The sequence below is a fragment of the Anabas testudineus genome, chromosome 9 (assembly GCF_900324465.2).
Source record: "Anabas testudineus chromosome 9, fAnaTes1.2, whole genome shotgun sequence".
NCBI classification, from domain to species: Eukaryota; Metazoa; Chordata; class Actinopteri; order Anabantiformes; family Anabantidae; genus Anabas; species Anabas testudineus.
The window spans coordinates 5,849,401-5,910,348 of record NC_046618.1 but is presented as its reverse complement, the minus strand read 5'-3'; the positions used below and the strand labels follow the sequence as shown (position 1 = coordinate 5,910,348).

At 40.0% G+C, this 60,948-nt stretch overlaps 2 protein-coding genes across 2 annotated transcripts; one reads left to right on the top strand and one right to left on the bottom strand.

Annotated features, from left to right (window-relative positions):
* Window positions 1-568: 568 nt before the first annotated feature.
* Window positions 569-2,790, bottom strand: lrrtm4l2 (leucine rich repeat transmembrane neuronal 4 like 2). Its single transcript, XM_033326142.1, has 2 exons — window positions 2,787-2,790; window positions 569-2,372 (listed from the first exon to the last, which is right to left on the bottom strand). Exons 1-2 carry the CDS (start codon window positions 2,788-2,790, stop codon window positions 751-753), a joined length of 1,626 nt encoding a protein of 541 aa, XP_033182033.1. The 3' UTR covers window positions 569-750.
* Window positions 2,791-12,245: 9,455 nt separating this feature from the next.
* LOC113150883 (leucine-rich repeat transmembrane neuronal protein 4) lies at window positions 12,246-47,895 on the top strand. The gene is made up of 3 exons (XM_026343628.1): window positions 12,246-12,297; window positions 12,756-14,296; window positions 46,975-47,895. The coding sequence occupies exons 1-3, from the start codon at window positions 12,246-12,248 to the stop codon at window positions 47,191-47,193; spliced, it is 1,812 nt and encodes a 603-aa protein (XP_026199413.1). The 3' UTR covers window positions 47,194-47,895.
* Window positions 47,896-60,948: the final 13,053 nt, after the last annotated feature.

Below are 60,948 nucleotides of genomic sequence, written 5' to 3'. Positions count from 1 at the left end.
AGATTATACTGGTAAATTTTAAATATAGTTCATTTGTGTGGCGCATACATTTATATGTAGGGGAGAGAAGCAACTTAGGTGAGGAACATTAATTCATGCAAAATATCTCAGGACAAGATGCTCTCTACACCATTGTTCCCCCATTTCTGTGGTAACTGCTAATACTGTAGCTGCACCACAGTGGTTCTCCAAAATGCAAATCAATTTAACTGGACCAATATCATCTGTGAGAACAAGGTGCAACACCGCAACTCTTACACTTAGAAACTCATCCCCGTCACATACAGTACTCAAGCACACACATCCGCTCAAAGATGCACACATACAGTACATAATAACGTTTTACAAGCTACAGAATAAAAAACAAAACTGGCAAGTAAAAAGTGGCTTTGTTGGTTCATATTTTATGGCGATATAGTTTTGACTAAGAATAAGGTCAGTCTCTCTACTGAGCTGGCTAACACTGTAGCAGAGATCCTATTGTTACGTGACATCGTACACAGCTAACCTGGCTGACCCTGCAACTGTTCACGTGTCAGTCAGAGTGATAATTAGCTCTCTCCAAATATATCTCCATCCCAGTCTTCTTTTATGTGCACATAATTATATTGTACTATGCCCCCAAGTATTTCCCTCAGTGTCGCAGAATCTATCAGCTCACATTAGAGATAAAACTGCTTAATCTTGCGGAAAAAACATTAACTCTGCTCTGCAATTGCACTTTTAGTCTCTTAAGGTTGTGCGGCCCTCTCAGACCTCACACTCTATGGATCCTGATATGGTGCACGTGCACGGCCTTGTCTCATTCACCAAAGAGTCCATCGTGTCTGAGTTTGAATGATAGCTCAGATAGTACTCTTGCAACTGAGTGTTAAGGTCCTGCTCTTGCTTGCGGCCCTTTTTCCTGCGCTTATGGTTGACTGAGTGCTGCTGCAGCTGCCTCATCGTGTTGGGGTAGCGCCTCCATGAGACATAAATAACCAGAAGGATCAATGACACTGACAGGAACAGTGCTACGCTGCCTGCAATGATTTTGTGGAAAGCCATATGTTCAAACTGTAGTTCTGGGATAAATGATGTTGAAGGTCCAGGGGAGAGCGGGGATGTGGAGCTTGAGGTTGTGCTCTCTGTAGTCGTTCTGTCTGTCCAGCTGGGACGAACAGTTGAAGGGGTTAATCTCTGTGCAGGTGACCCAGTACGAGCCAGGTCTGTTACACCAAACGTAGAAGGGCGAGTTGTGATGTTCACAACCTGGGTTGAAGTCAGGATGATGGCAGGCGTGGTTGTGAACACACTGGGCATGTCCACACATGTCGAGTGGTTTCTCACTACATCCACCACTTTTTCACCCTGCACGGACTTGGGACTACTGCATATCATGCTAATGTCTTTGGAGTCTCTGAACGTTTTGAGCCATCCCATAAGAGGGCAGATGCTGGGGCTGCAGTCCCAGGAGTTACCGGCCAGGCTGATGGTGGTCAGGGAGGTCCACGCTGCCACGGCTTCCACAGGCACACTGCTCAGCTTGTTCGATTCAAGGTTGAGTATTTGCAAGTTTGGCATACACTGGAAAATAGCTGGGTCCAACATTTGGATGTCATTCCCCGACAGGTCTAATTTCTGTAGTTTGTGCCAGGTCCAAGGCACACCTTGATTGATGGATCGTATGCGGTTCCATTGCAAATAAAGAGCCTGGAGGTTGGTAAGGCGTGGGAAAATGAAAAAATTAATCCTGGAAAATTGATTGTGCTCTAAATGAAGCTCTTTCAACTTATACAGGCCTAGGAATGTTGTACGGGTGAGACTCCGCAAGCGATTATAACCCATGTCCAGAAACTCCAGGCTGCGACATTCCAGAAATGTGCGAATGGTAATCTGTTTCAGTCCATTCGATCGGAGGTGGAGATTCTGTAGCTTGCGCAGGCCGTAGAAATGACCTGGCTGCAGAGACTGCAGCTGATTATAAGATAAGTCCAGATTTCGCAGGTTTGGTATGGCACTAAAAGTGTTATTGTGCAGGTGACTTATTTTGTTGGAGCTTAGAATCAGTTCTTTGAGCCTGCGCACACCATGGAAAGCTAAAGCATCTATAGCGTTGATGGAGTTGTGGTCCAGGTACAGCCAGATAAGCTGATTGAGATGAGCAAACTGGTACGGCAACAGGACCAGCAGGTTGTTATAACGCAGAGACAGACCCTGGCATCCCGAGGTGATGTTTTCCGGGATGTCTTGGAAGATGCCAGACTCGCAATAAACAATCTTTCCATCACAGCGACAACTGGCAGGGCACATCCTCTCCCCCTTGCTGAGCAGCAGCAAGACAGCCGCCTGCAGAAGAAGACATGATAATCTCCAGTCCAACATCGCTGAACCTGTTGGGGGTAGAGTGGGGCACACACAATCAAAGGGGTGACTTGGTTTTGGCAAATCTGTGCTCACAGCTGTTGAAATAAGTCAAGGTGAGAGATTCAGTCTGGAAACAGGAGATCATACAGTGAGGAGCAGCTGGAGGTCTGATGTCTGACACATCTGAAGGGAGCTACTTTTAATGTATAGATGTGAATTTATTCAGACACAGAAGCAAGTCGGGAATAAAAATGCAGTTTGATTTAAATCTATCCTTAAATAAACCGCCCACATCCTCATCCTTAAAATCCTTAAATTCAGTTTAGGAACTAATAAACCCGTCAGGAAAAAAAAAACTGCTCATATGTGTCGTCTTGGCTACCAAGAGCCTCGGGAGGAAGAAACTGTGTCACTAAATTGTGAAGAACATAATCACTCACCCATCGTTACTGAGGGAAGGAGTAATCCTGTGAAAGAAACGGCTAAAGAGCGCATTAAACTGCTCTCAGATGGAAACCATCGCAGCTCATGCAGCCTCAGAGTCCGCTCCGCATACTGTGCATCACTTATGTCTTCAATTAGAGGATGAAATGAAAGAAAGGCAAGTTTTCCGCAGCGGTCCGAGCCTCCCCGGGTCTCTGTGTGACGCTCAGGAATTGAACGCCTTCACACTTGGGTTGTAGTTGGAGTCGCCGCTATAGTTCAGCCCGCTGTGTGCGCAATAACCCGTTTGAGCGCCAATAGACTGATGCACAGTGTCCTCCACTTCATGCAGCCTCTCTCTCTCTCTCTCTCTCTCTCTCTCTCTCTCTCTCTCTCTCTCCTTACGTGTCTCATATCTCTCTCTGCTGTTTTCTCCCTTCTCACAGGCGTAGGCGTCTTTAAGCACACACACACACACACACACACACACACACACACACACACACACACACACACACACACACACACACACACATATATATAAGATTACAAATGTGCTATATTTACCAAGCATGTAAATTTCAATGCAGTGTTTCATGGCAGTTCAGTGTGTATGACTGCACTAAACTGTAAGTTAGGTCATATATACATTGTTCAGTAGGGGGCTCTGGGAAGTCCTGACAAATACTGTTATCAACTTTGCTTTATATAATCATAGTGTTTTATTATATTTTTATTTGTCTTCCAAAGCATGTGGAAATACGGGCTGACTGGACCGGCACTAAGATGGCATCATGCATAATTGAATAATACATACTGCTTATCATAATGATGATAATGATCACAGAGCAAGTAAAATAATATTTCCTTAATACAAATATTATGGTAGTATGATCTACACCCACCATCCATTCATTAGTACTTTCAATAATTCATAAAAAATCAAACAGTAAGTTTCATACTCTGAATTTTGGTCCTTATCTCAGTATCTTTTTCACATGGTAATTATGGTGACAGCTTAAGTGTGATGTTGACACGCAGCATCCATCCACACTCTCGGAGGCAGCGGAGGGAGCTGATGTAGATAAACAGTTAACACCTCTCGGTGCCTAGAGATGCTGCTGAAGAGGTGGCAACAGTAGGATTATGGGTGTTTAAATTAATAGCTCTTATGAAGTGGACATCCACCAGACAGCAGTGAAAAGGGGAGGGGGGGGGGGGGATCACATGCTCACGAGGAGATGGGGAAACCTGTAATTGTGCAGCTATTTCATACTCATTTTTCATACTTTCATTCATTCTGCCTTGAACAGGCATTCATCACAGCGGACAGGATGGTGTGGAAAGCACTGTTCTTGACTGCACGGCCTCAGAGAGTCTGTGTTTGCAGTGCGTGGTAACAGCAACCCCTTGTGCACGCAATGAGAAATGTCCAGGTTAAAGAGCTGCTGAGAGTGAAACTGACTTCAGCAAAGGCAAGAGACAAACCTGCATCCAGGCCAGTTTAAAAGAACCGAGCTAATGTATTCATGTAAATATTTGACTGGGAGTGCTCTGATATTCTTAATCAAATATTTCCTCTGATGTCTGTGGATTGTATTAAGAAGAAATGTTGTTTTTTTTTCATGAAATCAGCTTCATGAACACAGCAGGGGTGAATGTGAGAGGTGTGAAAATGAGCCTGTTAAAATAATACCTCCTGGACTTGTAGTAGCACATTCTGCAATTGAATGTCAAACAAAATCTGCTCTTCAAAGGGTAGGCTGCCTCCCGCGTCTCTCGGGAGATCACATGCCATTCAAGAAATGTGCGTCTAAAGAGTGGGTAATGTGTGCTGCCCGACCGTGACGCTGCGAGGAGGAGGGACTGGTTGCAACACTTACGCCAAAGAACACAGTGGTTTTTGGGGAGAAAATGAAACTCAGTGAGGGAGAGGGTGGGGGGTGCTGCACTGAATGTCAGTGATCATGTGCCATCTTTATCAGCTGTGTCTTCCCTGTATCATAAATGAAATGAGCATCTGCGCACACAAGCCACTGTTTGATATTTGACAACACAATCATCCTCAGATAACTGATAGCAAGCGCCAGTGACAGAAGAGGTGAATAATATACAACAATTTGATATGTCATGATTAACACGTTTCATAGCCATTCAGATGTATAATAAAACAGAGTCCTGTTTGCTAAATTATAGTGGTGGCTGACGAAGGTTGACTTTTGAATGCACGTACTGACTTATTGAAGACCCGCCATGCTGAACATATGCATGATGCACTGCGCTGTATCTGCAGTTTCTTTTTATTACTATCAATTATATATTGCACACACACAGATGGGTTGACAGATGGATATGTAGATTTATTCATCCACTCAGTCATCTTTCACTGACCTCTTAATCTTCGCACTGAGTCCTTGCTTTATAAAAAAAAAAAAGTCTGCTAGACCAAAAAGCTGCAGCTTGTCACCCACTGTTGTATGAATATTATCAACCATGCTTATACTTTGGAAATGGCCTTTTTATGATATTTGAAAAGTCTAAGCTGGAAGGTAATCTCTCTGTAAAAGTCAGTGACCTTTGTGTAAAGATGGGTGAATAGCGTTTCTCCATCTTATGACAGACATCAGTACACCATGTGAGCTTGATCCACTTCATGACGTCTGTGGTACACGTTTAAATCCACAGTGAGCCCTCAGCAGGAAAACAGATCAACTTTGCCATGAATGCTGACATATTTCCAATGTATAATCCTTCTTTCTTGGCAGAGGTTTGTTTGCGATGTGTAAGCGACGGCTGTTTGTAATCTTTTAAATGTTTAATATTTTAAATTCATGCTACTGTAAAACACTGAAGTGAACTAAGTGCTTGTAAGTACCCACTAAAACCTCGGAGCATTCCATCACTCGTGCAAATACATGACTCTTGAAACTCAGACGCTTCATCAAAATTTTATTGGCGCCTAAAGAAAAACAACGCACCAACAACCATACAGAAGTCTGACAACATTCAGTAAATTAATAACACTGAATGAAATAACACAACCACAGATGTATTAAATTCAGTTATCTAGAGGACGAATCACATAAAAAAGAAAGGCAGGTGTTGAGCTTTCAAATATTATTCTAAAGTTGTTCAGTTAGAGGTTAAAGCCACCTCTTCATGTTCTTCTCTAACTTATGAATATGATGTCAGCAACAGGCTTACATTTGATAACCCAACCAATAAATAAAGAAATGTTAACTGTTGCAACCTTAACTTTTCTTTACATCTTACACAAGGATGAACACATTTCCTGATGCCCAGTGGCTACATGTGCACTGTGCTTTTCTACAATGCATCATGCATAAGGAAATGTAGAAGAGTCGCAAAGGACAAAAGCTTTCTGATGCAGGAGATGTTGTCTCTTTCCGAATGACGTGATCAAGTATCATGGTTGTGTGACTCAGGATTTAAGTGCAGAAACCCATGGTCATGATCTTCATAATGCATTACCAAGTGATCCTTGCAATCTTCCTTGCAGAAGTGTGTTTTCATTTGTAGGAGATCAATATTTGAAAAGGTAGACTACAATATAACTCCTTAATATCATCATCTTCTGGGAGATGTTGCTATAGAAAAGACTGAAGAATATCTGTTTAATACAATGATGTTTATTAATGGTGGTTTCAGCAACCTTTCTCTCATTAACTTTATAAAAGCTGTAGCACTTCTGCTGTTTCAGAATGTGGCTTGAAGGAGATGCTTATTACACCTTAATTTAGGCAGAATATGAATAATTTCCACCATCAGATTGATGGAAATTTGTCCGTGCTCAGACTTTAGTCCTGATTTTCTAAGCAGAGTCACAACAATAACAGCTTAAATGCTTAAATATGCACACCACATAGACATGATGACAGTGAAGTGTGGGAGGACAAAGATCAATTTTAATAAGGAAATATCCATGTAATCAGGTCAAAACCAATATGCATTCTTAAGTATAGGTAAAGTCAAAAGCAAATGTTTTTTATCTTTCATCTGTTCATCATTTAAGCCACAGAACCAGTGGGAGGTAAAATGCCAGATGCTTTGGGACCAGCCCTCTGTCTCAGAAATATTTACCTGGCTTTTGAATGCAGACTTTGTGGGGCAAGTAAAGTTCCACATTTAGACGCCAGGGTCAGAGTAAACAAGCCCTGTCCTAATTACTTGACTATTTATGCGTTTCTACACTGTGTTTCAGTGAGATTCATTATGCTGTGAAAAAAGCAGGTCCTTCACATGCTCTATTATTCAGGACTCCGTCAGTCACAGACAGTCATTAAAGTTTCATAGGAGGCAATTTGGTGGCTGACTTATTTGCAAAGTGAGGTGAGTGCATATGGTGGTACTATACCTTTGTTGTTTGTAGCGTATTTATTCATGATTTTCATGGTCAAGAGCGTGCCTTTGTGTTCTCTCATGGAGCTCATTTATACTTGATGACGCCTGATGGAACAATATCAAGAGTTTCAGGTGGTGCTAAATCGTTGAGTTTTAAATGTGAAACAGACATTTTATTTGAAGAATCTCTTGACAGGCAGTCCGATTTCAGCTGTAAGATAGAAAAACTGAACATTCAGGCTAGTAGAATTAAAAGACATCGAGGTAGTGCACTGATTCCAGTGTTGACTATAAATGTACCTTGAAATTTAATTATTAATGAATAGTATTTTTGTATTGCTTGCCAATGCTAGTTTTGAAAAAAAAAAAAAAAAAAACACACACCCAAAAAGATGAATGAAACGTGAAAGTGGGTCATGTCAGATTGGTTCGACAAGATAAATAAGAATTGATGCACAGACCACAGGAACTTAGCATGGGATGATTGCACAACAGGGACGTGCTGTGATTGTTAAGAGTGGGTTTACAACGAGAGAGAGAGAGACATTTTTTCTCTGACTATTACTTTCCCTATATATATATCACTTAGACATTTGACAATTTAAAAAAGAAAATGACCAGAGTGCCTGTAGATAAGGAGAAAAGATGCACAGACTTGACATCTGCAGTATATTATTAGAAATTACAACAGGGTTTTTGATCAGAAAGCTACGGTAGGTATGTGGGTATATAAAGATAATGTGAGGATATGTAACTTCTTGGTTAAACTTTATATATATAAAACACCTTTTCAAGACACAAGTAATTAAGTAAATAAATCTTAAGAAGGAATTACATCTGATAATATTGACATTTAATATATAATAATGATTTAAATAAACGTAGAATGGTTGTTCAGAGAGAATAGTGCAGAGGAAAACAATATAGTCTCATAAACCATACACCGCCTTATGCACCTTAGAGTTAATTAAAGCTGCTACTCTTCTTTTAAAAGATTTAATATCCTCGAACAAGCAAATTGAAGGAGAATAACATAAATGAGTGGAGAAACATAATGAACTTGGGTGTTTTTACACACGTGAACTGCAGGGTACAACTGAGCAATTAACATCCAATCATACTTCATGGCATTGATAAAAATAATGAACAGGTCCGGTTGACTCTGATTTTGGATCAAGATGGCAAGAGGGAGATGAGGAAGATGTCAGTGTTAACAAATGTTTTCGACAGTGCACATTTGATACGTGAGGAAAAACAGGAGGAGAAGCTCTTTCTTGAGTGTTGAGAATGTCAATGCGGGATGTGATCAGACTCTGTCAACAAGAACAACCCATCAACAATCACAGAGACACATAATATAGTGGGTTCCAGTTTATAACCGCTCATTACAATGATGACCAGACATTTGAGAGTTAAGTGGTGCTAAAACCACAAGCATTGATCTACAGTGATGTAGGTAAAGGAATCTGGGCAGATGAGTCATCCTTCACCATATCCTCACACAATGACGGGATCTGGTGGCTCTCTTCAGCGCCTGGCAGGCACTGTGCTGACATGGTTTGGGTTCACTCGTTTCCTTAGAGGTCGCTACAAAGTTGTTATGGGTGATCACCTTTGTCCTATGATGCAACATTTCCTAATATCATATCATATCCTATGTGCTCTCTTCTCAGATGGGAATTTCACCATCCATTAGGCACAAGTGGTCACTGAATGGTTTGATGAGTATGGAAATGATGTGAAGCATATGCTATGGGCTTCGCAGTCACCGCATCTCCTACCATGGACATCTGGGGAATCTTTTGGGCTCCAGCAGAGTTTACCTTAAGACAGCTGAATGCCTTTAATTTGTCACCTGTCTGTATACTGAATGCTACTCTTTCAAAAACGGTAAAAGGATCACATTTAATTTAATCAAATGAGGGGTGACTTGGAAATATTCTTGTTTTTGAAAGAAAAATCCTGTTTGTGTCAATTACAATAGCATTGTTTAGGAACGGCTGTACAGAAATCGAAGCACACTGTTTGCTAATACGAAAAATGAACTTTCTTCTGAAGAACTGAAGCTCTCTCACGATGTTGGGTAGTAATCCATTCACAGAGCAGCACAAACTGACTCTAACTAGAAGAGAAAGAACGGTGATAGGCTCTGGTGCAGAACTGGGCATAAGGACAAATACATTAGAGTGTCTAGTTCAAGAAACAGATGCCTCGCAGGTCTGCAGTTGTCAGCTTTATCACATACAGCAAAAGGTCAGTGTCAACATTAAAGAGGTCAGCTGTTATGCATGTTGGAAGCGATGTAATGATTTGGGATCGTGTTGGTGGAGGTAAAAGAAAGGAGGCTATCACTCCATTCTGCAGCAACACGCCATACCCTGTGGACAGTGCATGATTGGATCGCATTGCGTGAATTTTGTCCTACAACAGCACATCTCCAAACAACGCAAAGATTATTTTTGGGAGGAGCAGTCACCTGGTATTCTGTCTGTAATAAGGTGTCCACCACAGTCAGTGGATCTGAGCCCGATTCAGTTGTTGTAGGAGCAGGAAAAAAAGAATTTTCAGTTTGTCACCACGACTTTGCATAATTACATTACACTAGTTACTAATCTATATCTATCTATCTCTATTATTAGTGTAACACATTTGTGGTATAAAGATATCCAACCACTCAAATCCTAATCCTACCATAGCTTAGAAACACCAAGGAAAATGTCCATTTCTTGTCCATTTTGAACATCTGCTGCACTAAACATCCTCTGTGAGGATTTTTTTATTTTTAAGTGTGTCTCTTTTTCCCCTTGTATATGTGGAGTCAGAAAAGAGTGTTCATTCATTCATCCACCTTTTGCTAATCCTGAGTTTATCAAAAGGTGGATGAATGAATGAAACTGAATGAAATGCTTTGGAAGCATCATCGCACCTCTTGATGGCATATGAGTGTGAGGTACACCAAAGAATATCTTACATTAAAAGCTGTGTACAGTGTATTCAGGGTATTAGGCCCCGTATTTGCCATTCTTCCTCTCGTGTTTGTGTGTGTGTGTGTGTTTGTGTGTATGCTCCTGCCCTGTCCTTCAACTTCAGTTAGCTGATTGATCTAACAATGGAAATTAAATCAGTGCCTGCTGCTGAGGTGCTAGATGGATCAGTTTTATTTTTGTTTCTACTGATTTCTTTGTCACCAACTATCTGCAATTTGAGCTCAAATGTTCATTAGTGTCCATTACTGGTAATTATGCTACTCATTAGGAACAGGGGCAGAGGGACCCATTAGAAGTGATGATTTTGACCCCGACTAGAAGTCCCATTTTGAGGCTTTGAAAGCACTTTGTTTACCATGATGCAGCAGCAGCAAAAAATAAAACTTCAAGCTTTTGTGCAGGTTTTCCCTCAGCATAAGATGAAATATAACACTTAAATTAAAATAAATGAGCTAAAAATATAGCTCATCATTGCAACCCATCTGTTGTTTTCCTATGTATGCTGAACTTATACTGAGTGTCAAAGGTTTTTGAATAGCATTTTATTACTTACATTTCAAATAATGTGCTTATTCTAAACACCTCAAGTCTGAAAATATAAGAAAACAACATGTAGATGAAGAAATGCTTTCCTGTTTTATTAGAAATTACTGACACCTGGCTCCTATAGATGCCTGCAGGAGACAATGTAACTGTTTTTCTTGCTTGTTACTGTTAAAGATGACCTTTCTATTACAGATATACCTGTCTATAAAGCACTAATTAAGAATAATTTCATCCAAGATTTCCCACTAGCTCACCATATACAGATCCAGAGTAAAACCAGTGGGGGGCCTTTGCAGTTAGAGGGGGGTAGTGGTAGTTACAATTCAGACAATGACAATTAAAAACAGCCGTGGCTATACTGCAGATACAATGTCTGACACAAATACAGTATGTGTTAAACTATGTTTTACATTTTTTAGGTATTTGTACTTTGAGTACTTCCATTTTATGGTAATATTTCACTTGCACAGCATGTTGTGGAAAAGAACGGTACATTTAAGACAGTAATGTGTTTGACGGCAGTTTCTATCACATAAAAATGGCAAATATCAAATATAAATGTCATGACATGAGATTCTTGTAGATATAATTATAATATAGACCTAAAATAAAGTGAGATCAACTTGACACAAGCAGCTGCAGAATTAAAACTGTGTATAGGTACTTTTAGATTTTAACACTAAAGCAGTCGTATGTGTCTTAGTTAAAGTTACCCAGTTAGATTCTCAGCTCTATTTTTTTAATGGATGTGAGCTTCTAATGAGCACTTTGCTTCAGATGTATCAAATAATGCTTCTATTCACACTGGCAGTAGCCTACATGTTAACAAATATAGAATTTGGGAGCAAACAGTCTTCCCATTACTCGGCATTAATTGATATGCAGCCTCTGCTCCTGAGGACAAAGAAGTCTACTTTAGTGTGGGCTGCAGAGAGTCACTGGGTGACCAGAAGAGGGCATCTCAAGTCCTGAAACGAGCGCTGGTGAGCTCAGTAAAATCCTCCACCAACATCCTTCCTGTTGCTACACTACTGATTTCTTCTTGATGCCACGGTCAGCGTGTCTATCCACAGCACACTGCGCCTTTTTCTCAACTGTGCACATCCGAGTCAGGATACATCCAACTTATCGGGTTTGGACCACAGTTTATTCCTCTCAAATTTCTTCACTTGCTCGGTTTCCGGTCTCTTTCCCCCCCCCCCCCCCCACACTTAATCTATATTCAACAATTGGCGAGTCGGTGATTAAAATGGATCTGATAACGTCCCCAAACGCGCGCTGAACACTGTCTTTCTCATGAGGCTCTGAGCTTGAGCGCGTCCAGCCGAGGGCTCTCTGAGGTGCCAGTCAGGAATATGCGTGATCCAGCGGATGTTGTTCGGTAACGTAGGAAACTACAGACAGAGGCTGATGCACACCTTCTGGAGCTACTCACATCTCCGACAGGTGTGCGGCTGTGCGCAAAGCGGATCTGGGTGCAGCGCAACCTGCGTATATTTTCCGTGCGGACGCTGGCTCAGGATGCCTGTCCAACTATTTGGACAAAACGCCGAGTGTGTCTAACATGTTGACCTGGGACACATGCAACAGAGAGCCCTGAACATGAGGAGGAGTCGACTCCGCGCCAATATGGGTATGTAACCTGTTTCACAAGGTACTTAATGCTTCATGTGTGGGTCTCAAGTCTTTTGCCTAATTGCAGTTCACTTAAAGCTAATACTGCTGATGTCTTCGCTTCCCCTGCGGCTTTTGAATGATGACTGCAGACTGTGGGGTCTGAAGGAGGTTTTTCTATCAACAACTATTTAATAGATTATGCCCTTCCCCTGTCCATGTCTCAAGAACATGGCTGTGATAATGGATGCAGGAGTGAGTGTAGATTTGCAGGGATGCAAATGAACAGCGCTGCTAATAACCCACTCTGTGATCAGATGCCTCGGAATGCAGCATGTTTGTAGTGTTTATTTCTTCATTCATTTGACTTTCTCTTCTTATTCTTTACACATTTCTGTATTCTAGTTTGTGCATTTTAGTTGAATGTGTGTTGAATGTTGTTTGATGCTGTTGAATCTTTCACTTGTGTGTCTGCAGGACTTCCTGTGCTTTTCAGATGGCTTGTATTCACAGTGGTGCTGCCTGCCTGGCTGCTTGCTGTTCCAAGTGGCATCCGTGAGCGTCCCTGCCCCCAGAGCTGTAGATGTGATGGGAAAATAATATACTGCGAATCCAATGCCTTCCGTGACGTGCCAAGCAATGTGTCTGTAAGCACCCAGGGCCTGTCTCTGCGTTACAACAGCTTGGTGAACCTCAGAACCCACCAGTTTGCAGGTCTGAGTCAACTCGTTTGGCTCTACCTCGACCACAATTACATCAATGCTGTGGATGGCCAGGCTTTCCACGGGATACGGAGGCTCAAAGAACTGATTCTCAGCTCAAATAAGATCACACTGCTGAAAAACAACACTTTCCATGATGTTCCTAATTTACGTAATCTTGACCTCTCCTACAACAAGCTGCAGGTCCTCCAGCCTAATCAGTTTGTGGGTCTACGAAAACTTCTGAGTTTACACTTGAGGTCAAATTCATTAAAAACTGTCCCAATGCGAGTTTTCCTTGACTGTCGCAACCTGGAGTTTCTTGATATTGGCTACAACCGACTACGGAGCCTCACGCGTAATGCCTTTGCAGGACTCCTAAAGCTCATCGAGCTTCATCTGGAGCACAACCAGTTTTCAAAGATAAACTTTGCTCATTTTCCCCGTTTGACTAACCTGAGGGCACTCTATTTGCAGTGGAACCGCATTAAAATGCTAACCCAAGGCCTGCCATGGATGTGGACTTCATTGCAAAAGCTGGACCTCTCAGGAAATGAGCTCCAAGCATTGGACCCGAGTACATTTCAGTGTCTCCCTAATCTGCAGACTCTTAATCTGGACTCCAACAAACTTAGCAATGTGTCCCAACAGACAGTGGATGCTTGGATCTCCCTTACCACCATCAGTCTGGCTGGCAATTTGTGGTACTGTAACCCCAACATATGTCCCCTGGTGGCATGGCTCAAGGCCTTTAAGGGTAACAAGGAGTCCACTATGATTTGTGCAAGCCCTAAGGAGGCACAAGGAGAGAAAGTGACCGATGTGGTGGAGACTTATAACATCTGTACAGCAACCCCGACCCCCGTGTCCTCAACAACATCACCCCCCACTTCTGCCTTTCAGCCCAAGCTGCTGCCCCTTCCTACGCAGTCTGTGGTGGAAAAGAAGCTGATCTGGAACAGGACAGCTTCCCCGACTCCCTCTGAGGCCTCCCCTACCATCCCATTGCCAGACACAGAGTACGTGTCCTTCCACAAGATCATAGCTGGTAGCATGGCCCTTCTGCTATCTGTGGCTATAATTCTACTGGTTATCTATGTCTCATGGAAGCGCTATCCCAGCAGTATCAAACAGCTGCAGCAGCGCTCGTCAGTTAAAAAGCGCCAGAAAAAGACACGGGAGACTGAGCGCTCCCTCAGTTCACCACTGCAAGAGTACTATGTGGACTACAAGCCTTCACACTCAGAGACTATGGATGTGCTGGTTAATGGAACAGGACCGTACACATACACCATCTCAGGCTCCAGGGAATGTGAGGTATGACCGTTGCCCTTCATTTCCACTGCGAGGCATGAGAGGTAAATTTTCTAACAATCTGCAGAGAAAAACACTTTTTTCCTTCTCTGTTCTTGTTTGTTTTGGGGATAAGGAAGTAAGGGTCAGTGCATGGTGACTTGTTGTGCAATATGCTGGGTTTGCTCAGTTCCATATGATTACCCAGCTGTTGTTCTGAATCATACAGTTTTATTGATAAAATATTATTCCCTTTAGCTGAAACTGCAATGGCAGCTCCTCTCCCTGTAGTACTTACACACAGTAAGATTTCTTATATGCAAAGCAGGTTCATCTCTCATTCCTTACAATAGATATCTCCTTGATGAATCTGTGTATTACCAACCAGTCTCTTATTTATTCACAAATGGCTTGCTGTCCAAAATGGATGATACAAATTTATTAAATCAAGTCACCATACAGGTGGTCCCCTTCTATCCTGTGTGTTTGCTACCGAGTCTGTAGTGGCAAATACACAACACCGTGTGTGAGTCTTGATATTTGTTTTCTGCCGTATTAAATAAGTAAATATTTACAGTCACTCCAGCTCATAATATATCCCATTCTCTTGTTCTGCCTCTAGCAATCACATAATTAAGATTTTACTCATTAGTTTAATGTACAAGGTTCAAACAGTCACCACAGTCTGAGGAACACTATGAAGGCCTGCAGCCAAATTAAAGATAAATAATGCATTCAGGCTTGATTTCTGTCTGGCAGTCGTGTGCTTCTGCAGTAACTACATTATAATACCTTTATTTTATCTCCAAATTATTGGGCTACACAAGTGAAACTTTAGTCTGGGGTTCAGATTGAAATTCTCATGCTGAATTCGGACTCCTCCACATGAATGCCTCTGAACCACTGTACGGCACAGAGGGATTGAGACAGGAAGACTAATCAATTTGCTCATGCTTAATTAGACACTTTTTGCCTGTGTACTCTTCTTTTCCCCTAATGTCGTGCATCTGTCTTCCTTTGTCCGGCAGCTTTTATTTTTTTATTTTTATTTTTTTTAATTTGGCAGTATGGGTGTGTGTGATTAACAGTACATGTTGTGCTGAGAAAGATGTGTCACTGGAATCTTAGCTGCACCTTTTGTCGGACTAACCAGATATGCTGTGGAGTACAGGAAACATCTTTCTTCTCCATTGTATCTGTCAGTGCAGCTCGGAGAGTTTTATCTCACACTGCCACACAGCTCATTTCCCATATTCCACACGGACTCTATAAATCGTCTTATAATATGTTTTAAGTCAGCTCACTTGTACTTTGGCGCCTGTTAAATTCGTGTTGTGTCCTTTCCTGAAGTCGTTGGAGAGGTTAACACAGATTCCTTTTGTTGTTTTCACTAATGCCACATGCTACAAAGTGCACAGGTTGCCAAATCAGCTCTTTGTCAGATTATCTGTGGCAGGGCATTTCTCAAACACGAGGGAAGCTGGAGGTGAGATGGTCGGCTTATCAATCTTGTAGCTTTCATGTGAGAATGTGGCGTGGGAGCATTAAATGGCAGACCTAATGGGGCTTCTGCTAGCTAGAATAACTAATAGCCCATCAGAGGTAAGGAGCCGAGACTTCCCTCAGCTTTGTTATTCCTTGCCCTCTACAGCTCAAGGGAGCAGCCTGAGTTGTTAAAAATGTAAGCTTTTTTTATTCCTTCTGTGCATGTGCGTGTTACATTTCGTTCCAAACGCTGCAATGCAAAGTCAGAACACGGTGCAGCAGGAGACCGTCAAAATCACTATCCTGCATGTTCAAGTTGTGCATCTATATTTTTAAAGAGTCTCACCGTTTGATCCGGCACAGTGCCGTGTTTACTAACCGTGTAACTTGCAGTAGAATTCAGTAGAGGTTGCAATACAAGAAGTCCATAACGTAGCTGTTTGCATCATAATACAGGGAATGCAGCCCAGTGTCTTCTGATATATGAGAAGAGTTTTCTGTTTTATTGAATGGCACACAGTGGAGAGTGTCAGGAAAGATGAAAGTGAAAGAGCTGGTGTCTCTGAAAAAGGCTGTGCTGGCAAGCATATTGTAAACGCCCCAACCCAGCGAGCCCTCTGCACGTTATTTTAGCTATCTCAGATAGCAAGCACTTAAGCTATTAGCTGCATTTTCAATTAGGAGAAAGAGCTTTGTAATTGAAGCCTGTTATCTTCTGCACATGCCCAGACCAACAGACTTGGAGTTAATTTGCTTCTATAGATTTCCTCCAGCACAGCTCAGCAGGTCGGCTTCGACACTGCGAACTGAACTTGCCGAGTGTGAATTTTGATGAACACTTTAAACTGTGCGGTTCCACGGCCTTCCTGTGACACATTATTTAAAAAAAAAAAAAAAAAAGCAAAGCAAAGCCCTCTCTCTGGCATGTATGTCATCCACTTCTGTGTTCGCGAAGCAGCTGCAGTGGCTGCCGTCCACCCACAGATCATCCCCTGCAAAGTTAGCACAGAAAATATTATGGTGAAAATCCCACCATCTCTGCCAAAGGCAACTCTTGTACTTGGGCAAAATTTGCAAGAATTAACAAGGTGAGGATATCCTGCTTACAGATAATTAAAGGGAGATGAAGTGAGGACAAAAGAAGGTACTGTATGTCACAGCTGGTACATTGAACTGACAAATAAAAACGCTGTTCAGAAGATTACAGTAAAAATAATTACAAACAACTTATGTTCCCAGCTGAGAGGGTTAGAGAGACGGTAATATTAATACTGATGAGCAGCCTCGTTTTTAAAGTAACAGTTTGGGCAGCACATGCCTTAATCATACATTAAGTCGATTTCATTTTTCTTTGCATTGGCACTTAGACATGTGGCAGCCCCCATGTCCCCCCCCCCCCCCCGGTTATATTAAAAACTAATAGCTCTTCTGGATCTAATGTGTGTTTGCCGAGGACAAATCCTGCAGCTGTTGGGTGCATTTTATTCGACAAACATTTGTTTATTTTGTAGGCACTAGAAAGTGAGCCCTGGCTTTAAAATGTCAGGAATAAGAAACAAAGATGATGAGCGATCAAAATACACTGCCTCTACTTGCCAAGATGGCAGCTTGCACTTCATCTGTGCGTAAATGCACAGAAGGCAGGCTTCCATCCTGTGAAGGGAGTTTGACAGCTTTCAGTATTTGTTGTTCACTTGCCAAATAAAGGTTAGCCACATGAGTAGAATAGCCTCGAAAAAAGGATGTGTCATTCTTCAGCGCATGGGTTTATATGTATGATGTGGGACATCACAACACAATGTAATGAAAGGTTACACGCGATACAGGATGACAAACGGCAGTCCTTTGTTTTATTTAGTTTTACCATAAAAAAGTCATATCTTTAGCCATTAATCCTCATTTTATTTAGTCATTTTCTTATTTGGAGGAATTGAAAATGAATTTCAAGCCTGAATGGCAAAGACCCATTGAGCTGCAGAAGATACAGATCCTTTTTAACCATATACACTATATAATTCTGACGAGTTCGTAAAAGTGCTTTGGTCAACTCAGTTCAAACATAACTGCAGCAAAATGTAATGGGAACTAAATTGGTTGTAATGGCTCTTACGCAACATCGTTTTTTAGTGTCAAGTATCAGTTGTCTTTTTGTAAGTGCTAATACAAAAAAAAAAAACCCTGTATTACTGTAAATTTGAGTATATGATTAAGCACACCGTACTTGTTTAAAGTGCTCTGTTTCACAGGGGAAATCTATGTAATTGTGGTAACTGAACTTTTTTTAGTTCCAAATTAATAATTTTATTCTGGCTTTTTTGGAGAGAAATGACTTAATGTTATGCAGTTCATATTTTAATTTATTTAAAGGAGTGGTTTTGTGAGCTGCATGTTTTTATAGAGTTTGATAAAAACTCTGATACCACATTCTACATCTGTCTGTAGATATATGTGTAGCTGCAGCAAGCAGGTTGCTAGAGTCGTTTAGCACAAAGACACAGCCTGGTGCTGTCCATAGGTTAGAAAGTCCACCTGCCAGATCACACATTACAGCGATTTTATTTGTGCAACATTTGATCCTCCGATGCAAGAGTGTAATGCAACATGGGCACAGTAAACCTGATTCGAAGTCAGATCTTTCTATGCAGGATTTTTTTGCCCTGGGTCTTGCCCTTCAGGCTATATTCAGGTTTCCCTACTTTTTTGCTGGCAGTTGTTGATGTCGTGTGCAGCTCGGGGTTAGAGAAAGTAAGACTGCGACATTTTCATACATATTCTCCTGAAAATAGACATCACAGTTGAACATCAGACAAAAATAAGATAAGAAAACACAGACGTCTAATGACAGCTGTAAAGGTAACTAAAAAGCTAAAAGAGATTTTAAGTAGGGCTGCAACAAAGCTGTTAATTCATAGTTCTCTTACTGTCATTAAAATGTATAACACAATATTGAATTTCAGCATCATTTCTTCTCTGTTTTTGTTTTTGCTTTATGTTTTTTATTTCATTGTACACCCACATCTGCCCTCAGGCTGCGGTTTCTCGGCATCTTTATAGCCACAACAAGACTCCAGGGAGGTCACTTTTCCCTGCTTCTAGTCGTCATGCTAAGCTAATACTGCATCAGGGTGTTATCAATCTTCTTGTTAAACTCTCAACAAGGAAGCAGAAGAGCATGTTTCCACAAATGTCAACCCGTTCCTAAACAGAGCAATTGATACACTGAGCTCTAAGTCATTCAGCATTTACCTCCGCAGTGGAGACTCTAGAGACTATATTCCAGCCTCTAAATATGCCAGAGACTTTAAGACGTAAGAATAAAAATGTATCTGAAACACACAGAGCTGAATTTAAACAGCGCTCGACTCAAGGCTGCGATTTCAAGCCGAGTTAAAACATTGCAGTGGGATTCATTAGCACAAATGCACATAATCAGACCTCAGACCTATCTCTGGTGTTAAGCACCTCTCAGGCTGCTGCATGCGTGGGGTGAGATCTCCCCCAAATAAACATACTCTGCGCAATGTATGATTCAGACTTTTGACAGATGTTCCTCACGGAGGTGTGATGTCTGCTCTGGTGAGGAGGTGGAATACATTTAACAAACTTAGCAGCAGCAGGGAGAGGCAGCAGCAATTCTGTGCAATAATATGAAGCCTGTAATCTAAAATGGCCTGTGAAAATGAAGATGGGGATTCAGTTGTTTCATAGTAATTAATCTTAGCATCTCTTCTCTCATCCAGTTGATGCTTTACGATTATATTATTCTCATTATGATGTACTAATAGCACATGTGCAGCCTGCTAATAGCTTAATCTGGCACAGGCGGAAAATATGATGTTCTTCCTCCACGCTTCAACACAGACAATATTGAATTTGCGTTCGATGTACTTATTTACAGAACATATACAGGACGCTGAACTGCAGTTTACGTCCCTGGCTGATCATTATGGACTCTTTCAGAAGCCCCATGGCGGATGAGTGATAGTCAAAGGTAGATCAGTGAGAAAACATTTTGCTGCAGAGGAAAAAGAAATGAAAGTCGTGGCTTTGTTGACCTCCACACCCCTGTTTTAAATTGAGGTCAGTGTTGATTGACAACATCATTAACTCTGATACACACTTGATTTTTTACGATAACCTAGTCCTTCACAAGACCAAGCTCGAATTCAATGTTTCAAACTATTCAAGAGCGTCAGCACACGTTAGGGCTGCGTGTTATAATGTAGAACTTCAGGAATTATGATTTACAATCAGAAGACTAATTTTTCCCAAACTAATTTGGATAAGAATAAGAAAAAGAGCACTGAGATAAATCAAACTAATGCATCTGTTCCTATCCTCCCAGTTCAGTCACCATGGTGAATATTGTAATAACATTTAAGTATTAATAATGATAATGATTCAACTTATTTTCTCTTGTGTCCAAGACTAATTTGATCAGTAAATTTAAAACCAACCAAAACCACTTTATAAATTATTACGTTACAAACTCAGTTTGTAGTTGTGAGCCAAACAATTAGACTTAAATTTTAATCTAATGGTGGGACTGGATTAAAAGTGAAGAGATCATCAGAGTTCATCCCCGGCGCTTTATTCCTACACCCAGTCTCACGGCAGTTGATCCGACAGAGAAATGAGGGCATCGCTACATTGATCAGGATTCATCGTCTGGGAGCTGTGGATGTCTGTACCAACTTTTGGTTTTAGATGTTTGGATATTTTATGGAATAAGTTTAAATCAAATCAAATCAAATGTCACTGTGCATAATGTCTAACTTGCAATAAACCTCTTTTTGATCTGATGCCCCTGTTGGCAGGATAGCATACATTTGTGAGTGACTTTCCAAACCATTAGAAATTATCTTACTCAGCTGTGGTTAAGGTTGGAATAGACTTAGGGTTAGTCACAGTCACGATGTGGTTGAGAAACATTGTGATTTGGGTTAAATTACTCTGCTTGTCGTGTGGTCATTTGTTGGAAACACCTATCATGGTTAAAGTCTATGTTTTTACAGACATAACTTCAAGCTTCTCCCTGACTTTGTGGTGCTGTAACAACATCACACTATTTCCACCAGGGCTCCCAAAGGACAGTCGTAATTCCTCCAGCCGTTAACAAGCTTTGTCACTTCAGGGCATTTGCAGAAACAACTGATGCTGTTTTTCTGGGGAGGACAATCTAAAAAAAAAAAAAACCAAAACAACATAAATTTGAAGCCTCTATCAATTTCCTGTCTTATCTGAACAATTAATACAAGTGCCTCAAAGGAACAACTTCATAAAGCTGCCTTAGTGTTTTGCTTTTCTCTCTTCTTTTTCTGGACTGATTTTGCTGTTTGCAGCTGTTAGGTCTCATAAACTGCAACGTTTCCAGCCGGCTGTAACATCAGGCGTGAACATGTAGTTTTCGTGTCTTACACTGGGATCCCCAAGATCGGCCGACAACGTTCAACAATCCATCATAAAAGAGAAACGCATTGTAGAAAAGGCAAAGAAATCAATTTCTCCACTGACAGGAGCCTGAGCAGACCACAATGCAATGCAAGCCTCATGATACACTTTGGTTTGAGTAAAGGCTGTGTTTTTTTCCCATACTACCTTTCACTCTCACTATAAGCTATCAGTGTTGCTATACTCTATCTGCCAGCACATAAAGCTGAACGTAACAAGCTCAAACTCTCTCTCCGTCTCCGGTGATTGTCGAAAGATATTTAGAGAAATGCAGGAAATCACTAACTGAAGTTGAAGCAGATGTGGCAAGTTGAGGGAAGCTGGGTACCCAAAAAATAATTTATGTCACCTCATTGCTAAATGACTCCTGGCATGCACTGAGCATCACAGATTGATGATACATAAAAGTGTAAGTGTATCCAAGGATAGGTTTTTTTTTTTCCATTAACTCCTCAGTCTGAGTTAAAGCCAAGGACCAAAGGATTTCAATTGTGAGGGAGTCCAGACGGATTTTTCCCTTAGAAAAAAAGTATAAATCTGTAAATTTCTAATAACTTTTCAGAAAATCTGAATCCCAGATCCAGTGTCCTATTATTGTGGCGTATCTATTAGTCAGTAATCACATGCTGTGGATTCCCTCAGTTTAAGCTTCTGTTCACTCAATCAGTGACACTGCTGCTTTAATGGGATTTGACAGCTTATCTAGCACTTTATGAAAAGTCGGGCTCTGCAGACAGAATGAATAATATAACATGAAAATATTAGACACAACATTTGATGCTGTTTTATGGTCACAGCAGCCACTTTAGCAGTCACTGCCTATTTAGCCCTTCGTTCCATTATGATTCATTTAATTAGGGTTATTACGTTAATTTGACTGAGATGCTGTTGTTCTGCCCACTGTGTCACTTTCATTCACTGCAAAAAGAAAAAAGAATACAAAAATTGAAGTTGTACTTTAAAGAGAATGAATGTTGGCACATTACTACATGTTCCAGTTGTCTCCACTCTCCTCTGTGTAAAGACAGCACAGTGTCTTGTTTCTTTTTTTCCGGTGGGATGGATTTTGATGTCACCTTGAAGTCCTCCAGAAGAGTATTTTGGTTTTCCCACAAACTAAACCCCCTTCATCATGTAGCTACAGCGTTTCAGTCTGTCTGATGGGACAAAATGGCGAGTCAGTCAGCACAAACTGGGAATGATGCAGCACCTCTGCCAACATCTCCTCAGGTTATTGTAAAATTCCTGTCAGACAGACAGTGTGTGTGTGTGGGGGGGAGTACAAGTAATCATTACCTGAGACTTTTCTGTTACAGTGACAGTGTTCGTCTTTCTTCGAGAGCTATGTAAGTACTTCGGAAATGGAAACAAATATTTGCTACAAGACAGATTTAAATGAGCCTAAGAGTGTAGAGCCGTGCCAGCAGTTCTACGAGGCTGTGTTCATACAGAGATTTGCCGTTAAAACAACACAAAGGGACTGTGCTGGTGCCAGTGTGCCCTTTTTGACAATAATACAAAGTAGGAAATCCAGTCGGAGTGACAAAATGCCTGTCACACCAACAACACAGTGATTTGTAATAGTAATTTGCCAAAAAGCTGAACCAAACGTGATCCCCTCACAACAGTGGTGTCAGTCAGTCGCCTCTGTGTAAACACACTTCACCATTCAAAGGTAAGCTACAGTATGCAACCCAAGGTTCGGCACAGCAGTTATAAACATGTTCAAGTATTGAGTTTGTTACACCACTGGAAAATGTGTTATTGAATATCAGACAAATCTCAATCAGCATGTCCTTTAGCAGCTGACACTGGAAACAGAAATGTCGGAGTAGAGTGACAGTGCTCCTAATAGAAATGATCAGAAGTGTGTGAAATAATGCAATTGTGCATATAACACTTATGTTATACAACTTTGGATGACACATTTGCTACTTAAGTGTACATCAAACCCTCTGTGTACTTGGAAGCATTCACGTCTGCATACCTGGCATACAGCATGATAGAGCGCATATTAACTAGCAAACAAAAAAAACTATGTCCTTTTGCAGGTATTCAGTCATTGTCTGTTTTTCAGATCTTTTGAATTTATCCTAAGACATTCCAGGTCAAATAAACAAAGATCATCATCATTAATATCTGCATTCCAGTCAGTACTGACTGTATAAGATGGGAAACTTTTCTTTTCCATATTACTGTAAATGTCTAATAAATCCCCATCCTTCCAGCAATCTGAGCTAAGTGACTCAAGGAATGAAATGTTGCCAGCATTACATTTCAGTTCTGTGGGAAAATGACAATTGAGCGCTGTGGAGATGTTGGAATATTTCCTGCCGTATAATTTGTTATGACATGTATTGTGCACAGGTGGAGGGAGAGGAGGGATTCGTCTTTCTGTTTTCACTCCTGGTGCCAATCCATCCTTTTCATATCAAACAAATGGGTCAGCCCTTTGTTCTGGCAGAATATTTTTACTTGCCCTATCTGAAAGGCATGTAATACACTCTGATCAGCGCGGCGTTCCAACACTCCAAAAATAAAACGCTTTCTGGATTTCAGTTAGCAGACATCAGGCAAATATTAAGCTAAAAATTTCACTGGATGCTTATAGTAAAATTGGTCATTCACAGAAAAGAAAAATACCACTATCTGCACAATACAGTATGTGGGGCAGATCATCCTGTTAGGCTTAGATGTGCTCTGAGTAGAATTTAAATAGAGCTCAGCTGATTTCAGGCTTTCTCTCCTCTCAGTTTTCCATTCCCCAGGTGCCTTACTCCATGTTTCAGTGCCATGTTTCTTCTCCAGCATCCTCCTCCAACCATGTCCCCTTAGTCAGTGAAAAAATAAACAGGACAACAAACCCGCAGCAGGTAGACAGACCGAGGAGATTTCAAATTTTCCTCAAGAGTACTTTATAGTGCTTTATAGGTCTTGCCCTGGTCAGAAAGAAGAAATCTATAAGTGCAGGACATTTTATAGGAAATCATAACAAATGACTCTTGAAATAAACACACAGAGTAGCAGAATGAGACAATTTGCTGTGAGATGAGCTCATTTTTCTCCTGCCATTAAACTCTGCAATCAAATTAACTTGAGAATGACATATTGAGATACAAGTCCTATTTCTCTTTTAATGGCAGTAGACAGGCAAGATTATGTTGAGAACATTGAGAGCCAGCGCATAGGGAACTTGGATCTGAGGTGTACTCATCATTCATGCGCGGCATCTGCATTTTTCCAACGAAATGATGTAACAGGAAACAACCACCAAGTCGGTTTTGTCAAATGAGCCTCAGTCTAAACACAGAAGCTGAGAAATGTGAGGACGTACAGTTCAGGAAGTGATTGTGAGCAATCTCTATCAGCATCACTTCAAACCAGAGGCCATATTTATGCTAATCATCCGGTAGCCATGGTAACCATACTGTATGCATGCACATTAGCACGTGGTCAATAGTCAAACCGTAACCTGAACTGAGCGAGGCTGTTTATTAAAACACAGACGTGGTTACTTCTAATAGTTATAAAGCAAATATCAAGATGTGTCTGCGAAGACCACTTGAAATATTTTACAAGTCTCCCTACACCGGTGGATCACTGCTTAAAGCTGGAAGCCACTCCAAACACCCAGGTGTGTGTTTATAAACACACATTGTTTTTGTTTTGAATCTTCCTCCAGCAACAGTTTCTACTCGACATGGCTTTCATCCAGCGTTGTAAATGTCCTCCAGTGAGAATAAGTGCATGGCTGAAGGATTAAGGTCATTGTCATGGTTAAAATGAGAAACTGGTGTATTTAAAGAAATGTGAAGGTCCTTGTCAGGGAAGCAACAACCTTAAGCCGTTTATTTTAACAAATGATTGATTTCCTGAGATGACATTCTCCAACATCCACTGTGTTTGTATTGAGTATTTAATCTATGTAATTCTGATCTACCACATATTTAAACACAAGAGAGCAAAGATACTGCAGGTTCTGTAGAGCCTCAGCACCACAGACAACTTAGCGGCTGAGCCAGGAGGAGAGGCATTTCATCAATTGGAGATCATGACTTTGTATTGATCCTGCAGCCCATGAATGTTTGACATTACTGAAACCTCCGTGTTTTTGGTGACTCTTGGATCTTAGTCAATGCTCATTTCCACAGAGCAGAGAGATGTGAGCTTACTGCAGTGGCAGAACAGAGAGGTCTCGTGCTTCTTTTGCTCCAGAGGTAGTTTTCAGTCGTTTTTTTTTTAACACCCACCTGTCAGGCTGTTTTTCTTTTTTCGTAACAGTCTGACCATATTGCTCAGACGCCATCTTCACATAAAGTGGATTTTCAGTGTTTTTTCTTTTTGGGTCTTGACTCGAACCTGATGTTGTGGTCTACTGTCACAGCTAATCAGACAGGCCACCTTGAAAAAGCAGACGTGGTCTTCAATAAACCGGCTTTACACTGTAATGCCTTGATAAAGATTTCATGGAATTAATGATGGAAGCTATTTCCCTGCAGAGCGTTTCAGTGCATTTTAGTGGTAATGTTTTTCCAAGCACATTTTATCTGTTACAAGGATACAGCAGTCTACATGCTAAAAAATCTCTTTTTCCTTTTACTTGACATTTCAGTGCCATAGCACATTTGAAATATTTGAGAAAGGGACTTCATGCATTTATGTGTCTCAAGTGAGCAGAAAACAAGGCTGCTGATGTGACTCGTTATGAGAAGCAGCATTTAGTTCAGTCTGCATCATGTTAAACCGCAAGCCGGAGAGATGCAAGCACACACACACACGCACTCACACACACACACACACACACTCATGCATGCCTTGACTTCTCTCTTCAGCTTAGTCACACACACACCCACACACACATCACATACATTCACGGCGTATTATTCATTACTAAAGAGTTTGTGTGAAGCAGACATGGTGGCAGTTTGGCTGTAAAGTAAGAAAAACAGGCGTTTTGCTTTTTTTCTTTTATTGTGGAAATTCTGAGTAAATCCTTCATCATATTGTGTTTGTCAGCAGTTTCCAAGTCAGACGGCTCGTGGTGACTTTTTCCAGTTCAGTGGCAATTACCGCAACAGATACTGGGAACCCATGACAAGGGCCTAAAGCTGCCCCTAAAGCCTGTGTGCTGGCAAAAGGGATAGCTGACACCCCATCATGTTCCTGTTAATGTACTTGAAACATGCTGAATGGAGAGAATATTCAGTCTTATGAATTTCTGTCTGGCTTTGCTGTATGTACAGTATATCACCACTGGTTCCACTCACAGAAAAGCTTATGTTATAAAGGCCCCAGTAACATTACAATTAAATACATTCATAGCCACTGTATTCTATGCAACCAAACTATAAAAAAATCTTTTTTCCCTCCCAGTTATCTTTCAGCCATTTTGCTGTTTCAGTAAGTGCTATTAGCATGCATCATGTGACAATAATTCCAGTTGTGCATAATTTACAGGACTTAATTGCATCCTGAATTACTATCCTTACTATAGAGGCATGAAAAACTTCGGTATGGAAGAGAAAGAGAAGCTGGAGAAAAGAAAATGCAAAAACGTTCTTTCTGACATCTCAAAATTACTTCCATTAATCATTGCTTATATGGAAGAAAACAGCCATGGGCTCTATTTACCGGAATCAGTGATGCAGGTTATCAGGTTCCTATAAAACACCTCAGCTGGTTCTGTCAACATGCAGCAGCAGCAGGGCACTGAGCACCACTCAGATCATTGAACTGCTCGCCCTATTCAATGTGAGCTGAGCTGCACTGAGGGAATCTTATTTTGGCTGCTTGTGTCAGTCATGGCAACATTTTACGACTTCATAGCTGAGGGATAGAACAAAAAAGATCCACCGGTAAATCTGGAGCTTTGCTTTGGAGCACAGCTATTTCTTTCAGTCGCCATCAAATCATGATGACTTTTAACCATATTTCTTTAATTAAACAACTGCTTCTAGTTGTGTTAATATACTAACACCGGTGCACATGTTCATGCCATTCCTCTTCTTGCACTCTTACACTCTTCTGGTGTAAGTGTTGTCCAATCCAGTGTTTAATTGTGCATGTGTCAGGGACAAACAGAGTACAGTACAATTTTAAGTACAGAAAAAGTAAAACACACTTTTGCAGAGACTGTATTCTGTGTTTTTAGACACTCAAACCCACCTTAAAGCTGTATAAAGCAATTTTTGACCACTAGGAGGCAGAAAACACAAAACACCACAGAAACAAATCCTGACCCTCCTACTCCCATGTGCCCTTATTAGTATTGCTATTTATTTGTTAATCTGTATGTCTTCTAGTATAGTTAACAGCAGTTCATTTAAAACAGCGCCATATAACCATATTTTTGTATATATTTTGTGGAATTACTGTTCTGTATTGTTTTTATGCCTTCATGAAGGTCTGGTGGGATTTTTATTACACCTGGCACAACGTCCATTTGGATCCATGCAAACTTATGAATATGAGTCTAGAGAGACACAAATAAAAACTGCAATTTGACCAATTGGCTGAGGCATACAGTATAACTATAATGTGCTAATTCTAGCTTGTGTATCTTTCAGGCTCTGATAACATGTAGCTTTGAATTAACTATGATTTAACTATGAGTTCGATCCTTGCTCTTTGTCAAATTGGCCATTTTTCTGATGAGGACTCGACAGAGTTTTAATGTTGTTCCTTCTCCACCTACTAAAACTTTTAAGTAACTGTAATCCAGTAAAGTCTGTTTTCTTTTCTTTATAGTCCTGTATCTGGCCTAAATGGAGATTTTAAATATATAAGTATATATGTTATGTAAGTCACCATCATTTTGCATCAGCACTTATAGATGTTGTTTTGTAAATTTCTAAATGTTTCTATACCAACATTAAGTAGAAGGCTTTATTTTAACTTATTTGTTGTTAAAATCTAAATCTAGTAATATAAAGAATTAATTTTCTGTGTGGAGCTATACTTGTGGAAGTAGCTGTACTGTAGTTGTCTCTTTTCTCTCTAACCTTTAACATGCAGCTGTTTAACAGCTGTACAGTAGACCAGGTGTATATTATTACACAAGTGTTTCATAACGAATATGAAGTAGTGCTACTTGATTTCAGTGATGGACTTGTCAGAATACATAGGAAACAGCTGGTACACTGCTTACAGTACACACATGAATTTCATTGTAGGTACTGCACACCCACACAAACACTGAATCCAAGCCAGGTGCATTGTTGACTCCAAATCGCTCATACATACTGTAGGTGTGACCAAGAGTGCGACTGTGTGTTTCTGCCACAGACTGGTGCCCTGTCCACTGTGTTTTCTTCCCTTCTACCCATTTCACACTGGGACTGGCTCCAGCCATTGGACATGGATGGGGCTTACAATTCAGTACAATGAAAACAGATGTTTACTGTCACTGCAGAAAGGTAGTTATGTCTTAGCTGAGTGCATTTGCATGATGAGAAGTAAGGCTAAGAGCAACGTGGCTCTTGTAAATGCAACGAATACATGTGGGCAGATTACATCTGTATGTTATCTTGATGTTGAATACAGATGAAATCATTTAATTTGACTAACCTTACAGTACAAAGCATTCAGGGAAATATTTTAATGCAAGTCACTGTATGCTTTTTTGCAACCTTCTATATTAGAAATTGTAATTATGGTGAAGATAAAAACAGAATTGAAAGCCAAATGTCTGGTCTGTTTAACAAGCCCGAGATGAAAGCACATGTGTGCTGTGTCCATCACTTCCTGTTGTTCCCACACTTTGTCACACAGCTCAGTTATGAAACTGAAGTCAGACACATGCAGAGGGCAGTTAAAAGGAAACACTAGAAAAAACACTGAATGTCTTCCTTAACTGGGCTCTTCTTTGAACACAGTTGGCAGTGTTTGCTTTCTGTAAGCGTCAGATGATGTCCTTGTCGATATAGTGACTCTGCCTGTGCAGAATGGGTGGATCTAAAGATATAGCCTAAATCCCCATGTCCATGTCCTCCTGCTGTCAAAAAAACAAAAAGCATGATTAGAGGCAGTGTCTTCTAAAATTATAGTTGCAAATGCAAATACATAATCAGGATATATGGCAATCAATAATATGCTAATATGTTCATACAGGACATATCAGTGAAATGTTACCAGACAATGTACACCCCCCCAAAAAATATCAAATCTTTCAGTACAGCACCAAGTTTTCCTCACTGGCCATGGTTGTGTTTAGGCACTCACAGCATTATGTTAAGGTTAGGGAAAGATTGTATTTGCCTTCAAGGATAAAACAAATGTCACATCACAAACACCATGTTAGTACTTTTAGACAAAACCATATTCTTTCTGATTTAATGATTACGAGCCCTACAAAGAAGTAATTGCATTGATAGTGGATACATGATAACAAAGTCTGCAGTAAAGTCAGAAAATATTCAGCTGTGTTAAGAAAGATTCATCATTAAGCCAGACACAGAAAATTAGCTTGGATTGAGAAATTGGATTGGACAAATGGGATTAGTGCATCTGTGTACATCTTTACTGAAAGGACCCCATAATGAATTTATTGAACAGCTGACCTGGCACAGAACAAGCCTTAGACTTGAATCTTGTGAATTTTGACAAGAGATAAGAGGAGTAAAGTTCACATCGTTTATGTTTCTCACCTCTGCTGATTATACAATGGCTAAAGGATAATTAGTCTTTCTGAAGGGATTGATATCAAGGATGTAGAGACATGCCAAATGAGTAAAGCCTTCGATGACCCGTGAGATCGGTTTAAGCCTTGACAGTTTTAAAATTGTATTTGGACAATGCCAGATACTCAAGGAGAAAATGTTTAATATGTCTTTGATGGCAGATGAGTTTCACTTTATAATAGTGGCCCATAGTGAGAATATATACTGTAGACATTTGTGTATATGTATATTTTGTATTTATGCGATAATTTGGAAAATCTGAATGTTATTTACAGTAAGTGAAGCAGATGCACACTGTATTTGAAATATTAGCTGGGGTATTTGTAGCAGTACTATCACTACGAACACACATTCTTATATTCACGACCCCACACGCTCCAAGGCGCCACCATCAAGTCAGCCTTTGGCTTGAAAAGAGAAAAACTCAATCTCTGGCTAACTAGTATTGACTATAGGAAACGAACGGTTAACTGGGGAAATGATTGGATCTTGTTGTAAAACTGCTCTCTGAGCACTTGATGGAGACCTGAGTATTTGTTGACTTGAGCAGGATGCATCTCATCACTGCTGATGCATCTTAAAGTGATGTACATGATTTGTTCTCTTATATGTGATAATAACTCTACTAATCCAAACCTCGGGGAAATTCTACTTCTTAGCACTGATTTTCTGGCCCAGGTGATAAAAAAATACAGCTCAAAACAAGACACAAAATCACACACAAACACTTTGTTACCTAATGTGTAGATTATTAGCACATACTGGTGTGTGCATTTATCCCCGTTACATATGGTAGGTTGAATGTGAGAAAGGAAGAATTTAGGGCAAGTTAGTGGGTGTTTTATTATTGTATTGGGAATTCTCTGGATATAAATGTGTCTCCTTCGGCTGTCATTGTTTCATGTCTATTTTTAGTTACTCCAGCATTGCCTCTGAATGCCATACTATTGATAAATTGGGTTGCATGTGTGGCTCCTTGTCACTATAGATCAATACAGAAAAGAGTCATGGCAAAATAATTTTCTGTTTAGCAGGACACACAACAGATTTTGGGTAAGAGACAGACTACTTTGGATGCTTTGGATCTCTTATTCTGGTCCATGGATGTGTGTGTCACACATTTTTAGCCCAGGTTTCAGAACCGTTACTAACCGTGTTTACTAACTTGCTAGTGATAACTTCACTGCCTTTGTTATTCAGCTCTTTATGCGTCATAGCGTCTCACGTCTTACACGCCATTGTGCTCTGGAGGGAATTCTGTGGCATGTATGGCTTTAAAGCATTCGTTAGCGATTGTACGATATTGCAGCCTGAAGTAATTCAGGCAGATGGATAAATCTGGTCGTGATGCGTCTTGAGTGTTTTACTGATCTTCTTTCTTGAGTGTTAATTGATATCTAGGAATAAATGAGTTGCTGAAGGTGCATGGCAGGAGAAGTGGAGTCAGCGATAACTGAGTGGATAGTACAAAGACATAGACATACTGTACTTTATCAATCTAGTGTATGCCAATTTTCATAGTTGGTGTCAGTCATATACAGCTACAAGAAAAATCTGTGGTCAAAAGAACCGTTAGATGTCCTTCTTTTTGCTTTGAAATACTAATTTAATTCCGGACGCTATTTTTTGAGAACATATATAAATAAATAATTGAATAAATAAACAAATAGCACATCAGCAGATCAAAGATCAATTTCTAGTTGATTGCATTTTACTCTTAATTACCATTTCCCAGTGAATGATGTTTGAGATATAGATAGATAGATAGATAGATAGATAGATAGATAGATAGATAGATAGATAGATAGATAGATTTGTGTAAACATATATAATTTCTTTACATCCTAATTGCTGTTTATGAACATTTTATGAAGAATCACAATGTCTGTTTTAATCTGTTGTATCATCACTTCTTCATTTTCATAGCGATTTCTTCTAGTCCAGTTAGGCTTTACTGGGGTTCGGAGGCACGCAGTGAACATCCCAGAGTTCCTTGTGGCTTGACTACATACTAACCGTCTCATTGCTCTATAAAATGAGATCTGTGTCCTTATTTGCACCAAGGTCCTGAAGCTCCGGCTCTCCCACAATAAGAGAAAACAGCCACAAGGCTGGCAGATCTCGTCCATGGGCAAGAGGTTCAATTACTTCAGTTGTCATGGAGCAATAAATGACAAATTAAGTGGCTGGCACTGAACACTGCTCGAAGGAGGCTGTATCAGAATACTAATGTCAGCTGTGTCTGACAGTGGGTAAAAAGGGAGACAAAAAAAGCCCCAAGTTTGGCAACTTTTGTTAAGCAGGATATATTCCCTACTCCTTGATCTCTATTTAGAATTATTAGGGGTGTTGGTTCCTTTGTTGCCTGAAAGATAGTACAGTGATGTTTTAATTGCTTTCTAAAAGAACACCTTCTTGGTATTTATAGATACATTAAACTGCTGGTTGTATTGTTCAGTTGTGTTCATTTCGATTAAGGCCTCTCAGCTGTTATATTCTATTCAACAGTCCATGATCTTTGCTACGACAGGCTGGAACAGGCATTGTAATCCTGTAATTAATAGAGTATGCACACAGAATTTAGACGCAGGCTAATGAAAATGCTCTGTTGTGCCAGTTTTCATCACATTAAAAAGCCAAAAGGCTATAGACATTCTAGCAGCACTGTGAGGCTTTAATGTTCATTACACGCCAGGAAACAAAATCATTTGATTAAAATGAAGACGTTTTGTGGCGCTCAGATAGTTACTACTAGTAGGTCAAGATATGTAAAGTTCACACTGTCAGACTTAACGTCACTGTGAAACAGTTAGAACATCTTTATCTTTTACAGTGGGTGGCTGTAGTGAGCTACAGTGGACTCGAGAGGCCTCTACCCACGCCTCCCTCACACACCTTATTAAATCAGGAAGAAGAGGGCCAGGGAAAAATGAATACATTAGAACTCAGCTATGTTCTTCGAAAATAAGCATATACTGAAAATTGTGACTTTGTTTTTGCCAATTTAATCCCAACACACGCCTCCTAACTGTAACCAATGAGTGGTCAAATGCAGTTTTATATGATTGGAATCCAGTGTCATTAGATATGAGTCATTAAGTCGACATGAGTCACTGAATTTATTTTTACTATTTTCCAGAAACTTAAGAGAGAGATAAAGAACACTGTGCTTAACCAACAAATGGAGACCTGGCCTGTCCGAGTTTAAACACAGTTGAAATTGATTCAGATGATAAAAAATAAATACACAAGGACTCGAGCTTGGGAAGAGTATGTTTTATTTTACTGTGTCTTTAAAGCTGCTTCAGTAGATTGTTTTAGTCCCTTGTACACAGAGGAACTAACTATAAAGACAACATTGACACTTTAACAGCAATCTTTTACATACCAAGGAGTCATAAATCAACATTTAATTTGTTGTGTTTCTGACTACCTAATAAATAAAAGTTCATTAACCACTCTCCTTTTACTTTTGTTTTGGTCTCAAGCCAACATTGAAGGAAAATATCTGTCTTGAAAAATACCGGCCTCATTTTGATCTCTAAAGACTCATGAAGAGTCATGATGCTATCTGTCAATAGAAGGCACTGGGTTTATCTGTCATATGTCATCTACTGAATATGAGATTGATTCGACTGAACCAAAACAATAAATTGGCAGGCTATAAAACCAAAACAGTAAGCTGTACGACAGAAAAATTCTCAGCAGCACTTAAATTCTCCAGTTCATGAGAAATCAATTGTGAGTTGAGTGACATTTCTCTGTAAGTTCATCACTACGAGGACTGCTTTCAATATAGTCATTAGATCCACTGTTAATAAAAAAATATTGATCAGTGCAGCTTTAAGGCTTAACTTAAGACTGGACCAACAAATCACCAGTGTTCAAAGTTCCTGAGTTAATATGATTGCCAAGCGAGGCAGATTAATAGTCAACCTTTAATCTGCTTCTTTTTATTTCCCATTGTGAGCACTGCTAAATAATCAAACTGAGATGAAACTGAACAACTACATCTCGTAATCAATTACATCTACCGTGTCCAGTCCTGCAGGGCTTAATGAACAGATGCAGTGGTTGTCCTCTTTCCTGAAACAAAACAGAAACTTGTGTTAGAACTATGCAGGACACAAGTAGACCCCACTGGTATCATCTATGACTCCCAGTCTTTTATTATATCAGTGGTTTTAAATATATGCTCTTCAGAAAACATTGAGGTTGCTGACCTCGACTCCCCCTTTGCCTTCCTTCTCTCCACTTGTTTTTCTTGTGTGATTTATTGCTGTACATTCTGCTGGGTACATTGCACCATGTTCAGCCGACAGGCAGTGTAACTGAGTCATGCTGCAGCACTTTTGTCAGAGTAACAAAAGGTTTGCACTGCTACTGTGAACTTACATCCCCAAGGTGACCTCCAGGGAGATCCTGTCAGGCTAACCAAGGTGACAGCTGAGCACCTGAAGTACGCCATGCACATGGGGAATGTTCCTGCAGTAAAATAAACGAAAGCACAGATGAGATTCATTCATCTTAATAAAGTGGACCATCCAACGGATGTGGCTGCAGAGGTGCTACTTAGACAGAGGAAGAAATGCAGGAGACAGACAGAGGAGAGGAGAGAGGCAGACAGGACCACAGGAAAGGCTTCTCAGCTGTAAACACAATGTTCTTTTTCCAGCATCAGTCCTCTGAGCAGAACAGTGCCTGTCTACCTGTTGGCAACATCCTGGCAGAAAAGCTCATTTTGTAGAACTGCTGCAAAGCACATTTTAATTTGACTCCCAAGTGCTTGGCAGCACAATTATTCTTTTAAGTACAAATCTGTCACACTTCTATATAAATAACCATGTTTAGCTGCACCACATCACTAGTTGACATACTGTAGCACAGCTGTGATTCAAAGTGTAGTCACTTCATGAAGCCAGTTACATTCCTGTTTTAAACACCCACTGTCTGTGAGGTTTTTCCCATGACATATCCCCTAGCATATAGGGAATGATGCATTTAATCTTGCTAGCAATTTATTTGTAATAAACACCGGGTAGCTAGAACAAGAAGTGAATCACCCACAGAAGCTCAAATGTCATTAAGTTAAACAGAAAATAAAAGGAAAAGATGTTAATGAATGACTGGAAGTGTCATGCAAAAGCAGTGACAACATGCAGTAGGCGTGTTGCTGTTGTAATTTCTTTCCTGTCAAATTCAAATTAGCACTTAAATGGCATGTTTTTTAATGTCAAATGTGTTTTGAGTGTTTTGTCACTTACAAAGGTAAGAGGCAATAAAATAATTTAATAGTGCTGTTTGCATTGTTTTGATTGTGATTCTGTCTTCTAACCCTGCAGATATTGTAGTATATTTTAGCAGTTTTGACATTATTTTGGTTGATTTTCTGGTCCAATTAAAAATTCAATTAAGTTCAAATATTTCATTATGGCCTGACCCTTTGTTACAGCTATATGCAGCAGTCCTTAAATTGTTTATCTTCATAAACAAAGCAGCTAGTTCTGCTTATTTCCTTCACTTGTTGAACAAGTGAATATAGTAAACACATCATGTGATTGACCAACTGTCAACAGTGGTAAAACACAGTTATTTGCCGTCATATGGATGTGACTGCATGCAGAGTCCTTCTATTTGCACAGCCTGCAGGCAAGTGGCATGCACGCCACCAATGGCACCAAAGTAAAACAAAAACCATTAATCTTGCAAATCAGTTCCATAGAGATGACAGTCTACTAAAAGTGGGGCAACACAGTTCCATCAACATCAGGCCCTTTGTTTGACAGGGAGAAGAATGCCAACATAATGTACCGTATGCTTCCATGCAAATGCTATTGCATCACAGCACTGGCCTCACACCATTTTACTTGAGTTGTATATGATCCTTCTGCAATATTCACGCCTCATCACTGTAGATGATCTTGGTCCTCAATATCAACCAGATCCTCCAAATGCAGACCGTTCCTTTGTGAAAATATCATGGGAGGCCAACAGCTGGCTGCAGTTCATCTCATGTCGCCTCACATTTTCAGCTACATCAATATTGGACAAGTCTGTTCAAGTCTGTAGCACTTAAACAGATGGCTGTCCTCTGGGCCTCTTCTGAAGGAAACAGGCAAACAGAATAGGGATACACCCAATCTGATATGTATTTTCTCCTTTACTGTCATGAATAGTTTGTGCAATCAACTGTTCCCTAGTAAATATATGTTGGTTCTTTAACCACACATGAGGAGAAGATCAAGATCAGTGTCTCTCTGTGTTTATTCCTTTTGTCTACTTTCTAGTCGGTGTACTTAAAGATTTAATATCAGAGTAGAAACTGAAAGGGGACATTCACATAATGACAGAGCACATAAAATATCATGTGGCACACGCGGATGCACAGACACATGGTCTTCCACAGCATTAAGAGTTAGACATACAGCCCATTCTTTAGAGTTATCACCATGGAAACTGGACAGGAGTGAAAAGCCTGATGGTGCTATGGTGGATGGAGCAACACTACAACAACATCCTGGGTCATGTGTGAGATGGTTTATCACAGCCTATAAACTTTATCAGTCAACGGCAATGCAAAATATATCGGTTCTTTCTCATAGTGATGTATTTTGAGGGTTTCTGTAACCATTGTAGCACCACTGAATTTATTCAGTTCAGCCCAGCTTGTCATAGAGTCATAGAGTCAAGAGTAATATATCAAATACAAATGTGCCAGTGATATTCCTCAGCAACAATATTCAGTTGTACATCAGTAGTTCTCACGTTGGCTCCACCTGCGCTCTCAGGAGGATGGCTTCGTCTCAGGATTAAAGGTATTACCTAAGTTCTTTCATGCTTCAAAAAGTCACATTTTTCAGTATATGCTTAAATTACTGGTAACAGTTTTTTGGCTCTCACTCAAGCAACCATTACTTGACAAAAAAGTGGTGTAATTGTGCCACCTATTTGGTGCTACTGTACTTTGTGGACTGTGAAGGTCTAATTTCACAGTCCAGGAGCTACTGTATCTGCACTCTGCATTCTGTATACAGATGGTCTTGCAAACGACAGCTAATTTGACTCAATTAATATTTTCTTTGAACAGTGGATGAAACCACTCATAATGATACACCTTCAGATAATGATCCCCCGATTCTGTGTTTCCACTCTGTGGAGCTTTGTAAAATCTTCTGGCTGGTTGTTGTGCTGTGACTCACATGTTCTGCTCTTCATATGTGATCGGTGTGTAAAAACACCTGCTAACCTTTCAGCCGTCTCAGCTTTACAAAGTGATATTATGTCGCTATTACATTTACAGTCGGTATGCACTGCCCCACGTGGCCAAAAAGTAGTCCTGCTGTTCCTTGTCCTTCCTTAGTTACACCTAACTGAGCGTTTATAGACAAGAACTGCTAAAACCAAATCCCAGCTTCAAGGTTACTCAGTCATAGCCCGTGGGGCCCCTCATCTCTGGCATGAAGTATTTATTTAAAACTTTTAAGTTGTATCAGTATCTTCATTTATTTTTGCACAGTGCTCATTTACTAAATATAGTAATGGAGCGGAAATGTAACTGAGAAACAGTTTGCACATGACTAATTACCTGCTTATTCGCAATCAGGTATTTGTCAAGAGTTTTCCTTAATTAGCAGACAGCTGGTTTGCTGCATATTGTTGTGCCCACTGACAATGGCAGCAGAGACAGTGAAGAAGAGTGGAAGCGAACAGAGTAATAATGAAAAAGCCAAGGGAAGGATTATAACAGTGGTGTCTCTTGAGTCATGCTCATGTAGCCCCCAAAGCTGAGTCTAGGTTAATCCCAACCCAGTTTTTAATCCTGAGCCCCAACCTCTAACCTCTCCCTATTTTTAAAATTTAACTGTAATCCCTAAATTAACCCCTGGCTCAAACTTTCACTTATCCTTTTCATATACTTTTTAGTTATGGGCGCACTCTGCACACTTGCTACAAACAAATACCAGCACTTAATTGGACTATCCTTCTAAGCTGTGAGCAAATTACCATATTTGTGATGCCCTGCAGTACATCCACATCGGCATATTTATACAGATTAATGTTTCAACTAAGGGAAAAGCACACTCCAACTCTAGACACCCTGTGTAGAAGTAAAATCTTCCTCTCAAACTAAATATTTCCAACTTTTCTGAAGCAGTCATGCTTGCAATCGATGAGCATTCAATCTGAACCAAGGTGATGCTGTTATTACCACATCCATTAAACACACCTTTGTCACTCTAGTCTTTTATATATATTTTGAACTCATTAAATTATCTGTGATTTGCAACATTAGCTCAGTACGTCGGGACAAAGAAAGCCTGATAAACTCCAGAGATCCATTAGAGAATGAAACAGCGTTGCCATGGTAGACTGAATTCCTTTAAATATTTCTTTTAGTGTAATGGACAATATCTTTCTTTTCAAACTCGGTTTCTTTAGGTGAGACCAAATATCTTACAGTGCATATAAACTGACTATGATTATAGATCTCTATGTTAAAATACTTTCTAATGCACCACCTACCTGTCTCTGCTTTCCCGTCAGCACCCGCTGGTGTAGCCTCCATCCCTGTGTGAGCCTAAATAGAAAAGAGCAGAAACAAGCTCTGAGCAAAACACTGGCATGTTGTCACATTTGAAAGTTAATATGGCTAATTATTTAGAGATGCTAAGTTTTGTGCTATTTGGCAAATGTAAGTGTGCAGTAACGCTCATTTAACAAACACACCTTTTTTTTTTTCTCTAGCAACTCCTGAGGAAAATATTGTATCTGGCAGGATATCGCTCCATTATGTTGACCAGCTACTGTAGCTGCTTTTTTATGCTGCAATCAGCTGCTGGATGTGTGAGTGCTGTGAGAGTGAATCAAAACAAATATTTGGCAGCGATAAAACCAAAATATTGAATTGTGACAGTGGCTGCACAGTCCAGCCATAATTATCTATGGGTCCATCACAATGAGTGAAACCTGAGCCCTCACATGAACGTCACTGTGATCGATTGGTAACATAAAAATATTGATTATAGCACCTTAAGTTTATTTTAGGTTTACTCTGGCTGTAAAAAGCTCATTGGTGTCAGTCAATCAGAGTTTGCTCAGCCTGACTGATGTTATCTAAGGGTAAACTGTGGATAACACTAAAATATTATCACATTATCTCGAGACTTGGTTGCTCTAGGTTTTGGCTTCAGAAGAGCCCTGTTCAAATCTATTGATTGGACTGTCCAAGGCCATATTAAGAAATTTCTCTAATTTCCACATTAAATCAGATTTGGTCTGTCCATGTAGAGTCTAAATGGAATAATGCCACAGTTGGTCCATGGCATTCATAATTACAAAAATCCTTTGCAGTTTGAAATTTTATGCATTAAACATGTTGTTTATACAGCGAGTATGTCTGTAGAGTATTTGACACGACTCAACACTGTCAAGCTGGATTACTGTAGGTCTCCATCTGAATGACAAAAAACCCAGTATAGATTTATTTTTCTGGTCATAAAGATTATTGCAGGTTGCATAAAGAACAGCGATGATTAGGTTTCAGCACAATACACTTGTTGTGTACAATATGGAACCATTGTTTAGCTCCACTGTGTGAGTGCTGTTTGTTACCTGACACTGACTATGAACTATAAATACCTGTAAATATGGCACCATTGTCTGTTACCGTCACAGTCCCATGTAAACAACTGGGACCTTATAAGTGACATATTTAGAGTTTTTTCAGGATATTTAATGGATGTTTTGACAAGCAGCATCAGCACATACTGTATCTGTGTGTGTGTGTGTGTGTGTGTGTGTGTGTGTGTGTGTGTGTGTGTGTGTGTGTGTGTGTGTGTGTGTGTGTGCGCGCGCGCGTGCGTGTGTCTGTGTACAGTCAGCGATGTGTGTGGGAGTGCAAAGAGAATGAAAAACAATTGGTGGGAGAGAATGAACCCTATAGGACATCTCCTTCTCAGTGCTTCCTGTTGAGTATGGCTTCATCTGTGCATCAATATTTCGTGGCTTTGATATTCAGGTTATCTACATACATCAGAAAAGTCTCTGTAGTGACTCATAAATTGTCCATCCAGTAAATAACAGTAAATCTCAGAATGCATTGCCAACATTGATGAGCAGAAAATGGGATGAGCAGCATTAGAAGATAAATCCCCACATCTGAAGGATTATGGTTATTTTGACAAATGTGAAATGCTTTTCAAATAGACATGTAATTACATGGTGAATATTAAAGTCAGAAGAAGATGGAAGGAGAGGAATTTTAGCACATGCATTATTTTGATGTTGAACTTTTAGATGCCTTTCAGATGGATGTCAATTTTTGTCTCTCCTGATTGCTACTAAAACCTTGGGGAGGATGCTAATGGTCTGCTGCCTGTGCTGTTTGTAGTAGGATTTATTAAATATTATGTTCTATTGTACAAGAACAACATCATTATAGCAGTTTATGTGTTCATGATAATGTACACACACATCATGTTTATGTGCAATTCCCCTTTACTGTACAGTATGATCCACTCAATTAAGTTACTGATCACTTGTTATCAGCTTCATGTCTCTCATGTCACTCACCCTGAAATCTTTTTTTAATTTATCCATGCGAGCAACAATCAAGGAAGAGGGTGTTGAGGCCATTAGCATGCCATCGAGCATCCATGGGTGTGTAGCCTAATAGACAGTGATGATAATAGAGGCTTGTCTGTGCTCTCCCGCCTCAGCGTTGACCACAGAGTGAATTATCCAGCTGACAGAGAGCAGCAGCACAGCTCGGGCGGAGGATGTTGTTAATATGCCAATGAGAGCGCATGCCTCCCATGCCAGTCTGAGGCATGCTGGCATGGTGCAGCTGCCTATCACCTAATTGGGAATCATTTAGCTGCAGCTTGACCTACATTTGGAGCAGTGCAAAGGGGGACCACCTATATGAATGTTTTTATTAACAATCCAAAGCTAATAGCTTGGGAATTAGAATTAATTGGTGTGTGCTGTGGCACAAGAGTTTATATCATTGTGCTCTTCTACATGTGCAGTAAAGTGGTTTAGAGTGGAGTAGAGTGCTTTATTGAAGATCTGTGCCTTTTGTTATAAAACCCTGAATTTGCCAGAGTGGTACTTTTATGTAACGCTGAAAGTTTCTGATATTAGCACATTGCACAGAGTGAGGTCTCTTCCTCTAAATATTTTCCTTTAAAAGAATATTTTGACATTTTGGGAGATGCACTTAAGCTATTTGAGCACCTTTTATCTTACCTTTTATCTTTACAAGAACAAACATGTAAAGTAAAAACGAATTTCCCCTCTCACCTTCTGCCCAGCAGCAGCCAGCTGGCTCACATACAGTAGCTTCCTTTGTACAAAGTTTAGCAAGCTTTATATTTGCCTATGCAGACAGGAGAACAGAAACCAGCCTCTTATATAACTCATCATAAGAAGGGGAATTTGCAAATTTAAATGTGTCCCATTGTCCAATCTTTGCACAGTCTTAGTGCAAAGAACAAAGAATTGGGAATGACGATGCACCAGCTCGGCCACCATGTTGGTTCAGGGAATCTGCACCTCCTAATATAGAGCCAGGAGATCTATCCACAATTAAAATCATCATAACCAGCTGAATCTAAAGAATGCCAGTAATGCATTTATGATACACTAACTTGCACTAAGAGAGTTAGATGAACTTAGAGCATCTTATGTAACCTTAGCTTTAGAGAAGGATTGGTTATTGTGATATATTAAATTCTACATGTTCATAACAGTAAAATAATGCAAGATAGCTTCTTGCCTGTGAAATGTTATTTCCTGTTGCTTGGTTTTGGCATTTATTTCAAAGCCTGTTGTTTTCAACTATTTGAACTGGTTGGAAAAGGGCAGACGTCTGTTCCAATATGGCGCCTTAGCAAAATGTAAAATGTTTTTTTTTTTTGCACTAATTTTGGCAGAGTCAGATCTACTGCACACTAAAATTAATAAGCCAGAATAACTGGGAAGTTGTAAGAGCTTGGATTCTGTTAAATGTTAGCTTTATAAAAGGACTTGATGTGTGTACTACACAGAAACGTTTTTGCCACACACTGCAGTCTCGGATAGAAATGGTCACTGGAAGAGTGAATAATGTGTCGTATTGCCCGAGGTGAGGATTTCAGTGCTTATGTTTTGCTGAGGGCAGAAAGTGAATAAAACCCACTTCTGTGATTTCTGTCTCTGCACCCGGCAAATTTTTACTCCAGAAAGATTTGATCAGTTTTGTTTTGTTAAACAATCACGTCTCTCTTTTGTGTCACCACTCTGTTTTATCAGCACTCAAACTAAACTGAAATGAAAGAAAATTAAAGGTGCTACTGTTCATACCATAAACAGTCACTATAATAATAGCTGTTGCCACTTGAAACCCAAAACAATTCATTTCTTAACACTTCATACTCCAGAGGTTTTCACTGAAAAACACTGAGTCACTGGAGCTGAAAGGAAGATCCAGTTGAAATGGTTTACACCAACCTCGAGTGTGAATGTATTCAGCATTGCAAAGCTACAGAAACCCAGGTGTACACAGGTGCACAGGTAACAAGCTCAGCACAGGACACGCACTGTGATCGCGTCCCTTTAAATTCACATCAGGGTAAAGAAGCTGAGCTATAGTTTAAACAGTTAACATAAAGTGAAGACAAGATCAGCCTGATGCCAGATGCCTGCTTTATCACCCTGGCCAATAGCCAGTGACTCACTGAAAAACGACTCACACTTGTCAAGAGGAAGCAAGGCTATTCTTAGATAGCTATTGTAATCAAGAGACGTGCATTAATTTTATATTTATCCGCTTGTGTAGTGCACTTCTAAATTGAAAAGGACTTCCTGAGCCATTAAACTTAGGGAAAGATGGTGATCATGCCTTAGGCAAAATCCAACTGTATTCAGCGTTCAGCCCTAAGTAGCTGTGTTGGCTGCAGTCCAAGCGATGCTAGCCAGTGACTCACCTCTCTAAGAGCTCCAATCATAACAGCCAGCTTTTTCCCAATATTCCTGATTAAACCTGAACGCTCACTGTGCCTAGGTGGTTCTTTTCTTCCATCTAAGACATAAAACTGATGCTGTTTAGTTTGCGGCTTCAAAGGTCCAGGTATTTCAACCTGATCTGAATGGAGCTTGTTTAAATTGTAACTTTTTTTTTTATTTAGACACATATGTGTAATGACTCTCTCCCATCGAGATTCCATTGCACTTGTAAAGAGAGCTGACACTAAGTTAACTGACTTTGTTTTGACATTTTGTGTTACAGTCATTAACGGGTGCTTTTATCCAGAGAGACTAACAATGAGTGAGAAAAGCGCTGTCTGATCGTTCACAAAAACACCGGAGGAGAAGACGCAGGCTAATAATCAGCGGGCTAATTGAAAGACATTAAGAGGCTGTAGGAATTGAAAATGTGACCTTTTGATTGCAGGACAGCAGTTTTTGTGTAGATCAGCTTTCTACTGCAAATGTGCATAAGTAAGACTGAATCTTTGATGTAACAGCAGCAATTTGAAGCAGTCGCGTTCATCCACATTGATCATTGATCCATATAGTTGCTTTTTGTTTGTTTCATTTGCTCATGATGGTTATTCTGTTACTTTGGTTCAGACTGAAATTTCAGAGCAACTGAGGAACCTATTGTTACCTATTACATGTGTATGTGCTCTGTGTACTTGTGTGCTCTTGATTATTGTTAGGGATCAACTGTAGTTTGGTTTAATGGAGATTCACTTACTGTAGTGAGTAACTTCAGGCAGCACGTTTATTGCACTTTTAAAATAAAGTTTCTTATCTTGCTTTAAGCTTAAACCACAGTCGGGACTCTGAAGTCAAACTCTTGTCTGTGGTTTGACAGTCCTGTGGTTTCTAAACGTGTAATCCGCCTCAACCACATCCTTGGATCTCCAGGGTTGATGTACAGGATGAATTGGAAAAATCTTGGTTTACCCTGAATCTTTCATTGCTACCATCAGGTAAAATGTTTCATTGGTCTGGTTCTTTAATTAATGACCAAATAATAGAAGAATTACATCAGCCTGAGCACTGAATCTTTTTTAGCAAATGTTAGCAATGGTAAGGTTTCCAAGAAAAACACAACGCTGTTCAAGCCAAAATCTTTAACTTACTGTAGCTGAAGTGATGATGGAGTAAGAGGCCTTACAGCAAAACACAGTGGTGACCAGTCGTAGACATTCCAGTTAAATTATTCAACCCTCTACTCTTTCCGTTAATCATCACACTGAAGATAAAACAGTTTTGGATTATAAAATCCTGTGTCTGAGTATAAAACATTGTAACGCGTGCTCAGTCCCGTTGAATAGTGCATTTTAGAGCATGCCGAAATATGCTGAAGAGCAGAGGACATTCAATATTTTATCCTGTAGAGTAAGTGTGAAATCTCAGTTTCAGCCACTCGCTGTTTCACATCCCACTACTTCGCTCACCGTTTCACTGAAACCCATTCTCACCGATGACTGTTGAAGAGTTTCATGTGTTTCAGGGAACACCCACTGTAATTAATTCATTTAACGACTTTAGAGGGCTGATCTGGAGCAAGTCATATTGATTTCAATGATTTTGTTTCAGGGCTGATGTACAACAAAGATGTATCAGCCCCTGCAGTGAATGAAAAAAATACTGGATAGAATTAGCTTAGAGTTAGACTATACTTTGTCCGCGTGAGTACAAACTATTAGTGTAACTTAGTGAACTTCAGGCTGAGAGAGTGCTTTATATAAGCTAGAGCAGGTGACAGTTCAAGCAAAGTGCTGGAAAAGGCTGCAACTGACTGAAGTGTTTGAGGAGGAGGCAATAAAAAAAGGTTGTGATACAGTGTGGTATAGTTTTTTTTTTTGTGGTTTTTTTTCCAAGACTCTACCACCAAACTTGCTGGGGGCATAGTACAGTATGTGCATTTTGAATGTTTTCTGTGTGAGACAAATTAGAAAAATTGACAGGCATTCTTTTTTTTTTAAATGACTATTCAGTGCACCCACTTATTGGCTTGAGATGTGCTAGTGTTACAGCACAAAGTCCAAGGAGAGGCTGTTGCATCACACTGTACCTCCTGGGTGAGCAGAAAAATGAGTTTGACATTGGCAAAATTTTGGAACCTCGACCGTATCATTGGTAACTGTTGGGGTAAGTGTGTTTCACATTAAAGTAGTTTTCTCAGTGTAGGTGCATTTCCAAAGAGTAAATTGCAAACAGAGACAAAACCCTTGATGCATGTGTCGCTGACTGAACATAATGAAAAAAAAAAAAAAAAAAAACGAGCATCTACTTGCATCCAGATGAGTCAGTCTGCACCGTGATGATGAGCAGAATATATCATGTGTTTGAAGCTCGGCAGAAATAACCTAACATGACACCACAAGCAGCCATTCTCAAGCTTTGGATTGCAGTTTTTAACTTTTTCACTTTCCCTCTTGACTATTTTGAATAACACAAATCTTTCAAAAGCTGAACATGCTATTTTAGTCCTGAATGATTCTTTGTTTCTGTTTAAGAGGTCCTAAGAAGCAGCGTTGCAGTCTGGACTAGTGTATTCATTTATGTAGGATTTACAGATTTATCAATAGAGTTTAGCAGTGATGGACAAAAAATAAACTTTTATTATAGTAACTGCAGCTCAGTTTATTTTATGGCACATTTGGATTTCAGCCGGGATAAACTGGCAATGTTAAAGTTAAACGGAGGAGGCAAGAAATGTTGAAGAGACAAAGGTTGCAAGCGCTTGGCCAGCTACTCCTGTACACACACTGAGAGAGAGAGCTTTTAGTTTAACCAGCCAACCAACCAAATTTATACTGACTTTGCCGCTTACATGTTTGACTTTTTCTATTGCAGTAAGTGGAGAAAACACGACCACAATGTGGCCTTTCCCCTTGACAATTTGTACAAAAAAAACTCCCAAATACAGACCCACCCCAGTTAACTCATTTTGCATTCAGAGCGTTGTTGTTCATGAATTTTTTATTAAGTCCGCTGAAGTAGTGTTCAAAGTTCAGCTGTTGAATTAGACAATGGAGTGTCTTCAACTAATCTTCCTATTAAAGCAGAGAACAAGCGGAGATAGATCGTTTCCGGAAAGGAAAACATAACCTTTTTAAAGCTGCGGTTTTGAATTTAAGGGTCTGAATGGTGACAGCACTGTGAAACTTGACCCAACCAGCTAAAGATAAAATCTATCTAAGACTTTTTTGCATCCAATCAGCCTTAAGTAAATCCAATAAAGGCATCCCAGACAACATATTTTACAGTAAATGTTCTGCTTATGTCTCAAACTTCAACGATCTGTGATTGTTTTTCCACAGGCTCTTTTAAAAGATAGTACTTTGTGAGTTTCAAAGTACAGTACATTTAACAAATAACATAATTAAATGTCTTGCATTTACTGTGCACACACAGTACAAAGACTTGTGTGTGTGTGATAATAATACTGAAAATAAGTGTTATATATACAGTGGTGAGTATCAAAAGCTGAGAGCACTCGACCGCTGCATGTGTCCGTTGTTATGATCTGATGCATATGAATGTTTTTATACACTTTCTTCTTCTGTATGTTGCTTTGTGCATTTTAAGATGCATGAGTGCATTCATATTTTGTGTGAACGCATTAATTGACTTTAAAGTATTAATATCAATATCACCCAGACTGTGAGGCAGTTTATCCCACTTAATTGACATCATTCCGACCATACTGGCACGCAAAACTAAGAGGGGTCTTTGAATCAGCAAAGTGCTTGTAATGTAATAAGCACTCTCTTCTAAATGGAGCCTTGACTCCATTTAAAAGAGGGTCTTGCTTAAGGCTTTCATCTTGCATATAAATCACTCCAGCTGAAAGTGGGTGTTTGAGCACCACAGATTTCAGGTCTTGGGGCGTGCACTGTATTACTGGCCAAGGCTGCATTAATGACAGCGCTGTGCCACGACCGCATGAAATAAATTAAGCCAATTTCAAATATTCTGAAAGCAGATAAAATGTTGAAACGGAGGCTTTTTTGGCTAATTCAGAAGGCTTATGTGTGGTTCTCTTTTTCTCTCCTCTTTCCTCCTCTGCTTTCTGTTTCTGTCCAGATAACACGGCAGCTGAGTGCTCTGACATTGTACAGGTGTGAGCAGTCGGTTCTGGATTACTGTCATGCCCACCTGTCGCTGCACCTCAATGTGGGTATGGAGTCCCCAACTCAGGCGCTGGGAGGTCAGAGGCCAGCCAGGTACCACCCGGGCCTAGTGGCTGCCCTCCCCTCTGAGCCTGTGCTGCCTTGCCCCCAGACCCACTTCCTCCATCAGTGAGCTGTGCACACTGTGAAGCTCTGCGTCCAAACTGCTGTACGTCTGCTGCACAGAATCAGTGGACCACTCAAATGAAACACAAGGCTGTGTGGGAGGGAACTGCGACTGGTAAAGAAGCAAAGAAGACAATTAATCTACTGCAGAACATCCTGGACCCAGAGTAATGAAAATGAAAATATTCCTCGGTGGAAATAAAAGGGTGCCGCAGTATTGATTAGTGAGCTTCTGACCTACCTGACCCTCGGTGTCCTCAATTAACAAGGAGGCTGAACGGCAGCATGACTTTCCACGTTCTGCTATGCCTCTTGAGGCGTATTAAGGTTAATAATATAATCATTTGTTAATCTTATTAAACATATTTCCTCAACTTCTCCTAATCTGAGCACCCCTCGGCTGCATCAGGTAAAGTAATCAAATGCTAAATATGCTATAAACAGAGCGGGGAAACGGCTTGATCAGCAATTGAGTAGCAGAACAAATGAAAGATCAGCCGAGCTAAAAGGTTTTCTGCTGCTTTTTTTTCTGATCACGCTGTCACTCAGAAGTCTCTCTCTCTAGCTCGAGTCCCCGTAGCGTTTTTCATCTCCAGAAACGAGCTACTCAAATGAAATTACCCAAGATGAGAGAAACAGGCCAGAAAATAACGGACAGTAATTGTCGTATAAAATGTACAGCCTACGCATCTTGCCGGCAGTAAGTATAATTTACATGGTGACTTTTGATTTCCTCAGTGATTTGTGATGTTGATCACATTATAATTAATTTAATCAAGCTGAGAAATAAACAGATGAGAAATAAACACCAAGCACAGATCTTGGTGCACTGGGACGTTTCAAATATTTACTTTTCATCATCCATTTAAAGCACCCTTGTAGTTAATGGTTTCATTTTTGTTCAGCAGATTACCTGATTGTGCACTCATATATCTACGTGTGTGGGCTTTTTACAAGATGTTACATTATGATATACGGTAAATAAACTGTGGTAAATGGCCAGTAACAGTATCATTCATCAAGAGCAGCGGTATCAACCCAAACAACTGTCTGGCTGTTTGGACAGCTGTGTAGGTGGTTGAGACTGAAGAGCACAGCACTGAAGGCAACACTGTTTAACAATGATGTGTGTCTGGTTTTTTGCCTTCGAGACCCTGATGGTGACTTTCACTTGCTTGTTTTTCTCCTTCTGTAATTGTGTGTGACCGTTATCTGACGTAATACAGTAAACCTCGGCTCATGGACTTTTATGTTGCTTCCAGGCAAGGAGAACCTGTGTACACAACAGCACCCGGTTGAAGTCCTAAATGTGAATGGACAGCAGCTCTAAGTTGTTCACACACAGACAATGTGCTGTGAAAATGGTGAAAGCTAAGCGTGATCAAATTGGAACGTTTGTCAGCTAGTAATTGACCGTCAGCTAAACCAGTCCCCTGACCAGCAATTGTCCAATCATAGTTCATCAACAGCAGCCCTGTCAAGCCTTGGATTTTCTCCACATGTCGACACGTGGTGCACGGAGCTGTAAGAGTGACAGCATTTGTCTGGAGGAGGGTCATGTCTTTCCACTCCACTAACCCCAACCAAACTCGTTACCACAAATGACATGTTCAGCGAACACACTCCTCATCTGGCAGCTCTTTCTCTTGTAACGATAAGAGTGCAACTTACAGTATTATTCCAAAACACAATCAATTGGGTACAATTAAAGCAAGGAAACTAGAAGCTCAGACACATGCTTATATATTACACTAAGTAGCTAATATCTAATATTCCTAAGAGCGGGGCTTACTTATTTGTAACCATGTCTTCTTTATGTATTCTCATTTAGGCTGCTCAGACATCAAATTTAAACTAAAGATATGTCCCCAGAGAAGCTGGTATTTGTCACTGTCAGACTTCAAGCATGTGTTAAACTGAGACGAACGGGACGGGTTTTAACTAGCGGTCAGTTGTAGCCTATTTCACTGAACGGCTTTTTACAATGTTGATGTGATAATGAAAAAAAACATGCTGTTCAAAGTGTGACATAAGAAATCGAATTCAGAATGAATATTTATTACATAATTGCTTTGTATGTTTTTATATCAGTGTTTCTTTTCCTTGTATTTCTTTGTTTTGTTTAGTTTTTTGGGTTGGGGGTGGGGAGGTTGGGGCCAGGAGACAAGATGTGTCCAGGGATGTACAATATTCTGTCATATTTCAAGATCATTATCCAAACTGTGTCCATCTCCAGTCATGCATAAGCTGTAATCTGAATATTCTAAAGCTGATTGTATAATATCAGTCATCCGACATCATAATCATAGACAAATGACGCATTGATTGTGTACAACTGCACTCTTGTATGTCAGATTTTCAAAAAACCCTCAATAACAGACATTTTGTAAATGCTCCGCCTGGTGTTCCTCTGTAAAAAAAAAAAAAAAAAGGCAGTTGCAGAAGATATACCTGCTTATGTCAAAACCTTCTGACACAAGACGGATTCACTCTGCTGGAGAATTTATTGCTCTGCAGCTGCACACACGAAACAGTTTAACGACGCTGATAGATTGCATACCGCACTCCCTTCAAGTGTTCAGAAGAGTGTTGGCTCAGAGAAGAAGGAGGGTCACACGCAACAGAACAACATTCAGACTCCTGTGCTCACATACATTTACATTAACAGGCGGATGACTCACAATACTTCAATCAATAACCACTCCTGGAGCCGCTGTGTTTTTACCCAGAAACTAGGAGAATAATTATCACCCAGAGCACGTCTTAAGAACAAGATATTTACAGTGTGGAGATTTCCTTAATCAGGAGCAATGGTTTCACAGGCCACAAGATAATTTGGGGATGTGAAAAAAGCGGTCTAATCAGGAAATACTGGTGTTATCCAAGAACTTGAAATGGTTCAGGCTCTAACAAAATATCAACTGAAACAGCCTGAAAAATAAAGCAACTGTCAACAAGCTTGTGCATGCACACTCGTGTCACGGTGTAACAGTAAGAAAAAATTATTTTTAAAGGACCGTGCCCTGGCCTGTACGGCGAGGGAACAACAAGCTGTGTGCTCCTCACAGACGCTGAATTGACTGTTATTTATATCTGATTCTATCCCAGACTTAATTTTCAGAAATGAAAAGTGTCATGGTAATGCCAAGAGATGTTTTGGAGTTTGTTATTCACTTGACATTTTATCTATTTGGACAACATATCGGTCCTCCTGACAATCTGTTGGCACTTTCTTGGAAGGCAGAGACAAGCTATCTTCTCCCTCTTGGAAGCTGTCAAAGTAAGCCAGACAATGTAACACTTTCATATCGTGTGGGTTTAAAATCCTCTCATCCCCCCTGATTTTATTCTGTTGATTTCATTCAGTGATCTTATTTCTGTGGGATTCATCGAGAGGTCTTATTAGATCCACAAGACGGCGACGTTAAGGATAGAGACGGTGTAAAAAGTCACGGCAGGTGCTTCACTTTATGTACTTACTGTACGAACCTTTATGCACCATATTCTTCTTGTGGATTCAGAGCTCTTGGAACAACATAAAACAAGTGGGAACATTTACCTTTTAAAACTCTTTAACAGAGCTCAAACTAGCAGGGAAAAGGAAAGCTGGCTTTCATGTTCTGCTGCACTTCAGGCAGCCGTGTATTTATCTGGAAGCGTGGCTTTGTCTCACCCACAGGTTTATGGTGTGTTTGAAGTGTTTAGATTTAAGGTTGAGCTCAAGTTTCAGTCTGTCTTCGTGCGCTTGCAAGTTGCCCTGTCATTTTAGAGTTGTGTTGCAACTGCTGGCAGGCAGGGCAGCTGTGAGAGCGCTTGATTTCCCCAGGGAGTTACACTGCCGCTATGCCCACACTTTGCGATTACCTTTACCATCACACAGGCCCTCTATGACACTGGTGCTGCTAGTTTCTTTTTAAGCAGTCTCTGGAATCGCAAGGCAATCGACCGCTTTCCTGATACATTTCAGGGTCAAAGGTCTAGATACTTTTTAATGTCTTTTTGTCTATAGCTTGAAGCAAGGCGAGGTAGCTGTTTTTATACAGCACGGTTCGAACACAGAGGCAATTCAAAGTGCACACGTACAAGGAAAAGCATCACAATGATAAAACAACAAGTAATAAAACCAATTAAGACAAGATGAAACAAGATTAAAAACGACTAATGTGGAATTAAACGCACAAAATGCAAATGAAGTACAAACAGACATACATAATAGTAGAAATGTGTTACAGTTAGACTGTAAATTGCAGCAAGGAAATGAACCAATCATGGCACAGGAATACAAGAGTTATTCCTTTAAATATGACAGTGTCTGCTGTTGGCGCATATTTGGTGCAGCATAGCAGCTAAAAGCAGCTTCATCCTATTTGGTTCTGACTTGAGGTTCTGCCAGCTGACTGCTTCCTTAACATCTAAGAGTCCTGCTGGATTTATATTCCTCAATAGAAACCCAGCAGGGCTTCGTCTCATTGAGTGATTTAGAAACTATCCATAGCGCTTTTAAATAACCTGTAGGAACTGTAAACGGTAGTCAGAATAGAGATTTAAGAACAAGAGTAATATGCTCAGATCTCTCATTTAGGTTGCTACTGTGTGTTTCCTTTGGTAAAGAAAAGAAAAAAAAAAAAAAAAGCAAGGCCCTCCCCAGGGTTATTCATTTCTTCTTTGAACTGCCACCCACTTCCCACAACATGTCAAAATCAGGTATCCCAATTTAAACCTTAATATGGCAATGGAGCTGCTAATGTGTGCAACTAGTGAGCACATGAATAAAACCCAAATACATAGAGACAGCGTTGCTGGCCTTTTTGATTGCACTTTAACGAACCAAGGTTGGAAGGAAGTTCTTTCTTGATGTAACTATGTATGTAGGATGGCTGAAATGAAGCCTAAATTTGGAACAAGAAGACAATAAGACTCTCTTAGTATAACCTTAAACCACAAGAAGAATTACTTACTAACATCCCCTCTACCAGCTAATTACAGTACAATACCCACCCATGCCCACTGTCATCTGATTGTGTAGCAACAAAATCCTCATAAAAAAACATCACCACTTGAAATAATAATAATAATGATAAAGAATTGAGGCATGTCATTGTTATTGAAAGGTTTAATACCTTAATACCTAAATCCAATATGCACTGTAGGCTTTTTTCTTGATTCCACAGATTTTCTGTAGAGATGGGGGCTTCTGCAGCACTGATTTGGGAAAAGACATGTTGATGCACCAAAACCAGGGTTAATGTAGGACAATGCTTGAGTGGAAGCCATTTGGTAACAGTGGTGAAAGAAAATGTGTGGCTTTCTTTCAGCAACAAAATGTCAGTAAACAATGAAATTAAGTTTAAAAATCTTGTAAATCTGTAGCCACAGCTGTTTCAGCCACAGTCTCTCGACTGGTAGAGACCTGAAAGCCGAGATAATACATCGTCAATTGTTGCCATTTAAATAGTTTCACAATCCATCTCCCTCAATGCCACATTTACTGTTGAAAACACAAATCAATTATGGTAAGTGGAGCCATAGTTAAGCTGGTACTGGGCTATGTATTGTGCACTAAAGACTGAATGACATTCACTTTAGCAGACAGTGAGTCCCTTCTGTTATATGATGTGAAAATTATCCACCAATCCCCATCCCGTGAATGTGTTTAATCTAGTTTCACATTTCACTGCAATTTAGTTTGGGCTTGACTTGTTCCAAGGATTTCTGCTGAATTCTTTCATTACCAGTGGCCTCTGCACCAGCCCACGGTAGTTAAAAATAAGTGTTGATTGACTCAACAGAAAGAAAGTCAATTATATCCTGTTTTTTTGTAGCCCCATGATGCTTTGTGTGAACATTTCCACTTAGGGTCTACACAATTTAATGGTACACCTGCTTTGTTTGAGAGTTTTTTGGGAATAGAGGAAAAACATGCTACACGGCCTTTTTCACCTCAAACAGGATAAAATGATCATGCCTTTGCCTTTTACTATGGTGGAAATAAGACAACCTGGAAAAGTGGTATATTTAGCTGCTTTATTAGTTGCATGGTTACAGACAGTAGTAAAGGGATTGGAAGTGTTTTGTTATAGGAGATTTGGCACCATCTTACAAAAAGCTGTATAGCTAAGTCATTTACTTTGGATTCATGTTGATACCAAGAACAGCAACTTTCCAGTTTAGCCAAGCGAATTTCACACTGCTGTCTTAGGCCTCTTCTCTAGGCTCGCGTCTTGGTAGAAGAAAGCAGAAGGATGACCACATTATCCTGTTTAAGGTAAGACACAGTTCATATTTATTTCCCAGAAATCCTTAAGAGTGGGTAAGACACCTGTAGCATATTGCTAAATCTAACAGACACAATAAAATTCTTTGCATTAAAGTGCAAGTAATACTGTAATTAAAGCCCCACCCATTCGATGTGTTAGATATCATGAGGCTATGATAGATACATTTGTAGAAACGTACCTGTAGCTATTATATCTGAATATATTAAATGTTTACTTAGTGCTATAAATGCTTTCAGGGATATATATATATATATATATATATATATATAAGTCTATTGTTTCTTATACTGTTGCACTTCTTGTTAGTCTTCCTTGCATAATAATTACTGGTCACCATGCTCTGCTCAGTGCACAGATTGGTATTTGTACTGAGGAAAAAGGTTGCTAGGCAATCCATTGAGATCTAAGAAAAGGTCTGTATGAGATGTGGTGAAGACAGAGAGCTGGCAGTTGCTGGGTAAATTGCAAGTAGACAATCAAAGTCATATCACACTGAGCTGCGGAGCAGAATGAGCGGAGCAGGCAGCTGAATGAAGCTGTTTACCTCCTGTCCTCATACGCGGCAGCAACTGGTTGATATCAACAGGCGACCTGAACAATTAAGAACACTCTGTAAATTAGTCAGTGATTGATTATCTTCTTTGGAAAAAAAAAGAAAAGGAAAAGCTAAACATTCATTACGCCCTATTCAGGATATTACATGCTCTATCTGTGACTGACATAGTTAGAAAAGCTCAGGATGTGGCTTTGAGCAAAGTGCTTTGATTTTGCATTTGGGGGGAAAAAAGCCAGAATAAATAATGGGCTGTTGATGAAACAGCACAAATGTCTTACACTCGACCAAGTTCGCCCACTGACATGGCACAGCAGGGCAGACTGAATTTAGCTGTCTTTCAACTTAATACACAGGTGTGGCTGTGTGCCCTGCGGAGTGTGTGGGGATTTATGACTGAGAAGACTGTAGCTGTCATGTCCCTGCAGCAGCAGCACCACCACTGCTCAGCATCTCTGCCAAGGCGCAGTTTACTCTGCCAGCATTGCCCCTTGCATCCCAATGAGCTGCATGCACGAAACGGCTAATGCTACAGCCTCTCATCATGTATCCTGGGATGTGAGCTCAATTAACTCAACATAAGCATAGTCAGTGGGGAACAAAACAGATACAGTCGTCATATTCAGCCGTGTCCATAATTGCAGTTTACAGAACTGTATGTGGCAACATAAGAGCAGCATCAGATCAATGTGATCGATCGCTTTGATGCTAAAATTCTTTGTTTCACTCCTCTCATTTTTGCCTGTAATCCATCTTTTAGTGTCTGTACGCACCAGCTGGGGCATTCAGGGTGATCCCTGGAGCCAAGAATAAAACCAGAGGATGCTCCATCAATTTTAGCTGGCTACCTTGATTTACATCTCCCTGGAAGAAGGCAATTCAAGGCTTGCTGAAATCCAACACATTTCCTTTATTTTTTCCACATGACTGGGAGTGTATCATGGCAAATCTAATCAAGAACTTTAAGACATAACTATGGAGGGACCTCATCCGATAGCGCCCAATCAGTAGGGTTGTATTTTTAATCTGAAATGAATTAGGAGCCGAACCAGGTTCACTAACACTAAGATCTGTTGCTATTAGAGTTTAGATTGATGAATGAGGGTCAGAGGAGCTTCGGCACGAAAGGCACTTTGTAACTGGCAGGGTTTCACTCATGAGTTATCTCTTTAGGTTACACACAAACACCTGGCAGGAGGGAAATCCATTAGAGAGAGCTGGCCTGGGTGCACACCGCTCATGTCCCTGAGATCAGTATCATTCTAAGCTGGTCTGTGTAATGCGTCTGTCCCTTTGAAACCAGATCCATTTTTAAGTTCTTTGTGTATTCATAACAGGTCGATGACACACTTCACAACTCATTCATTGAAAGGTGAATAATGGATTTTAAAACTATCTGCTGTTGCTTTTGTTGCAATTCCATTTTACTGACACAATTTAACATTATGGAGACTGAATGAACTGAGTTCAGAATTAAACCATTCAACGAGCAAAATCTGTGTGCATTACTATTCCTGTAGTACAAAAATGTAATGACGCTGCTACATAACACAATTTTACAAATGTGTGATTAGCCTGCAATGAATATATTGAACACCATGTGTGTGTAGCCAGAATACCTAAATCCAAATCTTTTTTTTTTTTCATTCAGGATATGAGGCTGTTTTCTCCCCATTCTCCTGTTTTCATTAAATGTACTCACTAAATTAATCTACAGCTAATCTCCTGTTTCTCATTTGTGTTGCACAATTAATTTGGAATCATTTAAATGCACATAAACGTATTGTAAACATGTAAAAGTGGCTGGAAATTGTTGTTTTAATTGCGGCTAACCCTAGCTCTTACAGCTATTTGTTCATATTTCTTCAGCACCGTCCCAGGAATACAAATGATCTGATGCACTGTGGTGTTGAATTAGCCTTCCTTAAAGGGAATGTATAATAGTGGTTTTCTCATCTGTCTTTTGGAGCTCTTAGATGTTGGAGCATGTTGTTTGTGTGTAAAGCCCAGGGGCATCATGTGTAATGCACTGAACTGATTTATTAAATAGTTTGCTTTAGCAGCCACAAATACCGTCCGCTATTACAGGGGAGCTGGAGACTGTTGACACAAAATGATAAATGACATGAATAGCAGCCAAGTAAGATGTCTCACATACAGTAGCAAGAAGAATTAGGAAGTTTTCTGGAATACTTTGTTAGAAAATGTCAACTGATCTTCATCTAAGTCAAGAGTATTAACAAATATAATGTACACTTGGGAATTCATCTTCCCCCCAATCACTGCAAGCTGCCCAGACAATGATGCAGCAGCTGAAGTCATGAAGTCAAAACCATGATGTTTTTAGTAAGCAGCAGCTTCCTTGGTGGTGTCCTGCCATAGACATCCTGCTTGTTCAATGTTTCTAGTGCCGTAGACTCAGATGTTAGCCAGTTCCAATGATGTTTTCAAAGAGTATTTGTTGTGCTCTTGGGGTCATTTTGACTGGCTGTCCACTTCTTGTAGAGTAGCCACAGTCCCAAAGTGTCTCCATTCATTTACTGTCTTTATGTAAATCAACAATTCTTGATCATAGATCCTCTGAAAGCTTCTTTTGGTGAAGCTTGGCTCACATAAGCATATTCTTCTTGTGCGGAGCAAACTCAAAAAGTTTTTGTCAGTCGAAGTAGCTCTAGTCCGCACCTCCAAACTAATTTTCTTAACAAGACACCAGGTATACTAGCACAGCTTTGTCGAGGTAATTATTCCAAGGGTTCACATACTTTTTCAGATGACCCTATTGTAGCATCAGTTTTTACCCTGTTTTCCACTTGGGATATGAATTGATATCCTCCATATGTCTATGAAAACATCCGTTCATCTTCACGCTTCACACAGCACTGATGATGATGGTGATGATGCCTGACTTTCTTTTAGTGCTGCACTTTATTGCTCTAAATTTGTTTCTGTTAAGTGACAGCCTCTTAACTTTCATTTTTGCCAGTTTTCTTTATTTTTTCTGTATTAGAAGTTGACACTGATATCTAAAACGACACATTTGAGGTAGCCTATTTATATACTCTCAGAGTATCGCACTTTGATCATCTACTGTTCTCACCTACCTAATTATGTTCCATTATTTTGTTTTACCACAGTTACTACAATACTTTATTCTGTATTTCTGTGTTATACAACAGATTTATTCTCCTCTTATGTTTTTAGATGTTTGATGTAGTTTTTTACTCTACTTCTGTGGTTCCTAAATTTCCCACTTGAAGAAAGTGTTACCTCACCTTATTTTTTTGTTCAATTTAATGCTAATTTATGCAATTTATGCTTCTAGTCTACTATATTTCAGGGAGAAATTCTATTAAATCTGTGAAGACTATTAAATATGATACACTAAAGTAGCTAACTCTTGCATCAACAGTAGAATGCAAACATATTAATGCACCAGAAATGATCATGTAATGGCATGTCATACAATACTTTAACAAACAATGGCATGTCAGTTTATCACTGTATTTTATTTATGTGACTCACTTTTGCATAAGTGACAGGAGGAACCAGTAATCAACCCACCAATCCTGGGGTTTGTGGACATCTGCCCTACCAACTGAGCCTCACAATGTCATGATTGAACATATGAACAAATAATTGTATTACTTATTTTTACGAAGCAGGCCTCACAGCTGTAAGGAACTGGATACAAACCCACCAGGAAGCCAGGCATCTTTCTATGTTGGGTTTATTTGTGTTTCCTTTGAGTGTGTGTGTGTGTGTGTGTGTGTGTGTGTGTGTGTGTGTGTGTGTGTGTGTGTGTGTGTGCGTGTGTGCGTGTGTGTGTGTGTGCGTTTTCTCAATGTACTCCAGCTTCCTCCCACCACCCAAAGACATGCAGGCAAGTTGGAGTCTCTAAGTTGGAGTCCCTTAGGTGTGAATGTGAGTGTGAATGGTTGTCTGTCTCTATATGTCAGCCCTCTGATAGATGGACAAACTGTCCAGGACGTACCCCACCTCTCACCAAATGACAGCTGGGATTGGCTCAAGCACTCCTGACACCCTTAACAGGAAAAACGGTTAGGATAATGGATGGATGGATGGATGGATTTTAACTAAACAGCCTATTTGGTTGAGAGAAAATAGAGTGAAAAACAAGAAGCCATTTCCTAAAAGAGCTCTACATAAATGTGGAGCCATATGTTGGTCTGAAAAAGGAAGACAACACATCTGTTTTACTTCAGCCCTCCTTCATAGATTTCTGTTCTACTGCATGTAAATCAAGACAATATGGACACGGTCAGCATGTCACAAATGTATGTCTTAGTTTTGCAGTTAGGAAATAAACATACTTAGCTGCTTCATACTAACAGGAAATACCTGCGCTGATGCATGTCCATGAAACTAGACATCGCCGCACATTAAACTTCTCAAAGAGAAAACAAAAGACTTTTTCCGAGGATTTAACGCTTTGTTTTTACTTCTTGGGTGTTCACAAAATGGTTTCACCAGCATCCGCATTCTGTTTTTAATTTTTTTCCCAGCTATGAGTAGCTCCTCTATTGTCTTACTCTATTGTATTGTTGCACAATACTGTCAGTCAACAGCACAGTCAAAACGAAGAGGAGTTGTTGTAACATGCATCCTGTTTAATTTGTCACTTTTCCAGTATGAACACACTTCACATCCAAAACCTGATTAGAGTTAGTGTGTGGAATGGATTCGGGACACAGCTTGTGACTTGCGTGTGGGTTTGGCATCACCACACCTGGGACCAATTTACATTAACAAGGGATTAAGTCAAATGGAGCGTTAATATTTAAGCTGGGATTTGGCTTTGCACTTGTTTTTCCATGTTATTGAAGATTAACACAGTGCATGTATCAGTGTAAGTTTTACTGCATGTGTGGCTGACTATTTATTGACAAAATCAAAAAGACAGGTCAAGTGAATGCTCACTAAATTCGAGGTGCTGGTCAAAAAATGATACATAAACTTATTTTTTGTAGTGATAAAAGCAATCTTTCAAGCACAATGAGTGTCAGAACATTTCACAACTGACATTAAATCATTTTGCATATAGCATATACAGTATATAATACTTTTGTTAGTAAGATCCTAAATGTGGACATTTTACAGCACAAACACTTGTTTCAACAAAACAAAAGTCCTTAACCTGTATTCACCACATGTAAGACGGGGACATTAACATGAGCAGCAGGGGCTGAACAGACAAACTGAAACTCATGCCTGACAAGAGATCTGTGAATGTGTGATGCATAAACTCCACAGGAATCAGCATCAAAGATGTCGCTAAATCTCAAGGATTACCACTGTGTGTCCATACCAAACCCAATAACTGTGAAATGCTTTGATGTTTGCTCAGGTGGCTGTTAAAACAATGTGCTCCTCTCACACTGGGTTGTTTTTCCCTGCCTGCGTGTAGCTGAAAAATCGACTGTCTGGTTCAACTTATGCACTAAAGTTTTAAATATGAATAGGAAACAAAATATTTTATTAAAAGTGCTTTAAGCATGAGGACATCAAATAGAAAAGGGCATGCTTTTATAAACAAATTTTAACAAGCTGTTTACTCATAAAAAGGCACGTGCAGTCGTGGATTACATAAATGGCACCCCGCACAAAAAACAAGCTAATAAAATTTCCGAGCTGTTAAGTGCACATCCCCACCAGTAAGAGGCATCAATGAAGAAAAATGCATTCTTCTCTGTCAGACGAAGGAAATTGTGGGCCCATGTTGAGCGCTGCTTGTTGTATTATCTATTAAAAATGTTTTCTACAGCAAGCTTCTCGCACATGTCAGCCTCAGAGATCACCCACACAATCTCAGTGTTTGTCTGTCTGCCCTGAGTAACAGCTCATCAGCTACAGGGCTCTGTGGACAAGGACTACACCTCACACACGCGCGCTCACATACACACATTCATCGCCCCCACTGCCACCCAGACCTATGCACATCCATCATCATTATGCACAGCAGGAAATCAAGTAGCTCTTTGTACTTCAGAGCAGAGGAGCATTGCACCAATTTTACTCCACATTATACAGCACATACAAAACAAGCAATGTAAAAATCTATTTTGGTGCTTTGTTTATTGACTATGACATTGGAAATGCTTTAGTTAATTTGGCAGAAATCGAAAAAAAAAAAATCTATTTGTGCTTCCTGGGGTTCCTTAACAAGTGTCACATGAAAAAGTTGCTGCACAGAAAATTCAGAATACCTGGAGGCGATATTGAGTTACTATGCAAACCCATCTCCACTGTGTTTCTATCACAGCCTGTGTGGGATGCGTCACCTTCTTCTGTGACATTTTTCACTCATGTAAAGAATGGCTTGGAGCTCTTCTTCCCCGTCACTGTCGTATCCACATCCTCAATTGTGTCTGAGAAGGAGCCGACCCATGGGCACTATAGGCTCTATAAATCTCCACCAGCTTGTGTGGCCTTTCGCAGCATGCAGGGTAGAAGTTAAAGCCAAAGGATAAGGACCACAGCCAATAAAGAAAAAAGCTAGACAGAGAATGGACGAGCAAGTGGTGGAGCAGCATTGCTGTGCAGAAAAACAGACTCACAGCGCACTCTGGTCTGTTTTTGTTGAACAATTTCATTTCTTTTAAAATCCATTTACTTAATTATATCCCCTTGATGCAATATCATTTGGAATGAAAATGAACAAATGATTTGATTTACAGGCTTCACAGGCCACCATCTCCAGTTGTTTAAGGGCCCCTCAGGTTTGTGGGTGGTTGTGTGTGTGTTTTCATTTTATGTGTGCAGAACATGGCCTTGAATATACAGCACTGTTTAGTGCTGGGAATAACAGGATCATCCTAGTGCAGACTAAATGCAGCTCTGTAAAATTGAATCAGCTGGGCCTGTGCTGCTTTGGTGCAGGGTTTGACTAGTGGGACCACGTTTCTGTCTTATG

Bases quoted from the DNA above. Each gene is read 5' to 3' on its own strand.
- LOC113150883 (XM_026343628.1), top strand. From the start codon at position 12,246: ATGCAACAGAGAGCCCTGAACATGAGGAGGAGTCGACTCCGCGCCAAT. The intron at 12,298-12,755 runs GTATGTAACCTG...GTGTGTCTGCAG, and splicing joins TCGACTCCGCGCCAATATGG to GACTTCCTGTGCTTTTCAGA. The intron at 14,297-46,974 runs GTATGACCGTTG...GTTTCTGTCCAG, and splicing joins CAGGCTCCAGGGAATGTGAG to ATAACACGGCAGCTGAGTGC.